Source organism: Dipteris shenzhenensis, chromosome 3, assembly GCF_047967505.1.
Source record: "Dipteris shenzhenensis isolate YYH24624 ecotype China chromosome 3, Dip_SZ_1.0, whole genome shotgun sequence".
In the NCBI taxonomy this organism is placed as follows: Eukaryota; Viridiplantae; Streptophyta; class Polypodiopsida; order Gleicheniales; family Dipteridaceae; genus Dipteris; species Dipteris shenzhenensis.
Window position 1 is genome coordinate 61,095,861 of NC_141598.1, and position 72,089 is coordinate 61,167,949.

The following is a 72,089-nucleotide window of genomic DNA, read 5'->3' on the forward strand; positions in this document are numbered from 1 at the left end:
TTTACTACTTGACTTTCATTTATGACTAAAGTAGATATTTGTTAGGTCTACCTTCTAAAAGAGAAATCTGAAGTCTTTTCTAGATTTCAAGAATTGAAAGCCATGGTAGGGAGAACCAAATAGGCAAAAACATCAAAATCATGAGATCAGATAGTCGAGGTGAATACATGCCTTCAACATTCATGAACTTTTGCAAAATTAATGGTGTTCGAGGACAATTCACATTGAGAGATCTCAACAACGGAAGTAGAACAAAAGAAGGTGAGAGAGAGGGAGAGCCACATAAGTTTTTGGTGGGTGCAGAACACCCTAATCTTCTATGTCATCCATATATATATGTGTTTGAGTATTGTACATAATTGGGGTTAAGGTATAGTGGCCATTAACCCCCACAACCTCCCACTTAAAGGCCAATGTGCCTTTAAGGGAGAACATCCAGTGAGCATACTATCCAATGCCCATCAATACATGACAATAGTCAATGCATTGACTAGGTAGACTCTTCATCAGCATATCTACAGGGTTATCATTTGTATGAACCTTGACAATCTCTATGTTCTTGTCCTCAAGTACCTCCCTGATGAAATGGTAGCTAAACTCAATGTGTTTGGTCTTGGCATGAAAGGGGTGAACACATAACCAAAAGTGAATCTCCTGCTATCCACATGCCCTACATAGTCTGAATCAGTGTACCCAAGTACATGCATCTCTCCTCTACCAAAGCAGATACACATATCCTTAACACCCTAATCTTCTATGTCATCCATATATATATGTGTTTGAGTATTGTACATAATTCGGGTTAAGGTATAGTGGCCATTAACCCCCATAACCTCCCACTTAAAGGCCAATGTGCCTTTAAGGGAGAACATCCAGTGAGAATGCTATCCAATGCCCATCAATACACGACAATAGTCAAAGTGTTGACTAGGTAGACTCTTCATCAGCATATCTGTAGGGTTATCATTTGTATGAACCTTGAAAAGCTATGTTCTTGTCCTCAAGTACCTCCTTGATGAAATGGTACCTGAACTCAATGTGTTTGGTCTTTGCATGAAAAACCAAATTTGGTGCTAGCTGAATAGCACTCGTGGAATCACTATGCAATGTCGGTACACCTGTATGAATCCCCAAATCTCCCACTAGCCAATCAAACCATATAACCTCCTTGCAACCCTTTGTGGCTGCAACATAGTTGGCCTCTGTGGTAGACAAAGCAATCACTATTATATGCAAGACATCCACAACACTGCACCACCTGTAAAGATGAACACATAAACAGAAGTGGATCTCCTGCTATCCACATGCCCTGCATAGTCTAAATCTGTGTACCCAAGTACATGCATCTCTCCTCTGCCAAAGCAGATACACATATCCTTAGTACGCCCTTCATGTACCTCATGATGCACTTAACTCCCTCCCAATGCCTCTTTCTTGGATCAGCCATATACCGGCTAACAACTCCCATTGCAAATGTAATGTTCAGTATAGTAGCTATCATTGTTGAGATATCGAGCTCCACTCGTGATATGCCAGGGTGACCGTTGTGCATTTATGCCACCGACTTGTTAGCTGCAGATGTGATTGGTACACCTCCCATGAATAATAGCTGGATGACAGCTATCCTTATGTACTCTAGTTCATGGCTCAGTTAGTATGCCACCTTAGTTAGCTGAGTTTGGTTTGAGACCCACATATAGGGTTTTTCTATTCCTTTGTACTAGAGTTCTTTTGGCTTTCACAATTAAGAAGAGGAAAATTGTTTTCGGCCTCCACCTTTGTGTGTATTCCCCCATTGTGTATGTGAGAAAGCTGCAAGTGAGACTCCTTCCTTCTCTCCCACTATCTTCACATGGTATTAGAGCCTAGTTCATGGTAAGGAGCTCAAGAAAGCAAACCAAGTTCACGGTGTCCTGGTAAGAGGACCACTGTTGCTTTCCTTTTTTGAGTTTGGGAGAAAATCTCTGCAGGTAGCACAACTGGAAAGTGCAAAAGTGCATTGGAGATGCCCTTCACAGTGTGGCGAGAGGGCTATATATGCTACGGGTGAGGGCAAAGCCCTTGGTGACTTTATGTTTTTGATTTGAGGCCATTTCGGGGCCCATTTTGGAGGCAGAAGTTCTCTGCAAGCACTGAGAAAAAGGCCCTATTTTTGCTATGCGACCACTGTTCTATAGGTTGGTGAAAAGTTGCCACAGAAATTGCATCGTATGCCTGTGTCCAAAGATATTGGGAGTTGCAGAATCATCCTTATTGCATGTTGATGCAAAATCGTCACTAGGAAGTGACTGTGTGGTCAAATACCACTTTCGTCAGTTTTGCAGATTTGCCCTTGTGAGGCAGAAGCTGTGTTTTTTGCAGTGAGAGAATATTTTGCAGTGTTCTATAATGGCGTCTGATTCTCTTTCACAGATTGTCACTGAAAAGCTTGACAAGAACAACTTCCAGGAATGGAAGTTTAGAATGACAAATTTCCTTATGGAAAAAGGCTATTGGGAGTTCACTACAGGAAATGAAGAAGAACCAGTTCTTCCCAATGTTCCCAATCAACAGGAAATGCAGGCATTTAAAGGATGGCATGAGAGAGCTAGAAAAGTTATGTACTAGTTGTCTATCAGTATTTCAGATTCTATGATTGTGCATATTCAGGATGCAAGTATGCCAAAGGAGGCATGGGATACTTTGGCAAAAATGTACAGCACAAATATGCAAGCCAGACATATGCTCTCTCTAATGACTTAATAGTCAAGTGATGGAGATTTAATTCCATAGAGACTTATGTGTTTTCTAAAATAACTACAGTTCCACAAAGACTTTTTAGTTCTCTAATGTAAAGTTGTAATAGACAAGAGAGACAAAGATGAGATCTTCTAGGCTGAGCTAATGGAAGGTGTTTTTTAACACCATATGGCTTTGAGTTATATGATCTACTTCTTGTACAAATGTGTCATGCTTTTTTTTAAATGTACTCTAGTTTTAATAACATGTCACGCCATTTTTTCTAATTTGATTTTTTAAAATCTTACTTTTTGTCTCTTTTAACAATGTGATGTCCTCTTTTTTTAATGTACTCTAGTTTTAATAACATGTCACGTCATTTTTTCTAATTTAATTTTTTAAAATCTTACTTTTGACTCAAAGTTTTGTTTTATAAGAGCCTCTTTTTTTTAAATGCTTTATCCAAAATTATCTCACAAAACGAATTTGGACAGTGCACCAGTCCAAAATTAATGAAATAGGTGTTACAGGCCTGTTTCTTTCTCCACCATAGCTTTAAAAGCTTTGAAATGCCCAAACACTTCACTTTTCTTTTTCATAAAATACACCCAAACTTTTCTTCTATAGTCATCAATCTGTGAAAGAGCATCAGATAACATTACAAAACACTCCAAAAATATTATGTCACTACAAAAAACACAACTTCTGCCTCACAAGGGCAAATCTGCAAAACCGATGAAAGTGGTATTTGACCACACAGTCACTTCCTAGTGATGATTTTGCATCAACAAGCAATAAGAATGATTCTGTCACTCCCAATATCTCTATGCATAGGCATATGATGCAATTTTTATGGCAACTTTTCACCGACCTGTAGAACAGTGGTTGCAAAGCAAAAACAAGGCACCTTTTTAAGTGCCTGTGGAAAACTTTTGCCACCAAAACGGGCCCCGAAATGGCCTCGAATCAAAACAATAATGTCACCAAGGGATTTGCCCTTACTCGTAGCATATACTACCCTCTCCCCACACTGCAAAGGGCGTCGCAATTTGAGACAGTGCACTCTTGGACTTTTCGATTGTGCTACTTGTGGAGATTTGCTCCCAAACTCAAACTGGAGATGTGGATTGAGGATATCCACAAGGAGAGATGTGGATCAGAGCATCCCACATGGTTTGACTATTCTAAAGGTTCTCTCTATATAAGAAGCCTATCATATATTGTTGATCATACACATTGCAATAGATTGAGTGTTTGCTACCCTATGTCTCTCTTGTGGTGCTTTGATCCTCCTTGATCCCTCACTTTGATAGATTTATCCAAGATCCAATGTTCCATAGCATATGGCGACTTCTCCCTCTTTATTAGACCCCCTTTTGTCAACTCTTGCTAGTTTGGACCCCACCAAAGGTGACTCCAACCATTTTGAGCATCCTAGTCCTTTGATCCATCCACCTCCATCCAAAGGCCAAGGTTGAAACACCGTATTAGTAATTTTGGAAAAATATCCATATTTTGGAAAAATGAAATTAGGAGAGACCTTGCACTCTCCCATTTTTGGATCCCTTCCTCATACTCTTCTCATCTTTCCAACCCATCTTCATCTTGGCTCAACCACAATGGATCTCTTATTTCATACATAGTCACACTGTGGATCTTTGGTTTGTTGTTGTGTCCATTGTTTCATTAATTTTGGGAACCAGTTGTTGTATCTTCTTAGACTAATAATGTCAAATTCTATTAATTTTGGTTTAGTTATTTTACATTGATTAATTTAGAGTGTTTCATTAATTTTGAGAATGATGCATATGATCTTTCTTTATCTCATTGATGTCATTTTAATGAGAAAATAAGTGAGATGTTTCATTAACTTTGGGAATGAAGTATTTGTTGTGTAAACTCAAAAATCTTGTTCAATTGCAACATGATTGCACAAGCCATCTACAATAACTCACCTTAAATTATTTAGTATTTGATAATGAAAACTTAAAAAACATTCCAATGCACAATGAAAACCTCAAATTTAACATTGCAATGCCATACAAGAGAGTTAACTTTGTTGAATTATCAACACATTATATAATAGTTGGTGTAAAGATATAAATGCCATTTGTTTAAAGCAATGACCAGAGTGAAGCTAAGCTTGTTATCATCATCATGACATTGTCAGTGGTAATTGTTATGCATTCAACCAATAGGAAGACAATGAGTTGATATCATCATCATGCCATTGTCAATGGTAATTGTTACACATTCAACCAATAGGAAGTCAACGAGCTGAACTGAGTCAATACAAGCCCTTATTGAAGGAAAACAGAACCTTAAGACCATTGAGTATCACTTCAAGGCCAACTTCCAAGAATTGAACACATGAAAGTTCTCAACCAATAGGAAGACAATGAGCTAAACTACTCAATACAAGCCCTTATTTAAAGAAAACAAAACCTTAAGACCATTGAGTATTAGCTGAGGGCCAACTTCCAAGAATTGAACACATGAAAGTGCTCAACCAATAGGAATACAATGAGTTGAACTACTCAATACAAGCCATTATTTGAACAAAACAAAACCTTAAGACCATTGAGTATTAGCTCAATCTGCACTCTTGTCATTTACTTGATCAACCCCTTCTAGGTTTGCTTCTACTTTCTCATGCACGGTAGGTGGAATTTTGATCTTCTTGGGCTTCTTCCCTCCTTTCGATGTCCAACTCCATACTATTGAGTCTGCTTGCTCCCAACGTGTAGGATCTTTGTCATTGCACATCCAAAATTTCTCCCAACAATTTGCATACACTTCTTCCTCGATTGCATTCTTCTTAGGGGAACATGGTGCCCAATACTGTATTAATACCATGTTGTATTCTTTAGAGGAAGTATTGGATTGAATGTCTGACTCGGCTTCACCCAACCAAATTGGATATATATTGTTGCTTGGCCTCATAAGAACAAAGTCACCCTTTTTTACATCTATAAGAGGTTGGAATGTATCTTTTGGCTTGTTACATTGTGGACCACAATAGTGGTCTTCCAATGCCTTTATACCCATGAAACCTTCATTTTCGGTGCTGGTGTTCTATTCTGTTGCATGTGTTATGTGTGGCCAAAAGCCTGAACATATATCTTAACTTTGCATAGTTGATGCAAATTTTGACAATGCATTAATCATGTTTTCCCAATACTGTATCACTGGTGTAATGTATATAGAATAAGGATCCAGTGAGCCTTTGCCAATGCTATGCTTGTTCCAATATTTTATATAGTCCTTTATGCCATTCACTATCTTTTAAGTACTCACACATTGGAAGTTGGTGGTTCCCCAACTAGCAACTAAGGTTTTCCAAGAGTGTCTCTTTTCCACAACTCTATGCCACCACCCTTTGGCACCCAATGATCTTGTGTGTGATTCATTTTGTACTGCATTACTGGGATGTCATCTTGCATGAAAAAATGAAAATGCAATGGCTTTGAATGTCCAATAAGTTTATCCTAGCCTTCACATTAGTAACAATAAACCCTTTAAAGTCATGAACCTCTGTCATCATAAAAGGGGTAGGCCTTGAGCTTGTGCACTCGTTGAAGTTTTTCATAAGATGTGCTAGAGTGAGAGAATGACTTGTCCTCAACTGCTCTGAAAAACGGCTAAACAATGCATCAATATCTTCATGAGTATGACCAACCATTAAGAAATCCATCTCTATCATTAAGAAAACTTGCCTAGCCACCAGCAAAGATAGGTATGCAAAAACATATATGTTCTTGTTCTCCAATCCACAATTGTCTAATTGCAACAAGAGCCAAGGTGGAAGATTTTTGAAAGCTATAGTGGATGTGTTATATGTGCTTGCAAGCACTTGTTGAGCATAAAGATTTGACTTCCCATCCATTGATAGATGAATATCCATGGTTGTCCTCGAGGTCACACAATTTAGGAGTTGGCTTGAAGTATTTAAAGAACTGTGTACAAGATCACCATACTCATGCTTATCTTCTCTTTCCAAGTTACAAAAACACAATGCTAATGATCCCACAGTAAAGTTTGGGTTTGTGGGCCAAAGACCAAGCGAAAAATGTCCATATGCTTCTTGTCCATGTCCATGTGTTATTCCCTAACTAACGTTTTATTTATCCCTAACTAAAATATATTTAAATGCCTTATTATGGGGTTACTAATACCTAACTAATGTTTTAAATTCCCTAGCGAACGTTTTATTTAAATTTCCTAACTAACTCCCTAACAAATGTTAAATTACAATGCTTTAATGCTGTAATACATAAATTATGGTGTTAGCTTTAATATTTAGCTTATTTTTTTTTTAAATTAATGCCTTAAATTACTAATCCCTAACTAACTTTTTAAATTCCCTAACTATTGTTTTATTTAAATTTCCTAACTAACTCCCTAACTAACGTTTAAACATTAATATGACTAATTAATATTTAAACCTAAACTGATGTTTAATCCTAAACCTGAACTAATGTTTAACCTTGATATGACTAACTAACATTTAACCTTAAACTAACATTTAAACCTTAACTAACGTTTAAACCTAAACTAATGTTTAACCTTAACTAACATTTAAACCTAAACTAATTTGACTAATTAGCCTACTAACTATCCTAAACCTAAATTAAACCTAAACTAACATTTAACCTTAACTAACGTTTAACCTTAACTAACATTTAAACCTAAACTAATTTAACTAATTAGCCTAGAGTAAGTCACTATCCTAAACCTAAACCTAAAGGCCTAAAGCTATTGGAGTAGTAGCTTACTCTGAGCCACAGCGCCACCATCACCATCATGCTCTGAGTCTTCTACACGCAGTCCGAGTCCACCATCACCCTCACGCTCTCTCTCGGAGTCTACATCAACGTCTCTCTTTGAGTCTGCATCGCCCTCATGCTCTCTCTGAGAGTCCTATCAATGCTGAGAACTGCCATCTCTCTCAGAGTCTGCATTAATGTCTTCATCAACGTCTCATCTCTCTCAAAGTTTGCAACATGCATAGGGACGACCTCTCCATCTATAGCAAGCTTTGGGACTTCGACGACATTGTTGTGTGCATCAAGCTCTGGAAGGTCGTTGCCATCATGTGCTCCATCGCCATGGGACAGCGTCATTTTGGAGATGAGGTGGGCGCTTTGTTTGAGTCTCTCTCACTCTCTCTCTCTGTCTCTCTCTCTCATGCTCTCTTAGAGTCTCTCACTCTCTTTGTCTCAAGCTCTCTCTCTCTCTCACGGTCACTCTCTCTCTCTCTCATGCTCTCTCTCTCACGATTGCTCTCTCTCTCTCTCTCTCTCTCTCTCTCTCTCTCTCTCTCACATGCTCTCTCTCTCATGCTCTCTCTCTCTGTCTCTCTCCCTCGCTCGCTCTCTCTCCCACACTCTCAATGACTTCCCCTCACTCATAGTGACTTGTGACACGCTCTCATAATCTCTCTCTCTCTCTCTCTCTCTCTCTCTCTCTCTCTCTCTCTCACACACACACACACTCTGAGTCTCTCAAAGTCCTCTCTGATATCACTCACACTCTCATAATCTCTCTCTCTCTCTCTCTCTCTCTCTCACACACACACACACACACTCTCAAAGTCCTCTCTTTCACTCACGCTCTCATAATCTCTCTCTCTCTCTCTCTCTCTCTCTCTCTCTCTGAGGATACTAAATATAGCAGTATGAACTCTTTTAACTCTCAAGAATTCAAACAAATTTCGAATTTCTCCCTTAACTCTAATTTTAAAATTTACACAAAGATCGGTTTTAAAACCGATCTCGATGGAGGATAGGAAAAAAAGATTAGTAATTGGTCCGAAATTCAAAATTTGAAAAAATTCGAATTAGTTTTTTGAAATTTCTCTAATCTTAAAGCTTTTTGTACAAGCTAAAGTTTCAAATATTATGTAGGTAAATTGGGGGATGCTAGCATTTATATTGTACTTAGGTTTGGGGTTACATATTTGTCTAATTTTCTTCACTAGAATGGAATCTATTGTTAAGCTGTGACTTCAAATAGAGGATGGGGCTAAAGGTGAAGGTGAAACCCATTTCCCTTCATCCCCTTAACCAAGGTTGGTTTTAAAACCAATCTTTGGTTGAGTGAATGAAGGGCAAATGGTTTCACCCTCATCGACCTCTAATACTTTATCCTGGAATTCTGTACAAGCACAATCATATAGATATAAGATGGTGATTGATCAAGGCATCTTTTCCTCAATATTTTGTTGTTGATTTGTGGTGGTCAGGATGCCCATTGTTAGCAGCATCTAAGATTACTCAAATGAGTTAAATCTTGCCACTATAGAACATGCTCAACAGTTGGTTGGGAAAAAAGTTTGAAGAGTTGAGTTACCACGAAACTTATAATGCAAGGTACTATTATCAAAAGGGAGACTTAATCAAACCTAAGACAATGTAACATGCATCAAGCCTATTGTTGCTAGGTTGCCCCATGCATGCACGTGATAAATTTGTAATGATAGGGCTTGCATACATGCTACCATAACTTCAAATTACTGGCTTAAGACTTTGCTCTTAATCTTCCCATCAGAGATCGGTTTTAAAACCGGTCTTGGTTGGGTGATCAAAGGGAGGAAAGTGAATGCGTTTGTCCTCCATTGAAATCAATCTTCTTCATATTTGAATCAATCTTCTTTGGATTTGAAGGACCATGACTTTGCTCTTAATTTTCCCATCAAAGATTGGTTTTAAAACCGGTCTTGGTTTCAAAACTGATGTTTGATAGGAAGATTAAGAAAGCGGCTAAATTCTTTGAATGAGATGCAAGCTTATTTGTATGCCTTGAAATTGGTTTACGATCAATTATATATCACTTGAACTTCTGCCAAATTGTACATAACAATACTACAAGCTTCACTTGCATTAAACATGTAATAAATCTTTGAGAATGGTAATTACTCATATTATTTGCTTATTTGTGATGCATCATTTTTGTAATTTCCTTTACTTCTCATTATTTATGTGTAACTATTCAATAACTCATCATTCTTTTTCTTTTATGCACAGGGTTCGAAGACATGCCAGAAGAATTGAAGCGTAAAGTAATTCTTGACTTTGATTCTAAGTTGAATGGCTTGTGGGATCAAGATCTACTGATACCAATTGCTTTTATATTCAAGCTCAATGGTGTTGAATTTGAAGTGAAGACATCATCGATTGTAGGAGTAGGTATGGCTTGTTTGTACATACAAATGTAAAAGCAAAGAAAGACCTTTTGATATTCAATGGCCCAAAGAAAGACCTTTTGATACTCAATGGCCCAAAGTATGATTGCTATAGTTGGATTACTCTTTGCTCTTACCTTCCAAGGTTTAGGACCTATGGCCTCCTCGAAGATCCAAATGTTACACCAAAGGAGGATATGCAATACATCGCAGGAGATGTGTTGTATGGTAATGTAGTTGGATACATCAATAGCTTAATTTATTGTAAGGATAGAACAAATGTTACGTATGTCTATGACCCTAGAGTACCACCTTCAATCGAAGACCAATGGGATGTTTTACCTAGTGATATGTTAGGGTTTATTGTTATCTACTCTCTTAGAGATATCCGTGTAGGAGAGGAGTTGTTTTGTGAGTATGATTTTTAAGATGTAAAACCATTGTCATGATGTTGGTGTACTCCCAATTTAATTTAATATGTTGGAGCTTAATACCATATTTTTCAGATTTTTTGGATTCACAATGCATGGCAATTATATGAGCATGTTTGGAATATTTCAATGGAATGATATAATATTTAACCAAATAAAAACTCAAAATCATATTTGAATGCATAATTGTTTCTATTAATTTCCTCCACATCAAACAAAACACCTTTTATATTTGAATATAATGATAAGTGTTGTCAATATTTCAATGGAATGATAAATATTTAGCCAAATTAAAACTCAAATACATCTTTGAATATATGAATTTTTTTATTAATTTCGTTCCAAAACAACCAAAACGCCTTTGATTTTTGGGATTTTAAAAAAATGGGAATTGGGATTTTCCCAAAATTACTAATATAGTGTTTTGATCGTTTCAAAATAAAGGTAGCCATGTTAGTTGAGTAAATGCTAGGGACCCTTAGCCCATGGGTTACCATAGTGGGTTCACTTGGTCTTAACGTAATCCATTCCTTATGAGGCCCTTTTGAGACCCCAATTCTCCCCGAATGGTTGCCCTCAAGCAAGTGCAACGTGGCCCAAATTACTTCAAAATACAAATAGGCACACTATCGGGCTTGACGCTGTATATTATGAAATGTTATGATCTTTGACATGCTTATGAGCCATATAGCAAGGAATTGCATGAAAAATAAACCAATACAAAATTTGTAAATAGTGTTGGATTTATTAAAAGATATTTGCAATTGCACATTTTCAAATTCCTTCATTCTAGGGTGAATCTAGATGCCAATGTCACCAATTATCAAATTTTAAATGGGTGTGCATAATTTAGCACAACATTAGAAACCCCTTAAACTACATCTAAGGTTCTCAATTAGGTGTGGTTAAAAATAACTCACATAGAGAACTTTTGAATAATTACTTGGTTTCATGTAAGTGTAGATTAAAATTTTGAATAAATTGTTATATCCCACACTCTCTAGGATGCATGCTTCACATGCAACATCACACTTGTAATGCTTTAACTGACTCGTTCTAAATCTTTATACCATATGTTTTTGGTCTCATGTTCAAGATTGAAATGTGTACTACAACTTGAAGACAAAGTTTGTTCCATTGAGCAATGCATAAGTTATGGGTCAGGTAAGATACCTATATACAAAAAATGCCATGAATCTCACAAAAAATGGCTACACCCAAGCAAACATTGACCCATGTGCATACGGGTGTGTGTGTGCACGCACGCACACACACACAGAGATAATAATAATCATCATCATCATCATCATCGTTGTCATCTCATCATCATCATAAGTTGTCATCATCATACCCCTAAGCACTTGTTATTGTAGGACAAGTACTCAATAACTATCTCTATCAATATAGGCCAGTATTTCCACACAAAAAGTGATGCACCCAACCTCCAAAGTTGCAATGTGCATAAAGTTTCCTTAGAGGTGTCCATAAGCAGTTGGTGTAACAGTGTGCACTATTGCAATTAAACCACACATGACAAACCTATCCCTATTTAGTGTTTGAATATACCATGTAGTGGGATTTCTAATCATAAAAATTGTACCAACCTAACATGAATTGACCAATTGCATTCATGTTGGGATCTATTGCACTTGTCCCTTTATCTCTAATCATTTCATTCTCCTTCTTGACCAATGTCGTGTCCAATTAGAAAGAAGTTCTTCTTATCAACATTAAGCCTTTATGAATGTTGGTTCTAGTGAATGAGGGATATCCTAATGTGGAGGATTGTGAGAAAATTTCTTTCCATAGAAAACAATCATTTGGCTTGTTATTGTCTCCTTTTCATGTATCAATTTCTCTTTGTATACTATACTTTTATCACATACTTGTGTGGCATTTATCTTTTTCCACATGGCCCAAGCTCAGTCTTTGACATAGGCCCACCCAAAAAAAGCAAGGACACAATTGTCAAAAGGCAAAACAATGCCATATCTTAGCATTTCCACGGGTCACCACTGCCACAATTGATGGATTTGTTTTCTAGCAAAGCTTAAATAGATGTTCACACATCAGTATGGGGAGGAAGGCTATGATCATCAAGAACAAAAACCCATCATCCCTTATTCCTAAACACTTTGATGATTGTTGTAGCTTGCGCCCCAAGGATGTAGCCAAAGCTTATAGTCTTATGGTGTGGTTTAGCAAATGAAAGCGTTTTTCTTTGGCTAGCTCTATGTATGAACCTCGGGTGAAACCCTCTTGTGCTTAGGAAATGTGATAAGGAAGGACTTCAACTAGCCGCATGTGGGTAATTGTATTGAAGTTGAGATGAAGAAGTCTAAGAAGGTGCACTTTAATGGAGCTTTTATACTTCGAACCCTTCACAAAAATCCAAGGATTTTATTAATAAATATAGTTCTATAAAAAGGGGAGCTAGAAATTAATACATGTAAGTAAATGTTTTACTATTATCTCTTGAATGCCGAACTATGGAGATTTACTATTGTCTTAGCTTGATTACTAGATAGGGTTTTTAAATAATTAAGTGTCCCCCTCTCCTACCCTAAACCCTCCCCCATTGCCACATAAGACGGGCCCTAATGTTTAACCAGCTGTAAATGGTTAACAATTGTCCTATTCATCTCTCCATGTGTAGCCTTTGTTGGTTTTGGACTGATCTTGAAATTGAGTGTGAATATCTTGGTGTCTTTATCAGGCATGTGTTATCATGTTCTTATGAATGCTGCTCACCCTTAGATTCCCCTTTCACCTTTCCATTGCCTTTCGTCCTACTTGCCTTCAAAGACCATGAGAAAAGCTTGACTAAATTATGAGGTGCCATGTTAAATTGACTTCTTGATTCCATGTGAACCCATCCCAATATTTTCTCACAAAAATTAGAATACCAATACACTATGTATTTGGATTTGCAAATTAGCCTTGCCATGGACAAGTAGGAAAGAAGGAATTCCCGCTTTTTCATTATCTTCATTCATTCGCTTAATACATAGGGCCATGCAAGTAATTTTCAATAAAAAAACATATAGGCTATCCAAAATGGGCATTGTCAATATATATAAATTTATATGAAGGCCTGCATAAGTTATGGAGGTGGGATAGATTTCACTTAGTAATGGTTTTATGGTTGACCTAACCTTCGACCATAAACCATATTAAAGTGCTCTTCTCCTTACTTCGTGGACATGTTTGGGTTGAGAGATGGTGGTATCCCATGCTTGTCAAGTGAGGCAAGTTAAACTCACAATGCATGATAGGTCTAGGACCCATTGGAGGCTGATCTGAATTATATTATTCTCTATGCCATCTTGGATTAGCACATTTCCAATGCATCCTCAAGTTTGTTATCGACAACTCAACGATTCTAAGCGTAAGCAAGATTCATTTAATGTGTTCCTTTGCCAAACACTACATCCCAACTAAAACAAATATCAATGTTTCGATGACAGTTGGTAATTTTCAATGAAATAAGATCCATCTTGGAATGGGGGGCATAAGAAATATTAAGCTATTTCATTCTTAAACTACCATCCCTTCTTTCAAGAAGAAGGTTCTCGTCTTGACAATTCTACATGGACTTTTTCCATAAAGAAATATGATAAACAAGAGCTTTTCATATTGTTCTTGCTTGCTTCCTCTTATTGTGCCTCCTTCCGTGAACTTATGGATGTGCTTGGGTCCATCCAGATAAACAAGAGCTTTTCATATTGTTCTTGCTTGCTTCCTCTTATTGTGCCTCCTTCCGTGAATTTACGGATGTGCTTGGGTCCCTGGATGGAAGGTAAATAATGCCTATAATGCAAACTCTGACCTTAGGGAAGGCTTCGTGTGTTGTTGGGAAGGTTGAATAAGAACATGTGTAGTGGTTGGTCACCCTTTTCGAGCAAAGGATGGTGAGTTCATGTCATGGTGTAACACCTTATCTTATACGAATGTGCCTTGCATGGCAAGCATAGTCTTCATGTGAAAAATTATGGCCATTTGCAGGATTTTTTGGGTTTGGGTAGATACCAATCAAGTAGGTCATGTCAACCTTAAACCAATAGGTGCCCCTAACATTCAAAAAGTCATGTTAATTAATTAGTTGGTTGCATATAGCTGAGATTACTTCCAGCTTGGGTTGGGGTTTTACACTGTGCCATAACATGAGTCTATTAGTCACGGGGTAAGTAACCCATGTTTGGCCGTGTAGATCTGTTTAGATGGAGGGGTGTCCATGATGCTTGAAACGTTGGAACTTTCCTGTGTTTCATGTACGAGGGGTTTAATAAGGTTCTTGACTTAGGCTTTAGTGAAGGGAGAGATTTGATTGTGGTTGTGTATTCCATGTTAAGTCAAACATGACATGGTTGTGTGAGGGGTGGATGAAAGAAGAGTGGGGCAAGCTTGATTAAGGAATGTAAGGAAATTATAAAGAACTCAAAAAGAGCCATATGCAAATTTCAAAAGAGGGAGGGGTCCAAGAAAGGTAAAGGGAATATCGTTTAGAGAAAATCTGCAAACTATATACAATGAATGTGCAACATTTTATAAAAAATATTTTTCGAACTTTCTAAAATCTGCAAAATTCTAGGCAATGTAGCTGTAGTTCATCTAAAATATTTGCAAAGTCTCTAGACAAACCTTTAAAAATCTAGCTAAAATATTTGGAAATTCTCAAGAAAACCTTAAAAATTATCATAGAAAGAACTTGGAAATTCTCAAGAAAAACCTTAGAAATCGTGGGCGATGTAGTTGCAATGTAGGCATAAAATATCTGCAAATTCGAGAGAAGAACCCTACAAAAGTGGAAACCGAAAGATGGGAGAAAAAATGTGGGAAATGTTGATGAGGTTATAAGAGGAGGCGAGAAAAGGGGGGGGGGAGAGTTTGTGTGGTGTGAGAGGAATACAAAGAGCAGCAGAAGAAGAAGAAGAAAATGAGCGCCCTACTGGTTCTCGTCCTCCTAGTGAAGCTGAGCCTTGTTCTGCAGCCCAATTCAGCCGCCAACTCCAACTCCTCCTCTGCCGATTGCGCCTCCAATTGCTCTTCCCTCTCCAACGTCTCCTTCCCATTCGGCTCCTCCTCCTCCCTCTCCTCCTGTAGTTTGCCCGAATTCCACCTCGACTGCTCCTCCTCCCTTCGCCACCCCCTCTGGCACCCCCCCTCCCCCTCCTCCTCCTCCTTCCTCCTCGTCTCCATCTTCTCCAACCTCAAACTCTCTGGCTCCTTCTTCGCCCAACAATTTTTCCCTCCCCTTCCTTGCTCCTCCCTCCTCTCCTCCCCCCCCTCGTCCTTCCCCCCCTTCTTCATCCTCCCCTATGGCCTCTACATCCACCCTGACCTTGCCGAAAACTACAACATCCGCCTCTTCTTCAACTGCAACACCACCAAAGTCTCCAACCTCACCGCCAACCATTCCGTCTCTGGATTCACCTTCTCCTCTACCAACTGCTCAAAATTTTACTCCAGGTGCAATTCTTCCGGCGCCCATGATCGTGGGAAGGTTCCTTGCTTTGAGGCTACCGATCCCAATGCGAATCCGACTAAACTGAAGAAGATATATGGATGTGCCTCTAACATAACCTTGTCTCAGATCCCTGAAAATTCAACGGCACCGCTAGCGGTGCGGCTTTCCTGGCGGATCACTCAGGACTACTACGATTGCCTCGCCTGCCAGAACAGCAACGGAACATGCCACCAGAGCGCTGGCAACGACAGCTTCCTCTGCTCCTGCTCCAACGGAAAATCTTCTCCCACGAGTGACTGCACAGCCTTATCACCACCACGTACAGGATACTCCCTTCCCATATTCATTTTTTTCTGTTCTGCTCTGTAGATTTGGATACTCTCTTTTTCGAGCAGTGGCCTCATCACTATGTTTTTCTTGTGTAATTTGGCAGCTTGTAATGGTTTCTGTCGAATCAGCGTCCAGATTTCCCTCGGTAGGTCTTTCATTACAATTTCTTGTGCACGTATTATTGATCCAGTTTCTTTCGTGCTGAAAGATAAGGAGTCGGCATTTCTGCAGGGGCTTCCGCAATCGCAATCGCAATCCTCATCGTAGGAGCAAGTTTCGGCATCTACTGTTGCCGGAAAAGTCAGATAGCCAGCAGTAGTTTATTTCTTCGACAGGACTCAACCGTAGATTTCGAGCAAATCCTGGCAGATCAGGTTGGCTGTTTCCCGAAGATGACGTTCGCTTACGAGGAGCTTGCTCACGCAACGGATGGTTTCTCCCAAAACAAGATGCTGGGGGATGGTGGATTTGGGACGGTGTACGAGGGAACGCTGTGTAACAGTCAAAAGGTAGCCGTGAAGCGGCTGTATCCTGAAAATGCAAGGAGGCTGGAGCAGTTCCTCAACGAAATAAGATTATTCACTGATCTGAATCATCCAAATCTCGTCAAGTTTTATGGATTTTGCTGTGAAAAATACGACGACCTGTTACTGGTTTACGAGTGTGTTTCCAACGGGACGCTGGCTGACAACCTCCACGGTGATGCTGGCAAAGGTTTGCTCTGGGAGACACGGCTTTGCATTGCTCTTGAGACAGCTCAAGCTCTAGCATATCTTCACTCTCGGGCCATCTTGCACAGGGATGTAAAGTCTACGAACATCCTTCTGGACGCCAATTTCCATGCGAAAGTAGCAGATTTTGGCCTTTCCAGGATAGTGCCTGTTACAGCCACCCACATTTCGACTGCTCCCCAAGGCACACCTGGTTACGTTGATCCAGACTATCATCATTGCTATCAGTTGACGGATAAGAGCGATGTTTACAGTTTCGGAGTAGTCCTTGTAGAGCTCATCTCAGGAAAAGTGCCCGTAGACATGTCGAGGGATCGTATGGAGATCAATTTGTCGAGTCTTGCTGTGGCAAAGATTCAAACGGGTGCCTTGGATGAGCTAATCGATCCTTTTCTGGAGGTATCCCGCTACGGGACGGTGAAAAAAATGGTCACGAGGGTGGCGGAGCTTGCGTTCCAATGTCTTGCGGTAGCTAAGGATGACCGGCCACAGATGGGGGAAGTAGCACGAGCGCTGGAAGACATCAACGAGTTTGGATATGGGAAGGGAAGATCAGGGAAGCAGATGAAAACCCTCAATTCTTTTGACGTGGATGACACCAGCAGCCTAATGAATCCATGCGGGATGGCATCATCTCCCAAACGCGTCCAAGAAGACTGGAGGTGCTGCAGCAATTCGACGGAGGCAAGTGCGCTGAATGGTGGAAGTTGAAGGGTGCATGAAATGTTCCGACAGGTAGCTACGTCGTCGGAGGCAAGCATTCCGTCGAATGTGACTATACTAACTAGCGTAATGGTATTGAGGTTCTGACGAATGCATTGCCGTCCTGCAGATGTTTGATTGAACCGGAAATATTCCGTCACTACAGAAACGAGTCCCGATGCGTTCTTATGATCACAGGAGCAGCTGGAACGATGCAAGAAAAGGCAAGCAATTCATTTTTTCTGTGCCGGAAGTTTGTTTACGTCGATTGCAGCGTGTGCCGACCAGATATTTATCGATCCATCTTCATATCAAGTTTCAACTACCTAAATCAATCCGTGCCTGGCTTCCGCTCGTCATATAAGTCTCCTCCGCCTCTTCTTCAACACTGTTCCTCCGTCCTGCAGCGGAAGGTGTATTCCGTTCGTTTTTTCCTTTTCCTCGCCTCTGCCACCAAATTACGAAAGTTTACGTCGTATGGGGTGCCGCCTGCCGACAGAAAGCCGCAGGGGCAGATGGAATACAGACGTGGGAGTTGCGGGTCGTGATAGAAATGTAGATAAAAACGGAGTCAAGCGGAAAGTTGATGCGTAGGTCGAAAAAGTCCAAGTCCCAACAAACGTACACGCGCAAAAATCCAAAAAGCTTGGAATGCGTTGTGGACGTAAAGTCAAGGTTGGCTGCCGTATTCTTGCGACGTATGAAGGACCTCCTTATCAACATTGTCCAAAAGCCCGCATTATTATTTCTTCTCATCTTGTGACCCCCTATCTCTTTCGTTCTCACAACCTCTCACACAAGATGATTCAGGTTTTTACCTCTCAAACTCTTTTTTCCTCTCGAACTCTTACATGGAGTAAGCTAAAATGTGCAATTTATTAGGAATTTATTTTCTCTCTTTACTACCCTTCTTCAAAGCAAAACTAGTCACCTCTTTGACATTCTAGTACGGTAACCACCAGAGGGAGCCTATCTTGCTTGAACACAAGTGTAGCAAACTCAAAACTGTAGTCTCTTTTTTTGCATTTTTTTAAATTTGTACAGTAGCTTGTTGGCCAATACATAAACATTTTAAGTCATCAATGGTCTTTTTAGGTGTTTGCAAGCACAAAGGGGATCAAGGGTTTGTGATTATTACTAGACTTTCTTGTATACAATTAGGACTATAATAAATCTATAAGGAATTATGTAAGCTTGGGAAGTCCGTCCCCCTCTACTAATAAGCTATAAGGACATGGATCTTGTTTGTCTTTTAAAGCGTGATACTATCAAGACAAACATGTCTTAAACATTAAGGCTCTTGTTATCTTAAAAGTAAAACTTTTGTTCCCTTGTGAGTTTAATCATTCTACCTCAAGTTGCATAAAACAAGTCAAGGAAAACCAACCCCTTGTTGTATCAAAGAACTCTTTCAAGATCAAGAAGGCGGGTTGGTGGTTGCATCAATGCGGTAATGGAGGAGTATGAGGTTAGAATAGCATGTGTGTATGCCCCAAATTGCCTGCAAGATAGGGTTGATTGCTGGAGACTCAAGAAGCCATTGGGTTTTATGGGGGGATTAGAGTTTCACCTAGAATAATAGTGATGGATCACACTCAAAGACTACCCATTTTGGTGTTGAGTGTGATATGTGGGAAACCCTCTGCATGAACTAAGGTCATGCTCGGGGGGGTCACTATGTATAAACCCTCTATATTACGTGCGTTCAAGGCCTATATTTAAAGTCCCTTATCTGTAAAAAATTTCATTAATAAAATGTACCCCTTTTCTATACAAATCTGTAAAATTTTCCCAAAACTATTTTAAATAGTCCCTTATGTATATTTATTTCTGTAAATTTTAGAAATAAAAAAAATCCTTCTGTTGAACTCACGTGATAGGGTTACATATGATGAGTGACCCCCCCGAGAGGTCATGAACTAAGGTTTGGTGGATTCCGTTGAGATTGACCTAGTCTAGAGGATAGGCTATTGCACCTACAGGAAGGAAGAAGTGTTCCATGCCAGGAGGTTGCATCACTTCTACTCCTCTGAAGAAGGATGGTGACTGAGAGGCCCCATGGTTGGGAAGTGTTGTGGCCTTATGATCTCTAGCCTTTCGTATCACTGCTTGGGGTGACATGGCACTTTAGCATTCTTACAAATTGAGGATATCTGTAGATATCTGTTCCAAATTTAGTAACAAACCTTTACAATCCAAGGCCTTTTGTGCATCTATAAGGGAGATTTGGGCCAAAGTCTAGGCCACGATCGTTGACCCTTGTCAGAGATGAGATATAGCTATACCATCTAGGAGCTCTGAGAGGCCTTACATGCTAGAAGTTCCTGAGAAGGAGGTTAGTTTCAAGTGTAGTGATGGCTTTAATTATCCACGTAGCTGCTAATTTGTAGGCTGCCAGGTTCACCTCCCAAAATTTTAGTGTACCACATGCATTCAAAAGGAAGGGTATTTTAATTCCACTTTTGGAAAAAATTTAACAGATTTACAATAATAAAAGGGGGGTTTTTATTCAAATTTAGAAAAAATCCATTAATTCATATGTAAAGAGGGGTGGTTTTATTGGAGAAAAAATTTTAGTTGAGGGGTTTTTTTAATACCCCTTGAATGCATGTGATATCTAGGATTTTTTAATGGTGCATCCCCGAGGCTGCTAATTGAATATTTATGACACCCAATCCTCCTTCCTTCCTTGGTCTGGTGCACAAAGCCCACTTAACCTTTGCTATCCTTCTTCTTCTGTCATTCCCACCCCATAAGAAAGATCCGCAGATCCTTATGAACTTTTCTAACCTTGTTCTAGAAGGACACCAACATGAGAGATAAAAAATGGCAATTGGATATATGTAGTGATTTAGTACTACCCTTCTCCCTGCTAGGTTTCCATGTAATCCCTTGATACTACTATTTTCTTTTTGAACTTTTCTAGGAACCAGTCCCATCTATCTTTCATCTTAACATTGAATTCCATAGGTATACCTAGTAGTTTGAATATCTGACCATGGGGATTTTTCTTGCATCCAAGCTGGTCCAAAAGGTTTTGGTTGTCACCAGATAACAATGCATAACCTATTTTGGAGTGATTTATTTTTGAACCAGATACAGTACAGAATATATCCATATAGTCCATACCTCTTTGTATGTCTACATTTGTGTTTCTAATTGTTAGGGTAGTATCATCTGCAAATTGTTGGTTTACAAGGTGCTTTCCTAAGGCGAGTTCAATACCATTGATTTCTCCTGCAGTCACCTACTCTTTTATCCGCCATCCCAAAGCATCAACAGTTATACAAATAAGAGAGGTGCTAGAGGGCATCCTTGCCTTATGGACCTTCTCAACATGAAGCTCTAAGACATCTCTCCATTCACACACACCTTTGCAGAGGCATTTGATAGTAGCAGAGCTAGATAAGAAGTGAATTTCTTTCCCAGTCCCAAGCTATTAAGTGATTGCAGTAAAAAGTCCCAATTCAGCCTGTCATATGCCTTATCAAAGTCTATTTTAATTAGACAGATCTCTTGATTGCGTTCTTCAGCATGAGTGCACCCTTCCCGTAAGTTGATGATTGCTTCTAAAAGATGCCTGTTCTTGATGTAACCTTTCTGTTCCTTCAGAATCCACTTGTCCATCTTGTGTATTAGTCTCAAAGCAATTGATTTGGCATATATCTTGTAGGAATAGTTTAACATAGTGAGGGGCCTCCAATTTTTTAAAACTATCCTGTCCCCTTCCTTTGGTATAAGCTTAATGACCCCTCCATTTAAATGCTCTGGGAGCAATCCCTGCTTAGCCGTCTCCCTCCAAACATCCAGTAAGGAGGGGCTAATAGTGTCCCAGAAGAACTTGTAGAATTCTACAAGTAGCCCATCTGCCCCAGGTGTTTTGCCATTAGCCATTGCAAATGCAACCTCTTTAAGTTCTTGAAGGGAGAGGTCTATTTCTAGTAGATTTCTATCTAAGTTGGATACAGAGGTTTGTCTGGCTGAATTGCACCTATTTTTGGCCTCCAGGACCTTGTTGTCTGTTAAGTCCACTGTACTCAAAAGGTTTTTGAAGTGACTAACTATGATCTCCATATTTTTTGCATCTGATTTAACCAATTCCCCATCATCCTTCTGCAACAAAGGGATTTTCTCATGATTTCTCTTTTTTTTTATCCTTTTGAAGTTCTCCTTAGTTGGTTTATCTATCTTACCTGCCCACCAATCCCTAAAGTAAACCTTGGCATTTTGAAGCTTGATCTGTTCCTACATTCTGACTTCTTTTCTTTTCATCAATAATTGATGTTGGGCATGGGCATTGATATCATTACTTCTAGCTCTTTGTTTAAGATCTTCAATATCCTTCTCGAGCTTGTCCATTCTTCTTGCTCTGATGGCTGCTCTGTTTTTTTTGGCTTCCTTTAAGATTGTCTGGACCCTTTCAACAGCATCTTAGCCCTGGTACAATGAGTCAGCTGCTGCTATAAAAAACAAGTGCCAATTCTCTATAATCTGTCTTTGAACTATTTGCAGCTTGAACAAGAAAGGGTCAGCTTTAAACCATGAGTTTCCTTTCTTCCCACTCCCCAAATCAATACAAGCTAACACTGTCTTGTGGTCTGATAAGGTGAGAGATGAAAAGGTGGATTGCTTGACTTCTAGAGCTTGGTCAATCACAGATTGAGCAATATACACTCTATCTAGCCTATCTTCTCTCCTCAAATTACCTACCTGTCTATTGCTCCAAGTGTAGATGCTGGGAGTCCCAATGTCTACAACTTGCAGATTTTCTTTGAGGTCTTCTCATATTTGTTGTTCAGGACCCCTAAGTACTGATCCCTTTTGCATCAATCTGTCTTTGACATTCTCAACCATATTGAAGTCTCCCATAATAATACAGTCACTTCCTAGATTCAACATTGAATCCCAAGTGATTCTTCTTTCCATGGAACCTATTGGGGCATAAACTGAGATAGTTGTGAAAGAAAAACTTTTCATTCCGCATTCTAAGGCAAGCCATCTGTGGTTTGGGTCATGCCTGCATCTAATGGCACAATCCTTATAATCCCAATTGCAGTGCCACCCCTTCCTCACGTCTTGTGAAATACCAAATTCTTCTACTATCAAGCTTTTTTAGCGTATTATCAAGGGTGTCATCAGTTACATTCACCTCTTGTAAGGCAAGAAATGTAGGAGACAGAGAGCTGTCTCTCAACCACTTGGCTAGTTCCTGACTCCTCCAAGGGTCTGTTAATCCACAAACATTAAGTGTGAGAAAAATGAATGGTTTATTTACCATTCGTACTCTTCCCCTTTTTAACCTTGGGGGTTGGGCTTTTGGGTGGGGCACTCTGACCCTTTACTTGGGAGACCCTTCTCTTATTCAAAGTGGTAGCTTGAGGTTTGGCAAGGGGTCCAATAGGGTTACTTAGTTTTTGGGCCAGAGGGAGTTCTTCCTATGAGTCTCCCAACTCTAATTCACTCATACTGGAATCTACTTGATTTACATCCTCCTCAAACTCTCTAGACCAGCCAAGTTTGATTTTAGCTTCATCCATTTGTGCATCCTGTATCCACTTCTCAGTTTCTTGGTCAATAAGAGCCTCAAAAGTATTGTTGGTTGCTAGAGGAAATGTTACTCTCTCCTTTTCTTGTTGTACAATAGGCTTCTTCTGATCCTCTACCTTCTTATCTAAATTGTTATCTACCAATATTTCTACAATTTTCTCCATGTCTTGGTTTTTTGCCTTGCCTTTGAAAGTCCACTTTGGTTTAGAAGGGAGATTGGCATGCTGTTGAGCTCCTGGATTGGTTTAGGACCATCTCTCTTTAGAGGGTAGCTTTTGACGATGTGGGATGATAACCCACACAAAAAAAATGAATTAGGAAGGTCCTTGTACACCAAGGGCTGCTCCATATAGGCACTCCCATTGACTATCACTAGAGTCTCTGGGAGCTCCTCAACCACATCCAATCTAACACACACCTGGGGGTGGCCTCTAGGATTAATGAATTACTCCTTTTCCACATCTATCACTTTTCCTAAGCTTCTGTAATGATTAGGGTCTTGGTTCACTAAAGAAAAGGGAAGGTAAGGGAGCTCTACCCAAACAGGTATAAAGTTCGATCTGGGCTTATTAGGGTTGACTCTAGATATAGAGGTTGATGCCTTATGGTCCATAGGGCATGGTGGAGAGCCTTCTAGGCCATATCCTCAATTTCAAAAAGGAAAAAGAAGAACCCTTTTCTTAGAAATCTAACACTAGTGACCACAAGCCCTTTCCTTATCCAATTGTTTCTAATCCATCCCTCTAGAAAAGTAGTTGGAGATCTAGGACCAGGAAGATATCCTATTAAGGAATAATGCAATGCCAAAAAAAAAAAACTGAAAAAAAAGGGGTGCATTGGCACGGCCAAGGGCCAGACAGGACCTCATCTAGCCCTTGGGTGTGCCATTGTGCCCCCTATCCATTTTATTTTTTAGGGCACTGCATTACATTAATGGCCCTTTGTAATGTCTCTTGCAATACACAGAAGGTGTTTGTTGAACTTTTCCTTTAGTACAACAATTAAAAATCCTCACAAGTTGGTTACAAGAGCCTTTTATAAACGCTGACATTAACATTTACACTTTTAAATGTGAATTTATAGAATGACAAGGAAAATTAATGCTTTGAAGAATGAAAACAATGTAATGTAAAAGTGTTTGTATTCATATTGATGAAAGTATACAATTGTGACCTTGTAATCATTTATTTTTTTAAATGAGGGTTTATATTTATGTTATATCAGAACATATGAAGTTTACATCGGTATATATCTTCGCTAACAAAGAAAAAAGGGAAGACATACATATAGGCTTGATCATTTGGTTAACCCCAAAATTCCACCCTTGGAGTAGCATCACAACAACAGAGATTATTGGTATGATGACAAGCACCAACTTTAGCTCAGTCTTCATCATCTTTTCCTTCTCCTTTGGAGCCAGCATGTCAGGCTTACAAAACACCTTGAGGATAATTGTACCTGGAATAGCAAGGGGGGCCAGAGGTAGTAATTGGCTCTAGCGCTTTGTTATAGAATAGCAATTGGAATTGATGGTAGATTGGCAGCTCGATCAATCATCCAGGTAGGTTCAGAAGTAGTAGCCACCTTAGTTGATTCATGTCACACTTTGTAGGTTGCACTTGCAGGATCGTTGCAAGAAATACGTCTTTTGTAATAAACATGTGGCTTTCCACCTATCATGGAAGTAGGTAGCATCATGGGCATTGCAGGTGATTCAATATGGAAGCCATTTGGAGAGAAATGAACCAAGGGAGTCTCTACAGGGACATTGATCCCCTGGGGGTAAGTGTGTATATCTTGAGGTCTATGTGTTGAACATTATGTTTCTGTACTGGGCTTTGAAGACCCATCTTTGTAGGTGCTTCCTTGTACTTAGTTTGCAAATGTCCTTTTTCTTCTAATGTTTCCAAGGGGGCTCGTACTTGGGCACGAAGTGGCCTATTTTTTTGCATATTCTTCCTCTTTTTTAACACAAGTTTGGACCTCCTTAGAGAGGTATTATGGTATTGGGAGATTGTTTTCATGACTCTGAAGAAAGCAACAAATTCAAAAAAATAGCATCAGTATTAATTATTTCATTACTAAAAACTTTACACCATCTTTGAGTCCAGATGCACCATAATGTAGACCTCCAAATACTATTCCAGTTTGATGGTGCCCTTATTGGAGAGTCACCAAGCGCATATAAGAAAGATAGGAGAGAATCATTTTTGGAATATATCCTAGAGGGATCTATAGAAGGGACAATATGAGAAGAAGATGAGGAAGCTACGGATGGAAACCACCCATGCAACATCCAAGACAACACAACATGTAGGAGTTGGCCAAGTAGGATCTTACCCATGTAGGAGTTGGCAAAGGTAGAATTGGTACAAAACCTACCAGAGGAGGTAGAAGCAAAGGCATGCAGGCACAACAACATGCTGAGGGTACTAAGGACCAAGCAAGAGAAGCTTAAAAAAGGCCCAAGAAGGAAGGGGAGAGAAGAGAATTTGCAAAGAGGTAGGTCAAGCACTTGCATTAGCAGCTTGAAGACACTAGAGCGAACGAGAACCAAGCAAAGGCCGATCTAGCAAAACTGAAAACAAGTTGAAGCACATAAAGCAAAAAAGGAAGTTCTTTACAGACGGCTTTTTAACACATATAATGCATTGAACATTGATAAAGACAATCTTATAACTCAGCTAGAGGAGGGACAATGCACACACTATGGCAATGATGTAGCCTGCAAGGGTTGCAAGAGAGCTTTACAACCAAAAAGGATGTAGCTCAGGAACAGAGTAGGAAGGATGTAGACCGGGTAGAGAGAAACCTGAGGTGGAGCTCACAGCAAGAATGAGAATGTTTAATATTGGAAATAGAAGGCTCAATACTAGGAAAATAAGCACAATGTCCTACAATTAAATGACAATACTACTCTAGAGAAGCATGCCATGAGTCTTGAAAATTTTAGGAGGTAGCCATACCCAAAGTACTCTGGCAGTTTTGAGAAAGGCCTACAATGAAGCTACTAAATAATTTCAAAAGGCTTAGAATCAAATAAAGCTATTTCCATTAGTGAGAACCAAGTGGAGCAATTGAAGGAGAACATTCGCGCTCTCAGGATGAGGCAAGAAGGAATCAAGAAACAACTTGCTCATGAACAAGGTGAGATTATGATATTGAGAGTGGCCATAGTTAAACCGTATGAATATCCTCTTACAATGTGATAGTGTCATATGGGCACACTCTTCAATGGGGACATTATAGATGAGTGCTAGCAGATCCAATGACCCTAGTGTAGCCATCCTATGCATGTGTTTTGCTTAAACCACTCTAGCATGATTCTTGTATTTTTAAGGTCTTTCTGAACACTTTTTTGCACTTTTGGCCACTATTTGAGCAATTTTGGGCAATTTTCTAGCATTTTTTGACCAATATTTAGCACTCTTTTAGCACTATTTGACCATAATAAGTCTATGTTTTACTAGATAAATATAATTGCAACCAATGCGGTGGTTCAACTAGAACAATTATTATACAAGTTAAGTGATTCATAATTATGAATTGTAACCAATGAGGTAGTTTTACAAGTGGTTTAGGAATAATCTTTTTTTAACTATTCCCAATGATGCAAATAGAGGGTTGTACGTGATATGCACTAAAATTGATATCTGTTTCTTATAATGATGAGCACTCTTAGACACATTCCTATCTTTGAGTTTATTCATGTACTAGGATTACAATGCTTAAAGCTCCTTTGCTCAATTGAAAGGTTAGGTCTCCTAGCCATAAATGTAAGGTACAGTTCTTTCTTCTCATCAAACATACAAAAAATAAAATTTTGGGCATGAAAAACTATAACAACATGTTGTGCCAACCAGTGGGCTGGTTTTAAACATTAATTTTAAACTATGAATCATACTATAACAAGTTCCAACCATTGCCCTAGTTCAACTATGGGTCGGTGGCATGCTAAGACAATAAATTTTTATACTATTAAAAAATGCAGTTGACAACCACTAGTTTTAAACTATTAATTACACTTTCATTTCACTATAACAAATGTTCTAAGCACCACTGCAAGGGATGGTCTAAACCGCATCAACCATAGGAGGTGGTTGGAAAAGCAACAAAGGACATCAATTTGACTATAATAAAGCATAATAGATGCAAAATAGATAGTTAATTATTTCTAGTAGACGTGTGAATGCACCACCAAACATATATGGCATGTCGATATGGCTGTGCCATTAAAGGGGATGCCTCAAGGGCTACACTAACTTTGACCTTATGAGAAACATAGTAGTGATAGCACATAGTGCAAAATATATGCAAAGTTCATAACAAGTTTGGGCACTTTGGCCCATGCCAACCACCGCAATGGTTGATCCCACCAACTACATCCATGCAAAACATTTCTTGAAGGCCTTAAATTAAGGCCAATCCTAAAGATATTAAGGGAAATCCTAAAGCTTAATTGGGAGTGTATCCATATAAATATCACAATTTTTTGAATAAGACTAGTATTCATAAGACCAAAATTCATAAGGCATGGGTTCATGAGACCAAAATGCATAACAAATTGTATACATGAACAAGATTATATTACAAAAAGGTGTTCTATTGACACAAGAATGTAGTATTCATAAGACCAAGATTCATAACAAGTTTGTATGTATTAACAAGCTTATATTACAAAAATGTATTCTGTCCACACATGAATGCTCAGCTCAGATTGTGGTTCAGTTGCTTCACTTTTTTTAAAAATGCTTTGTTCAATTGGTGAGATACTCAACTCAACCTTCATGAAGATCAACCCATTGTTTGATGTTGCAAAAACTCCTAAAATATTATTTATGTGGCTTGATCCACTTGTGAATGTGGCCCATATATAATCCATAAGTAAAATGAATCATTGTGGGACTCAATCACACATCTCACATGGACTGAATTGGGTAGATTGATCGTCACTTAAGGTCTTATAGCATATCATCCACTCTACGATTGTGGGAGAGAAATACAACTGCCTTGGAGAGAACTACAACTACCTTAGAGATAATTACAACTGACTTGGAGATAGCTACTAGAAACAAGAACATAATAAGCTAGAGGTGGGACATATAACTTGGTGGATCCAGAGGGTAGACATGAGGGTGGAGCAGGAGGGTTGAGTAGAAGATGAGGGTAGAGCAGTGGGAAGTCAACAAGGGTTACGGAGAGGAGGGTAAAATAGTGTGAAGTCAATAGGGTGGTGGAGCCGATGAGGGTGGAGCAGTGTAAAGTCGATGCGGCTACATGGCACTTAAATAGCCAGTGCCCATCAAGCTAGCTTAATGAGCAATTAGCTATTTTGATCAAATTGCCAGTTAACGAGCAATTGGCTTCCTACCATGATTTTGAGGGGCACTACAAGAAATTTTTCCAACATGGCACTTTGTTTTAGAGGGAGGGAAGGGCAAAACCCCAAACCCCCTTTATTTATTGACTTTGCTAGCCATAGAATGGTGGATTCGATGGTTGTCCCATCATGCAAGCTAGGTTGTAGGATCCCAGTGGCTATTAAATTGTCTACAAGCTAAAAAAGCAATAAAATTAAGTCATCCCACGTAATTCTAATCAAACTCCAAGGTCTGCCAATTATTCCTCACCACACTATAATTTCACCTAGACAATACTCTCTAATCCATCATGTTCTTAAATTCTACTATGTTACGTTACGTAACCAAAGCTATGAAGTTGAAGATAACATAAGTTATAATGGTTACAATGGTCTTGATTATAGTTAGAAATCATGATGTGATCACTAACTATTTGTAGCTGGTAGTGCTAGCATGGTGGCCGATTTTCACCATCATTATTATAAGTGTCCACAACCCAATTAAGCCTATTGACTACCATGGTGCACGAAGCCAATTTCTACAACATGAAAATCGATAAAGTTCTCATTTAAATAAAGAAATCCTAGTAATTGTGTAATTTTTCAAGACTTTTATAGTTCAATCTCTACATTAGACCTTAGCAGTGGTTGTGATTGGGCATGCATGGTAACTAGAACTCATGCATGTGAATGTTCACTAACTCATAGTGCGAGCCTCGGGGGGTGCACTAATAATAAATCCTAAGTATCACGTGTGTTCAAGGTATATTTATAAAACCCCTCAACTAAAGCTTTTTTCCCAATAAAACCACCCCTCTTTATGTATGAAGTAACGGATTTTTTTCCTAAACTTGAATTAAAAGCCCCTCTTGCTATTGTAATCCAATTAACTTTTTCTCAAAAGTGGCATTATAATACCCCTCCCTTTCAATGCATGTGGTACACTAAAAATTTTGGAGGTGAACCCCCTGAGGTGCCAAGATGGTGGTCGATTTCCACCATCATTACTATAATTGTCCACATCCTCTAATTAAGCCGATTTCCTCTCATGGTGCTCAACTAGCACATCATGGCTGCAACCACCACAATGGTTGAATATCAACCACCCCTCATCCCCAAAATTTCATAAAATGCAAATGAAAACTAATCAACATAATAGCAAAACACAAATAGCACAATGGCTACATCCATTCGCCCCTTTTGCTTCTATAGCTATTTCTCCCCTCCTTGACAAGTAGCTCCCTATATCTTGCTTGCAAGCCTTCCCAACAAGCTACAACATCATGGATTCAGCAGACAATCTTTCTCTACAAACCAACACACCTAGCATGGTGGCTAAAACTAGCAAATGAATATAAGCTCATCATCATGAACTTCACAAAAAAAGGCTACACTTAATTATGCATTGTCCCCTAGATATGAAAGCATGCAATCTCAAGTGATTGACCATTGTGATGTACAGTCAAGATTCCTAACTAGCAACACAAGCAATTTTCTATTGTGGCTAGGTTTGGGGTTTCTTTTCATGTGCTACGATTGGGACTTTAGACCACATTGCACACATAATGTATCACAATTATACAGATCCCCAACTAGATCTAGCACAATGATGTGCTCCTCATATGCCTACATCCCCTCTATAGCATATATATGTCCAATCTTGTTGGGAGAACCTCTCGTGTTATTGTGGTAGAATAGCATCACTACAGCAATGACTTCCTCACTTCCTCTTTGCAACAACTAGCTTATCTAAGCTATGCACCTCTTTCACATTTTTGAGGCCATCCCTCAAGCTAGAGAGTATGATCTCTTGGGCGTGCAACTCCTGAGGTGTTGGAAGAGTGGACACTTGATGAATCAACTTTAGAGTCTATGCACTTAACGCACTATATATTCAAGATTTAACATCAAAGTTGCTGAGACAATAGAGCTTGGAATTCACAACTTAGAATTGAAATTCCAAAATCTAAATAACAAGGGGGCTAGCATGCAATGCAAGTGGCTACTACCAAAATCCTAGAATTGAAGTCTGGAAATCGATGATAGATCAATCATCATAGGCATCATAATTGAAGTTTGATACATCATAAAACAAACATCAAGGCGATAATTAAAATGAAAGTCTTTAGTCACATGTCAACGATAAGCCATAACAAGTGTCGATTGGACAGAAGAAGATTTAAAAATAGGATTTTAAGACACTAGCACTCGTTCAATTTTTTTTAATTTGGGAAAAAGTATTATAGGCCCCCCCCCCCTTTTAAAAAAAACAAACAAACAAACAAGGAAAAAGAAAAAAAATAAATAAACATGTGTCTTAAAGATGCGTACATTTTTTAAGTGTCTTAAGTGTTTGCTTCTTCATTGCCTTGCCCATTGCTTTGGCTTGCATCCCTGTGATGACCTTTAAGGGTATTACGGCCACCTGGCCTTGTTCGATACTAAGCAAGTTAAGGCTGGTGCTCTTAAGCAAGGTGACTAGGGTTGTCGGTCTTCTCAAGGGATAGTCCTTGTGTAAGAAAACAATACAACGTCTATGCTCAACAGATAACAGGATCTCGTACACAAGAGAGAAAACATATAGTATGGAGAATCAAAAATTTGATTACTGTAAAACTGATACAATAGATGGCGTTACCTCCCAGCCGTGCACTCCTGTGAAAGAAGCTTCAATGGCATGCTAGAAACAATAGAAGACGGAGGCTGGATGCTAAGGAATCAAGGTTGTTGTAGCCAATGATGAAATGGGCTTCACCGGCTTGCTCTTATATAGCCACCAGTCGTAGTCGGTTAGACCCAAATGGGTGACCAACCCAGTCCGCCCAAAACGGTCGACTGGGGGTCGGTCCCGAAATAGGCCATTGACCACACGATAGAACTGGTGCGCAAAATAGAGCAACTCACCTATGGTCATCGTTCGGCCCAGAGCCATCCGGGATCATCTGAGGCTCCAAATGGGCTCTGCAACCCGAGAGTGGGCTACCCCAGGAAATGCTCCATCTACCCTCAGTGCAGTCAATCATGGGATGCCTTCCCGCACTTGCATGTAGCCTATTTGGCAGTGTGCCAACTCTATCTGAAGCCGTCCAACCATCAGGCCACACATGGCCCCCATCTAGTGTCCAAACCAGGACCTACTGAATAACCGAGCTACTCAAATGCCTTCTCCTCATATGGGGGGCTTACAAGTAGAGTTAGTTGGTTCCCACGTAGTTACACGAGAGTGGAGCATTGATATCTGACACCTTGAACAAATGCTTGACTTTGCACCCTGCACACAAGGGTGTAGGGCTGGTTGTGGGAGGGGTAAATGCCTATAGGGGCATTCCTTCAAGAAATGTAGCCCCTGACACTTGAAGCATGACACTAGAGGGTTTGAAGTGCCTCTATAGGGGCATTCACTTTCCCTGTGGGGGCCGTGGTAGGTATAGCATTGGATCAAGAGCCTTTGGGTGATAGAGTTTAGGTCTCTAACCCTTGAGTTCACGAGAGGAGTTTGGAACACGAGGACTTGCCGCTCCCCTTACCGGAGGGAGTGACTTAGGGTGCCACTTCCTTCCTTGTAGGGGTAGTAGTCGAGGGGTCCGTGATCCGGATCCCTCTCCTCCCACTCATTGGGCACTTCCTCTACCAATACTTGATTGACTAGAGCTATACAAGGTAGTGGGCATTGAGGGCCCAGTATGGGTAGCGGAATAGAGCCTGTTGGGTGTTTTACTAGCTTGAACTAGCCAAAGGGCCACCTTGTGCATTCAAAGGATTAGGCAAAGCTGTCAAGGCTAATGGGGGTCTCATTTGATAAATGGGTTGGGGCAAGGACCTCCAAAATCAAACCTGGGAGGTATTGTAGCTCCCCCATCTATGACAGTGTGTGCAGTAGAAAGCCAGCCTTGCCCTCAGGCAAGAACAATCATTGGAGGGATGGTTGCCATTGCATACCCCACACCATACATTTTCTCTCCATGGAAGCAAGTGGAGGTTGCTTGGTGCCTCCTTGGAGGTTCCTAACCTCCACTGCTGGCCTGGCTGATTCAACAAATTGGAGGCCAGCTCACTCATATCCAAGCCCTTGGGCTCGTTGGTCTCCTTCTTGATCATTTCCACACTGGAAGACTTGGCTGATGGTCCTATTTTTGATGAAATTAGGGTTTTATCCAAATTATCCTTGTCCATCATGTTGTCACTTATCTAGATAGGCACCTTGCTACATAGATCGAAGGAGGTAGGATTAATAACCATCAGGTAGTCATGCAACTTTGGGTCTACCAATCCGTTGAGAAAGTGGGGCAACAATCTTTCGTTGCTCATCCGCTCGTATGGTTCACAATGGGAATTGAGGTGCTTGATTCTGGCTATGTAATATCAAAGTGATTCCTTGTCGTTCTGCTTTACCTCATACAATTGGTGAATTGGGCTCCATTTATGTCCACTGGGGGCAAACCCCACAATGAATGCTTTTCTCAATGTCTCTCAATTAACTTTTTCTTCCAAGGTGAGGGCCCTATACCATTGGCCTCCTTTGCCATCCAAGCTGAGACCAAATGCATTAGCCATTTCTAGATCCCCAGCTCCAAAGGCTTCACATGTCTGCTCAAATCACTCCATGTGGGAGACCGGGTCTCCTTCCCCAATGAATTTGATCATTAACTTGGAGATGGCTATGGGTCAGCTCCTTGAGGGATTCTCGATCCCTACAGAAAATACTGGGGCAGGTGGAGGTGGTGTGGCCCCCCTTCCTAGGGCATTCACCACCAAGATGTGCATTGCCTCATCAATTAACACTATTTGGTTAGCTAGTAGAGGTGGTGCCATCATGGGCCTAACAGGACATAGGGGTGGCCTTAAGCCTAGCCCTGATGGTGGAATCCATTGAATTGCTGGTACCAGCATTGGAACAAATGCACCAAGGCCTACATTCATTGGAGCAACCGATATGGATGGAAACGGCCGTACTCCAGGATGGGGTGGGTCATGGGGCATGGGCACAGTGGCTTAATGCAATGGGCAATAGGGTGGAACTTGTGGGGCCAGATAGTTGATGAAGGTTAGTGGCACATGGACAGTTGGTGGTTCATAAGATGCCCCTCCTTGATAGCCTCTCACATCTCCTTGGCCGGGGTCTTGTCCTCGGAAGTCCCTCATCCATGGATCTTCATCACCCATGTGTTCTCATTGAGGGCACGTTGAAAAGGAGGAAAGTCCTAGGTCCACTAAGGTGGTTTCAGTCCCCATCTGCATTTCAGGAGCTGGATGTTGCTGACCTTCCCTTCCCACAAACATGCCAGCGAGCGAAGGGGTTCTCCATGTCTACCAACTCTGTTGCCGAAAAGTGTGAACATGTTGGAGAATGTACCTCTTAACCTAGACACTACAGAAGGAGCGGGAGAGTTGGGAGAGGCCACACTAGTGAAGGGAGCTTTGGAAGCCCTTGGACCTGAGGGGTCTTGCATTACCTCATCCAAGCTCTCCGTCTCATCGGGAGATAGATGGATCCTCCTACCGAGGTCCTACTACAAAGTGGAAGCTAGGAATCGAGCTTCCGGATCGGACTAATCCCAAGCTAGGGCAAAAGGTGGGTTGAGTGTAGCTCGAAGCACTATCTTTCGATGCGGGATCCTTGGAAAAAATTCTTCTGGACCACAAGTGCATGTATGAGACCTCTAACAAGGCACACTCAAGCTGAACTATAGTTCTGTAATTTTTATTCTGGACTACCCTAGAGGTATCCCCAAAGTTGTAGGGATAGCTCTATGGTGATGGTCGTAGGGATAGGTTATTGTGTCTATTGACGGGATGCCAGTAAGTTAGCGAGCGGCGGGATAGGATGTAATGCACTGGTTGTTGGCAAGATAAGTAGTGCGACGTGTTTGGGGGATACGATGCAGGTGGTATACCAGTAAGGCAGCGGGCAGCGGGATAGGACATAATGCGCCAATTGGCAAGATAAGTGGTGCCACGTGTTTGGGCGATAGGATGCAAAGGTATCCCCAAAATTGTAGGATAGCTCTATGGTGATGGTCATAGGGAAAGGTTATCATACCGATCGGTAGGATACCAGTAAGGCAATAGGTGGCAGGATAGGACGTAATGCGTTGATTGGCAAGATAAGTAGTGCCACGTGTTTTGAGGATAGGACGCAGGTGGTATCCCCACGGACGTAGGGATGAGATTATGACAACAATCAAAGGGATAATCAGGTCGGTAGGATAATGCCTAACGTGTTGATCAATGAAATAATTATAGTGACGAGTGTGGGGATAGCACGATGGCAGTAGTCACAAGGATGAGCTTTTCGCACCAGTCAGCGAAATATATGTGTAGGTGGGATGTGAATATGGCAACAGACATGGGGATAACTTAAGGCACCGATCAGCAAGATAATGTTATAGCGACGGTCGTGGGGATAGACGCCATGGCCACGAGTCAACGGCTGTCAGACCAGCATGATAATTAACTTTGACATACATTTAATTAGGGCGGCAGGTTAGATTGTGGTCAGAAGTTAGATCAATGGGATAGTGCTATGGTGACGGGTCAACGAAGTTTGATCATTGGGATATGGCTATGGCAATAGCGCTAAGCCGTCAACCCGTGGGGATAGAAAAGCGCTATGTCACCGACTATTTTTTGATGATTTTTGAAGGATTTTGAGTTTTTGTTTAGGTTTTTCTATGCTAAGGGGATGCTATGCTACCTAGTCTACATACTGTGAAACAAACTTGAAAGAAAAACAACTTTTGAATGTCAAAATGCAAGATTTCGTGAGGGGTGAGTGTTACCACACAAAATAACTTCAAAATTCAGCATGATTCATCATTCTTTGTTTTTTGGGAGTTTTCACATCCTACACTCCTTAGCAATCTTTCAAACTATCTTTCTACCAACTCAAAACACTAAAAAACATAAAAAACAAGCTTTAAATGATAAAAAAGACTCTCCAATAGAAAATGATAGTTTTCCTTACTTTTCTGTCCAAACTCACACTTCTTCACTCTTTCCTCTCCTGTAGCTCCACTAACAAGCTCCAAGTTAAGCTGGAAGCCTTGTGCAATGGGTAGATTACGAAAGGAAGAAAGTGCAATGCAAAATCATACCTCCATTCCTCGGTAGTGGTGCCAAAAATGTGTAGTCTCAACGATGACTCACGTGCTATAGGGATGTTGAAGAGATGCCGATGGAGCCTCCACTCCAAGCTACTCCTTGTGAGAGCAATGCAAGGCATGACCCGTCTGCATGTGTCACCCAAGCAGCTTCCGGATTGTCACAATGTGTTTCTACAAGAGAAAGAGGGAAGGGGGAGAGGGAAGAAGAGAGGGGCAAAGGGAGGGAGAAGGAGAATGGAAGAGGATAGTGAAGGGGGATGAAGTGGCAAACACAAGGGAACTATGAAGGAGACAAGATAGCACCCAAAGATACTCTTGTTAGAGAAGAGGGAGCTTGTATTCCAAACCTGTGCATACAACAATGAAGACCAAAGTCAACCATTTAGCCTTTTATACAAGTCACCTTTTGAAGGGAGGGCCAACCCTTTTCCTTTTAGCACTCTCCCTTTCTTTATATCAAAAGTCCCTTGGGCCCATAGAGTGCCAAGGCATATTGCTATCCTTTCCATCTCTCCCTAGTGTCAGAAATAGCACTTGTGTTAATCATATAAGAGTGCTTGGGACAAGCCTGGCGTTAGGAGGTCCTCCTAACTGGCTCCCAAATAGTGCTTGTGTTATCCTCGCACCTCCAATCCTTAAGCTATTTGGGGCTCAAACCCCCTATACAAGGCTCAAAACTTGGAGTGGTGAGGCCAATCTTGGGCTACTTGCGGCTTGACTCCCATGAGACACTTAACTGCATCTTGCAACTGGAACCTACAACCTATGCCCATTGCCTGCAATCTTTGACCTTGGGGTATTTGGGGCTCAAACTCCCTAAGCTTGTACTGTAATCCTTCTATGGCTGCGATCGTTGAAGTAAATCATGAAGCCTAATCACCTCTAATCACTGATTACCTTGCATTCGGTGATTGTACTCCGTGGATGTTAACACTCGTAGCAAATCTAGAGCACAGAACATTGTGTGTTATCATTGGAGGCAGACAATAGAGCAAGCAAGAAAAAGTGAGCAAGCTCAAAAAAATGAGCGACAATTAGTTGAAGTGCTTGGAAAATCAAGCAAGCAAAGAAAGAATCTAAGTTTTTTGCTTGAAGTAGAAACTATTCAAAAGGGTGGTTATGTGTCACATTTCTTGAAATTGAGTAGTCTAAAGTTAAGGACTATTGTGACATGACCCCATTTGAGTTTCGCAATTACCTCAAGGGGTCACTCACAAACATGTAACATAGCTCTTTAGTGCATTGAGGGGTATTTTTTAGTGGGGGGACTTACATGCTATTTATGTGCATGAGGGGATTTATAAAATAGTAACTTAATGTAATTTATATATGTAGTTTTATGAAGGAGTGTCACAATTTTAAGATTGAAAATATAAATACATACAAGGGTTTGACCATTTACATGAGAAAATGTAAAAAATGCAAGAATAGGTGTAATTTTTAGCACATGCTTGCTTGCACATGATTTATGGGTTTATGAAGAGTGAACCCAAGAGTGCAATTAAAAGGTAGAGGATGTTAAAATTTGGTTTTTTTTTTGCCAAAATAGACAATGTCTTCTCGCTCCCTATCATGGGAAACCTTGCATTAAACTTGGTCCAAGAAATTGGATAGAATTTCACAAAATTCATATTCTGATGCACATAATTTTTTTAGATTGTGCAAAAAGGCATGATATTCATATAAATCATGCCTTATCATTTGATTTGATATGTAACATTATGCCATTTATATTTGACAATCAAAAGATGCAAGGATGTTAAAAACTCATCTTTTGGACCAAAACAATCAAATGTTGACATCTTGCAAAAAAATAGGGATGTGGAAATGTCCTCTTTTGGGCCAAAATAGGCAACGCATTAAAATACAAGGATGTGAAAATGTCCTCTTTTGGGTCAAAATAGGGATGTGCTACCTGTTTTGGCCCAAAAGAGGACATTTTCACATCCGTATATCTTTTGATTTACAAGTCTAAACGGTATCATGTTACATATCAAATCAAATGGCAAGGCATATTTTAGATTATTATCATGTCTTTCTGCACCATCTAGTAAAATTTAATGCACCAAAATATGACTTTGTGGTCAATTTGTTGCATTGGTAAGATTCGTGGGAGGTAAGAATAAATCATTAGGAAATGATATTTTTGTAGTAACAAAGAAACATGGGTTTTGTTCCAAGAGTGAATAGAGTTTAAAAAGCTAAGCATCTACATATGCTTGGAATCTAGACTAATCCATGCAAGGAGTCCTTGGAAACACCCCACTTGTGTGGAAAGTTGCATTGATGATCTCAATTCCTCTAGTGGAAACGTAGAACTTGATTGCATTAGGGTTTGTCTTTGATACAAACAATGACTTGGAAATTAAACATATAAACTATCTCATGGATGATGTGAAATTAGTGTTAGTGGCTTTAAAGTTATATGCATGTTTAATCTTCTAGCATTGATGAGGAAACATATGGACTTTTGAATAAGATATTATTTTTGGGTGAAAGCATGCTATGGTGTCTAAAAAAGTACTCTTTTTGGCAAAGGTTCTAGCACAGATATAGTACTAAATTGTGTACTAAAAGGCGCTGACAATTGGTTAGACTTCCACATATCGAGGAGTCCACGATCTGCAATCGCAATCCACTCTCAATCAAGGATGATTTCCCTGCACATCAAGGAATCCGTGATCTGCAATCTACTCTGAATTGACTCTCTTCTCTCTCGTGGAATCACTCGCACATGTTCGAAACCATTGACAGTCGACTCTCTTCTCTCTCGTGGAGTCCTATCTCTGTCCCTACAATTATCTCCGCTTATCTTCACTAGAGGTCCATTGCTCTTTCTCTCCCCGGCTCTCTCCATTCTCTGTGCAAAATGGCTCTCCCCTTCTCTCTCATTGAAGCCCTCACACTTTGGACTGTATGTTCTCTCTGGCACAAAAACTAGTTATGTTTGAATGATTCTATAGCTCTCTCTCTCTCTCTCTCTCTCTCTCTCTCTCTCTCAAGATGACTTTCTCATACAGTAAGATTGAGCATGCATGTTTTGACGTATTGTCTTCTTGTGTTGTTCATTAATTTATGATTTACCATTGAAATATGGTTATGCATAGGATGGAGAACTCTACTCGAGAAGTGTCACACCATGAAGGGAACTTGCTCAATGCACTGCCAAAGCATTGCTTTGAAAGGAACATGAGACACTTGACATTGATACTTGTGCGACATTTCAAGCATGCCACAAAGAACTTGGACTTGAGAATGAAGGATGACATTTTGTCTAAGGTTATAAAACATCCAGATATGCAAGAGGTTGTCGATGAGACAAATTTTCAAAGCCAGTCCATATCAATGGCAATAGTGGATAATCTAAAGACATCATTGAGTCTTGTGAAAAGAGTAAAAAGTGTTGATAAGTTAGTTGTGAAGAGAGCATCTCTCCACATGATTGCTAACACTTCAGCATTTAAAAAATATAGTGATAGCAAAGTAGCTAAAGACCTTGGAATTCAAGCACAGAATCTAAAGAAACCTCGCATGGCGTAAAACAAGCTTCCTTCAAATGGGCAGATGGAGGTCAAAAGCATAGACATGACTCCTTAAGTTGTGAGGTTGTTCAATGTGTTGTCCAGTTCTGGAAAGACAACACCAGGGTTTCCCCAAACAAGAAGGATGTTTGTAGGCATAGGCTTGGCCCAAAAAAGTATGCAATACATCCCACCCATTTCTTGGAGGTCACAGAGGTGCATCTTCCTTCTTATAATGAAGCCCAAGTTATGTGCTCTTTACAACTATTTAGTACTATTAGGGATAATATTAGTATTGTTCGGATGTTAAATCTAACATTTAACACTGTAACAAACTCTATATGAAGCGAATTTAGCACTAAATCATAGAATCATAGTACTAAATACTACACTGGGGACTTAATACATTAATAGTATAGACCATATTTTAGAAATCAGTCCTAGGAATAAAGATAGGACAAAATAGTATTGTTTGCTCTTTCATGTCACTTATTATGACTAAATAGAATACTCATTATGACTAAATAGTACTATTTAGAGTTAATTAGTAGTGTGTGATGATTGAAATTGTTTGTATTAGAGAAGGACTTCGAGCGTAATCATTCTCTCCTTGCACTAACCCTGCTACTAGTTCTATTTAGTACTATCCCTTGCACTAACCCTGCTACTAGTACTATATAGTACTATTTAGATATTGTTCTCTTCCCTGCTTAACTTTGCTATTACTACTATTAGTTCTATTTAGTATTATTTTGTAGTATTTAGCACTATTTAGTACTATGTAGCACTTAGTAATATTAGCACTTACTAATAATACTAATATTAGCACTTACTAATAGCACTAAACTAGCAGTTAGTAATATTCACACTTAGTACTATCTAGCATTTAATAAAATATTTAGCACTTAGTACTATGTAAACAAATTTAGTACTATCTAGCATTTACTATTTAGTACTATCTAGAATTTACAACAATACTTAGCACCTATTTAGCATTTAGTACTATCTAGCACTTACTAATATTTGGCACTACTAGTAGCAATTAAAACTCAGTAATTGACTAATAGAACTTAGAAAAATAATGATGACACTCTAAGTTTTAAATAACTTATAGTTTCTTTGTTTGCTGTCTAGGTTTAAATAATACTGATTGTTGATGATTGATTTTGCAAGCAAAATTCTTCCTTAATTTCAAGGAGGAGCATCCTTCCATAGTGTTGACTCTGTCCCAACATGGACTTAGGTAGAATAGAATATGTGTGTAGAGTAGCGACAAAGCTCCGCTTGTACTTACATAAGGCTAGAAATAATACCCCTTAGAAATCCAACTTGCATGTTCTACATGCAAGTTCTACATGCAACTCCTACATGCGAGTTGTACATGTGAGTTCTACATGCAAGTTCTACATACAACTCCTACATACAACTCCTACATGCGAGTTCTACCTGCAAGTTCTACATGCGAGTTGCACATGCGAGTTCTACATATGACTTGTACATGCGAGTTCTACATGCAAGTTCTACATACGACTTGTACATGCGAGTTCTACATGCAAGTTCTACATACAACTTCTACATATAACTCCTACATGCGAGTTATACATGTGAGTTCTACGTGCGAGTTGTACATGCGAGTTCTACATGCAAGTTCTACATATGACTTCTACATACAACTTATATATGTAAGTTCTACATGTAGAGAGAGAATGTATTACAATTCCTACGTGCAAAGAGAGAAGCTCTCCAACTTGTATAAATACCCCATAATGGAATGAAGCCCACACTCTTTTGGGCATTGTGTTGAGTTCTACTTTGGTATTCCAAGCAATTGTCTCAAGTGTCCATGCTTCCTTGCACTCCTCGTCCAAAAGCATGTCCTAACCCTGCAACTCCTCCTCCCCTCTCCTCCAACCTTGCAACCCATCCTCTCCCTCTCCTCCTCCCTCCTCCTCCTCCTCCCTCCTCCTCCTCCTCATCTCTCCTCCTCCCTCCTCTTCCCTCGTCCTCCTCCTCCTCCTTCTCCTCCCTCCTCTCTCCTCTTTCCCCCATGCTGTTGCACCTTCTTCCTCTCCCACTCCTATGCTCCCCCTAAACCCTTAGTTCCTCAACCCTTAATCTCCATGATCTACAAGGGAGATGAGTTCTCCACCATGTACTCTACTCTAAACCTTGGAACCTCTTCTAAACTCTGGAACTCCTTCTAACCCTGGAACCTCCTTCTAAACCTTGGAACTCCTTCTAACTTTGGAACCTCCTCTTAAACCTTGGAACTCCTTCTAACCCTAGAACCCCTTCTGAACCTTGCAACCTCCTTCTAACCTTGGAACCTCCTTCTAACCCTTAGACTCCTCCTAAACCCTACAACCCCCAATGAAGGCAAAAGCCCTCATTACCTCAACCATGATGATACAGGTTCCTTTTACACATGCATGCACTATGTTTGATTACCACACTTAAGCCTACGTCTCTCAATGGAACACGACTTGAGGTCCTAAGGTACACGTATACTACAAACGACAATCCCAATATACGACATGCAGCGAGTGAGGTAAGCAAACATATAGAAGTTGCATGTAGAAGTCGTATGTAGAACTTTCATGTAGAACTCACATGTACAACTCGCATGTAGAGCTCGCATGTACAACTCGCATGTAGGAGTCGCATGTAGGAGTTGTATGTAGAAGTTGTATGTAGAACTTGCATGTAGAACTCGCATGTACAAGTCATATATAGAACTTGCATGTAGAACTCGCATGTACAAGTCGTATGTAGAACTTACATGTAGAACTCGCATGTATGAGAGATGTAGGCTTAAGTGTGGTAAGCAAACATAGTGCATGCATGTGTAAAAGGAACTTGTATCATCATGGTTGAGGTAGTGAAGAAGTTTCGCTTTCATTGGGGGGTTGCAGGGTTTAAGAGGAGTTTAAGGGTTAGAAGGAGGTTCCAGGGTTAGGAGGTTCCAAGGTTCAAAAGGAATCTAGGGTCAGAAGGAGTTCCAAAATTTAGAAGGAGGTTCCATGGTTAGAAGGAGATTTAAAGTTTAGAAGGAGGTTCTAGGGTTAGAAGGAGTTCCAAGGTTTAGAAGGAGGTTCTAGGGTTAGAAGAAGTTCCAGAGTTTAGAAGAGGCTCCAAGGTTTAGAGTAGAGTACGTGGTGGAGAACTCGTCTCCCTTGTAGATCATGGAGATTAAGGGTTGAGGAACTAAGGGTTTAGGGGGAGCATAGGAGTGGGAGAGGAAGAAAGTGTAAGAGCATGGGGGAAAGAGGAGAGAGGAGGGAGGAGGAGGAGGATGAGGAAAGAGGAGGAAGGAGGAGAGAGGAGGAGGAGGAGGAGGAGGAGGGAGGAGGAGAGGGAGAGGATGGGTTGCAAGGTTGGAGGAGAGGGGAGGAGGAGTTGCAAGGTTAGGACATGCTTTTGGACGTGGAGTGCAAGGAAGCATGGACACTTGAGACAATTGCTTGGAATACCAAAGTAGAACTCAGCACAATTCCCCAAAGACTATGGGCTTCATTCCATTATGGGGTATTTATACAAGTTGGAGAGCTTCTCTCTCTGCATGTAGGAATTGTAACACATTCTCTCTCTACATGTAGAACTTACATATAGAAGTTGCATGTAGAAGTCATATGTAGAACTTGCATGTACAACTCACATGTACAACTCGCATGTACAACTCGCATGTACAACTTGCATGTAGGAGTTGCATGTAGGAGTTGTATGTAGAAGTTGTACGTAGAAGTTGCATGTACAACTCGCATGTACAACTCGCATGTAGGAGTTGCATGTAGAACTTGCATGTAGGGGATGTCAGGCTTAACCTTTGTTTGTTCTGGGCCTTTATTTTTCATGGGACAATCCATACAGGCATGTCCTATGCCACAATCTCTACAGAGGGGTTGGAAAGCAGCTGGGCTACCACGATGAGGGCACTTTGCAATCTGGTGATTTTCTCCATAACCGTAGCACTTGATTGGTACACAATATGTGTTGGGACGTACTTGATTTGCATAAACTCGTATTAGACCCTATGCACCTTTTACATAGTACACTAGGTACTCTACTTCATACTCAAATGGCAAGTCTACTTCCTCAGCTTGTAATTGATGTATTGGTAGTACTGCCTGAGGAGCTGGATTTGGTACTCTTGGATATGGTCGTGGATTCGGATTCCTGAGTAGTTGTGTGACTTGCATCCGAATGGGAACAGGATTTAGCCTCGGAGCTGGGGTCGCTTGTGCAAGTGCATGTTGCCTATATACTGGCATGGGTGCCGCTTGGTATTGTTGAGGTCGAGGCGGGTTGTTGCGCATGTCGAAGATGTAACTGTTCTCATCATGGCCACCGACAACGCAGATATGGCACCACAACCTTGGTGGTAAATTTGCTTGTGCAATGATCTTGGCTCTTAGGGCCAGGCACTCATTTGCTGTATCATTGGCCATGCAATGTGAACACCAGACATTTTCTCGCCATGGATATGTCTGAGTTGGCGGTTGAGACAAGTGAAGTTTTTGTTCCATGGCCTACATCATGTCTTCTTTTAGCTTCATGGTCATGGCCTCTAGGTGATCTTCATTTGCTCTTTCGGTAGGGGACTTAAATTTGCCTTTTTTTGAGTGCTTATCTCATGTACTAGATCTGCCGTCATCACTACTAGTGTATGAGTCAGTCATGCCATCCTCGATGTCAATGGCTACTGCATGAGCAGCACTAAACGTTTCATAGTTGCTAATCTTTTTCATATCCTTTCAGATTTTCTTTCTTAGTCTTGCAATGAACCATGCCGTGAGGTACTTTGCATCTGAGCGTGGGTCACATTTGGTGATTAATCATTTCATCTTACCTAGGTATGTGCATACATCTTCTCAGCGGCCTTGTTCGATCTTGCTTAGTTGGAGAGCAGGAGCATCTTGTAGCCTCTCCATTTGAAAGTGTTGTTTGAATTATGTTTGAAGTAGGTCCCAAGTGGCGCGCTGTTCCACTAGAAGGTCTAGGTACCATTCAGACACTTCATCAGTTAAGGCCATGTAAAACCAAGCCACCTTGGTTTCATGGGATTGATCTCCACCTGCTCGGCATGCGACATCAAAATGCTGGAGGAATCGGGTTGGATCTCCCCTACCATTATATTTGGGAAGTTCCAATTTTCCCAAGGGGTGTCTACCTTGATTGTTATTATTTCTTCGATTAAAGAAATTGTCAGCTTCTGCATTGAGGTCAATATCCCCATCATTGTCGCGATGGCGTGCAGCCATGTTGGGGCGTGGAGTTAAAGGGAGTGATTGAATCTCAGGGGGGGATTCGGGGTAGAGGATTGGCGGGGGTGGTGGTTGTAACGGAGTTGAATGTGGAATTGGAGAGCATTAGAGTCAGAGGCATTGCCCGTAACGTAGCTGCATGTAGATTGGGCGAGATTTGCCAAGGGTGTCTTTGCCACAAGTGCGGGTGTGGATGAAGTTTTGTTGGGAGAATTAGAGTGGTGTTAGTTGCCGTCATAATAATGTGCCTAATATTTTCCTACATGTGTAGAGAAATGTGCCAGTGCAGATGGATCGTTATTCGGAGGTCACGACGTGAAGATACAATCGAATTTGTACAAAACGAGGCCCACACAAGGGCACAAATGAGCGAGTGCTAAGGATGTCAAAATGGTGTGCAATGGGCTGGAAAAATATCCCATAGCATGGTGTTTCTGTGTGTAAAATCTGGGTTCAAACGGGGTTCAGTTTGAGTCCCAAACGGATGAGTTACGAGGGGTTAAAGTAGGGGTAAAGTTTGCTTTTTTTTTTGTGGGGGGGTGGGTGGTGTGAATGGACTTTAAGTCCAACTGAGGGGTTGGAACCAAGTTAATCTAGTTAGGTGAACTAACCTAGATCCTCCTAGTTACTATAATTGGGAGGTTAACTTAACTAAGTTTACTAACTATAGTTAGTTACTAACTGAAGGTTAGTTACACTAACCTAACTGTTAGTAACTAACCTAGGTGAAACTAACCTAACCTAACATAGGTTAACTAACCCAACTAACCTAACCTAACCTAACCTAACCTAACCTAAGTTAACTAACCCAACTAACCTAACCCAAGGTTAGTTTTAGGTTTTTTTTTTAAATTAAGACTGTGGGGGGGCGTTCGCGGCGGCGGCACGAGGGGTTGCTTTGTCTCGCTTTGTAGTGGCGGGGGGAGGGGGGGTTGGTTCTAACAAAGGGGGTAGTGAGGCAAGGTAGAGCGGGGAGGGGGGAGGGGTGTGGGGGGAAAGAGGGGAGGGGGGCAGGGGTCAGGCGTGAGCAAACGAGAGGGGAGGGGGGCAGGGGTCGGGCACGGGCGAGAGGGGAAGGGGGCAGGGGTGTAGGGGAGGGGGGTGGAGAGGAGGGGTGTGCAGGCGGTGTAGGGCGCGAGCGACAAGGCGGGGCAGGGGGCGGGGGGTAGGCAACGGGCGTGGGCACAGGCGGTGGGGTGAGGCGAGGCGACGGGCGACGAGCGTGGGCGAGGCAATGGGCAACGAGTGCTGGCACTGCGCTACGGGGTGGGGCAGTGCTGCAAGGTGGGGGCGGGGCGACAGGTGCGGAACAAAGAGGGGGAGGGCGGTGGGAGAGGGAGAGGGGGAGGAAGAGAGAGAGAGAGAGAGAGAGAGAGAGAGAGGAGGGGAGGGAAAGAGAGAGAGAGAGAGGGAGAGAGGGGGGGAAAGAGAGAGAGAGAGAGAGAGAGAGAGAGAGAGAGAGAGAGAAGAGGGAGGGGGAGAGAAAGAGAGAGAAGGAGAGAGGGGGGGGAAAGAGAGAGAGAGAGAGAGAGAGAGAGAAGAGGGAGAGAGAGAGAGAGAGAGAGAGAGAGAGAGAGAAGAGGGAGGGGTAGGGAAAGAGAGAGAGAGAGGGAGAGAAAGAGAGAGAAAAAAAGAGAAAGAAAGAGAGAGGGGGAGCGAAAGAGAGAGAAAGAAAGAGGGGGGGGAGGGTGGTGGAGATGGAGGGGGGAAGGGGGGACGGGGGGGACGGGGGAGGGGGTGGTGGAGATGGAGGGGGGGAAAGGGGGAGGGCGGGGGGTGGTGGTGGTGGTGGAGATGGAGGGGGGAAGGGGGGAGGGGGTGGTGGAGATGGAGGGGGGGAAAGGGGGAGGGGGTGGTGGTGGTGGTGGAGATGGAGGGGGGAGGGGGGAGGGGGGGAGGGGAGAGGGGGTGCTGGAGATGGAGGGGGGAGCGGGTGCTGGAGATGGAAGGGGGGGAAAGGGGTAGGGGGCGGTGGTGGTGGTGGTGGAGATGGAAGGGGGAAGGGGGGAGGGGGTGGTGGAGATGGAGGGGGGAGGGGGGGGTGGAGATGGAGGAGGCGAAAGGGGGAGGAGGTGGTGGTGGAGATGGAGGGGGTGGTGGAGATGGAGGGGGGAAAGGGTGAGGGGGAGGGGGTGGTGGTGGAGATGGAGGGGGGCAGGGGGGAGGGGGTGGGGGAAGATGGAGGGGGGGAGGGGGAGGGGGTGGTGGAGATGGAGGGTGGGTGGTGGACATGGAGGGGGGAGGGGGTGGTGGACATGGAGGGGGGGAAAGGGGTAGGGGGTGGTGGTGGAGATGGAGGGGGCGAAAGGGGGAGGGGGTGGTGGTGGAGATGGAGATGGAGGGGGGAAGGGGGGAGGGGGTGGTGGAGATGGAGGGGGGAAAAGGGGGAGGGGGTGGTGGTGGTGGTGGAGATGGAGGGGGGGAGGGGGCAGATGGAGGGGGGAAGGGGGGAGGGGGTGGTGGTGCAGATGGAGGGGGGAGGGGGTGGTGGAGATGGAGGGGGGAGGAAAATTAGAGAGAAGAAAAAAAACTTGACGGATGGAGAAAAAACCGACAGAAATCCAAAGGGAGGAAGAGGTGGTCACCTGAACGCTCTCCAAGTCTTTCTCAATGTAACGGGATTATTGAGGACCAATGAACGGTGGGTGGATGGCTAGGTTATCGCTACAAGATGGGCTCGAAGTCACTTACCATGTGAGGATGGGAGTAGGGTGGTGGTCGATGGAGAGGGAGGAGTGTCTTGTGTAGGGCTTGGAATGAAGAAGAGGATGGAGGCAAAATGTGAAAGATCAAGAATGAGGGGGTCGAGTGGGCTTTTATAGGAAATGAGTTTAGGTTTAGGGTTAAACCCTAAACTCTTCCCAAGCCATAACTTTTTATGGATAGCTCAATTTGCTCTTCTGCAAAAATGTGAAATGATCGAAATTGCAAGATCTACGCATTCATGTCCACTACCTAGCCTGATTGTTTATCAAGTGGCTTCTTTTTAAGAAATAAGTAAAATTTCTTAAGGTAGTAACCCAAGGTTGATGCCTGGGGTTGATATGTTTGGCTAGAAATGGAAAAAAAATTTACTCTCCTTGCCCTTGAGTGTTATGTTTGTGAAAGTTCAAGGTAGTTTGTTTTTTACACATACTTGCATATGTTTACTCGTTACTTGAGATGCTACTCTCCCCGGCAGTGGTGCCAAATGTTGGCTCTTTCTACAACTTCCATAGGAAGAGCAAGGTTTTCTCAGTGTGCAAGTTTCCGAGGCTTTTTGTCACCTACAGATATATTGGGGTTGTCGTTTGTAGTATAGGTATAGCTTAGGACCTCGAGTCGTGTTCCGTTAAGAGACATAGATTAATTGGCCAATGATCAAACCATACTCTGGTGTAGAATGGAATATCCAAGGCACAATGGTTCGAGCACTTCAGCAACAAATAATGCGCGGCAACATTGATCACTTCCTTCGCCTAAGTGCTATATTCTGTAATACATTGGAATTCATTCTGGAGGTCCCATGTTACCTCGATTCCCATTTGCCTCCACTCAGTTTCAATCCCATGAACGGGGCGATGCTCAAATTACAAGCCAACTCTAGCAAAAAGTGATCTTCTTAGAAGCACACCACATGTCTATGTTCGAGCAAATGGTGGATACAAGCTACCTAGAAACTTAGCAAAAATTGTATGGTGCCAAGGCTTTAAAGCAAGATTGACTGGTACGACACAAGTTCCATAGGCACTGGATTAAAGGCATGGCAACCCAGGTACATGCTCGCAATAAGCCATAACCCGAGGACGGGTGATAAAATGGATCCGAGAGTGTGTTGACTCTGTGCCAAAATGGACTTAGGAGGTAGAACAGAATGTGTGTGTAGAGTAGTGGCAAAGCTCCGCTTGTACTTGCATAAGGCTAGAAATAATCCCTCTTAGAAATCCAACTTGCATGTTCTACATGCAAGTTTAGCATTGATGATGAGTTGGGTATTCCTTCTGTTGTTACACCTGGAGTAAGGAAGACCACGGATGTTTTGAGAGCACCTGGTAGTGAGCCTATTTTGCGCAGGTCTAGCAGAGTCAAGTATCCTCTGGATAGGCTAAAATATCATGGATTTACAGCGATTCACTATGCCTATATGGTCAAAGTGATACAAGAACCAGAACCCACTTCTTTTGAGCAAGCCATGGGAAAAGAAAAATGGGAGAAAGCCATGGATGAAGAAATGGATGCCTTGGAAGCAAATGCTACATGGGAATTGGTGCCTTTGCCTAAAGACAAGAATGCAATTGGTTGCAAGTGGGTCTAGGAGTACGCAACAAGTTTTGACACAGTGGCAGGTGATAAACCAAATCTTTGGGCCTCCATGGCACCTAAGTCCACCTCAATCAGGCCCCAATGTCCCACAACATCAGCCACTTTTATGCCTGAGGGAATTGGTCTTTAATTTCATGGGAAGGTTTGGCCTATCTGACCTTAATCTGGTCTACCCCTTCGCAAGGCAAACCAGAGTGTCGGAGGAGCTGCAAGGCCCTCCTCCAACATATTCATCAATAAGTCCGCAAAATAACCCAATGCCCACCTCATCCGAGAATCCTATAAGGCCTCATGTCCAGTTCTATGAGTGAGAGACATCCTTCATTGAAACTTTTGAGCCTAGAATACCTAGCTTCTGGCCACCAAGTCTTGACATGCAAGGAAATGAACAAACGGAATTGGAGGGAAATATGCTTCCACACACAGTATCCCCTTGCCCCTCTGTGTACTTAGGTTGGATGGGATCCCCAGAAGGAACTCCCTATCCTATTGTTGCACCTATACGTCGATACCTAACGTGAATATCCCCATGCCTAGGCCCTCATCAGTGCAACCAGTATAGCCAAACCCGCCACATATGTTGTCTCTAGGTCCTAATAGGTCGGGACTAGCTAATGAAATGCCTACATGGCTTGCAACTTTGTACAACCCACCCCAAATGCCACCCAACTATGCCACCACACCAACCCCACAAGTACCTCTGCCCGCACGACAAATTGTACTTATAGATGAGGCTATAAGGATCTTGGTGCAAGCACTAGGAAGGGGGTCCGTACTACCTACCTTTATGGGGAGGGATCCCAGTGCTTCAAGGAGCCAACCAGTCACCATCTGCAAGCTCATTACTAAATTTCTAGGAGAGGGAGTTCCGGTGTCCCATGTAGAGAGGTTCGAGCAAATTTGTGAGACCTTGGGTGACTTAGACAATGTCAATGCATTTGGGTTGAGCCTTGATGGTAAAGTAGGTCAATGGTATAGGGCCCTAAGAACTGAAGAGAAAATCAATTGGGAAAGGCTTAGAAAAGCATTCATAGTGGGGTTTGCCCCCACAGGTGCCAAATGGATCCCTATCAACCAATTGTATGAGGTTAAGGAGAAGGAACATGAGACCTTACGGGAATATATTGTGACAATTAAACACTTGAATTCTTGCTATGAGCCTCACGAGAGGATGAGAGATGCACCATTATTGCCACACTTTCTCATTGGGTTAAGGGATGCGAAGTTGTATGATCATATGTCCACCCTGAGTCCCATGTCATTTGAGTTGTGCAGCAAGACTGCTGCTTAAAGACAACATGAAGGACAAGGCTCAAACAAAATTGCTGCAAGTAGCTCCCTCCGATGTGTTTCACGCAGGCAAAACCATTAACAGACATGAAGCCAAGGAGGTGACTCCACTTGCCAAGGGAATAAAAATATATGAGGTGGCCACGATACATGCCCTCATCCTCAGTCGTTTCAGCTCTTCAACTTAGTTTGCAACTCCTAGGTCTGGGTTGAACCCCTTGTCCAACTTGGAGGTTAGTTACAACATTGGCGCGCTTAGAATTATTCAGGCCACCATGGAGCCTCCCAAGCTAATATCAATCAAAATGGCACACAACACACAAGCACAGTTCCACTTCAAAGGGAGGGTAGCAAGAGTTAAGATCCTCAGACAAACACATAAGCTGAGGGGTACTAAGATTTGGATGTCTGAGGAGCTCACTCCGATCAAGCTCAAGCAACAAAAGAGTGGTAAGCATTGATTAGCTACTAAAAATCCAAACCCGAAGACCCTCAATCCTAAACTAATGGTTCATTATAACCATATGGTTCTTTTTTTGGAAAGAATATAGCCACATGGTTCTTAGGGAGGATCCATTGTAGCAAATAAAGCCTTTGAAGGTCCATGAGCTTCATTTTTTTGCAATGGATCTTCCCTTATGACCACACAGCTATAGCAAAGTCGTGCTAGATATAGCATTGGAGACTACAAAACCATTCTAGACATAACATCATCATTATGTGGTTCACATTATCATTGATAGTATATTGTTCATCATGCACTCCTATTGTGGCATTTATAGCACAAGTCAAATGTAAGCACATATCTTGTGCTTTAGGGATGTAGCATGTTGTTTAAGGTTTTTTACACTAATCATTGGTCCTTATAAAAGCTAACATAAATGCAATGTGTTATTGACTACCTACCCATTTGGGGGATCACTTAGAAGCTATTCACTATTATTGCACTGTGATCGTAATTGATTTTGTGTTTCACATCATGCATTTTCAAAATGTGTAAATAGCAAAAATCGTTTGTGCGAGCATATTAGCATGCTTGATAAAGTCTTGAGATGCATTCGGGCATATATCATCTCACTAGGCTACGCAAGTGTCATTTTACATGGGCATAACCATGTGTAAATGCTTATTAAGCTTCAAATGATCAAAGAATCTCTCCTGTATGATCAAAGAACCATGTGGTCGATATACTTCATACAATCGATTTTTGACAACTAAATACTTCTTGATAGTTTGTGGAGATCCCTTGTATCACAATAATACCACTAGTGATGAACTTAGAGCTAATATCAATCAACCATAAAAGTCATGTCCAAGGCTCACATGCCTCTTGGCATGAGCAAATATGCTAGCTTTTTAGCATTTAAACTTACATTAGCAAATTCAAAACTTTATTTAAAATGAGCTATTTTCAAATTATCTGAATCAAGCTCCAAACATAGATACTACTCTTTTGAATATGTGGTCCAAGGCCACAAACTTGACCGTAGACAATTTCAACAATACTAAGCTTCCACAATTGCACATACATTTTTTTTAAATATGTTGCGAAGGCCACAAACCTAAAAAGTAGTGCACAATTTCAACAATGCTGAGCTTCCACAATTGCACAACGTCACAACAACATTGTTGTACATCTTTTTTGGATACGTAGTGAAGGCCACAAACTTAAAGTAGTGCACAATTTCAACAACGCTAAGCTTCCACAATTGCACAACGTCCCAACAACATTGTTGAAGAGCCATTTCAATAGGCAAATTTAATTGATTCCACTTCAAAAAGCCCATAGATACTGTCGCCTCTTCAAACTTTTACAAATACAACTACAAACATGCAGGACGTTTGATATACTATTCAAAGCTCGTTGACACATTTCACAATTTCAGAAAAACCAAGGCAATCTTGAACAAAATTCCAGAAAAACAGATAAAGCATAGTCCATAGTATCTCAAAGTCCCAACATCAAAGCTAGTTGACACATTTCGCCAATGTCAAGCTTCCGAGTTGCACAAATACCAACCACCATAGACTCTAGCCTCTCTAAGCATCTACAACAGGGAATTTATAGAAAGCAACTGAGTACATTCCCTACAAGCTGGACAGATTTTTTTAAATTTTTAAAATATATGAGATAATTAAGAGTAAATGATAATTTTTAAAAAAGTAAAAATAACTTTGCACAGAGCTGCACTCATGTTCATCGGTGACCCAGGATAAGTTCCAGTCGCCACATGAGCAACATGCACTTTTTGCTAACATAATCTCAGTCATTGCTTAATCAGAAGATATGCTCATCACTTCAATTAGAACTGAATACATAGATCATTCTCTTCCCCCATAGTCCATAGTTTCCTAGTCCAACATTGCTATGATACCATAATGGTAAATGCAGAGATCTCATCAACCAATCAATGGTCCTTTCTTTTAGCACCACTCCATGCCTATCTTACTTGCTTTGACCCGAAAGGAAAAGATAGGCCATCTATTTCCTCTGCAAACACCTTTTTGCCCTCATTAACCCTTGCTTCACAAATTTCAAGAAAGAGAACAGTAAGTTGCTCTCAATTGAATGTGGCAACGTACCAGCACCAAATCCAAAAGGACAATCCTCTCTCCGGTGAATTTTGCAAACCATGCGCGATGTCACTCCTCCCTCACACTCACACTCAACACGCTCACCATTATCTTCAACTCATTGAATTGAACTCAAGGTGCCAAAATACTGTAGATTAAAAGCTCTTACCTCCAATGCTAGTATCATCACTGCAACCTGTTTTCCAAAAGATCCAGTGGTATCTAAATAAGGGGACAGAAGTGGGATATCAGCCACACACACATATATTAACCTCTGGTTAACACATGAAACTTGAACTAATCAGTACCACAACAGCACGGAATCTCGAAATGTCCCTAGAATGTGAAGATTGATTGATAGATTGATTGATTGATTGAGAGAGAGAGAGAGAGAGAGAGAGAGAGAGAGAGAGAGAGAACCCTTCATGATTAAGAAACAGCTAAAACAGTCAAAAAGTTAACAGACTACATCCTTAACATGTGCTGAGGCACAAAAAAAACCAAAACCAAAAGGGCAAACTAGTAGGTCCCTTAACAACAGCTAATTATCTTTGTCTGCGTTTTGCAGCCCTCCCAGAGGGGCCCTGCAGCTCAGCTCCACCTGAGCCTACCCCATAGCTGTCATAATCCAATCCATATGAGGGTACATTTGTCAATGAGTACATTCTCCCAGGTGAGCCTGGCTCATGGCTGCCTCCATAGCTCGATAATATACCACTCCCAGAGTAAGTCATTCCAGACAAAGGAAGCATAGGTCCACCTGCTCCACCAGCATCACGGCCCTTAAACAGATTGTTGCGGAGTCTGTTCAGAACTTGGCTTAGAGCATCTTGGACCACATTCTGGTCCCCCATTACCTGTACCACAAACATTAGATCATTACTAACCGAAATTCAAAGTCGTTGACATGCTGGCATAGGTCAAATTATGGTGCAAAAATTTTACCTGCACAAGTTCATCATTCTCGCCTGCACATTTAGGTAGTTCTTCCTTAGGTGGTATGCGTATGTTAGCCCTCGTAATCTTCCTCATCTCACTTATGATGTTACCACCCTTGCCCAACAAGCAACCAATCTGGTTAGATGGCACAAGCAACCGGGCAATGAAAGATCTGTTGTCTTTGTCCTTTTCAATCTGCAAATCTACAAGACGCCGATGCACTTGTAGAGCTGCTTCAATACCAGGTGAAGCAAAGCTATCCAAGAACTGAGCATGTCTCCAAGAAAAGCAAACGTCAGTGACTCCACATCAACAAGATCCAACCAAAAAAAAAACTGGTGATAACACAGCTGTCCTGCTACGCAGAAGAGTGGATGGATGGGAATTGAAAGGCATTTACAATCAAAAACCAGCTTGCAATACAATTCTCACCTCAGTTGAAGTTATCTGGATCACACGCTCATCAGAATCAGTAGCTGGGTCACCTACTTTGATCTTTGCACCAGTTTCTTCCCGCATCTTGCGTATCACATTCCCACCTTTCCCAATTATGCTACCAATCCTCTCGTTGGGACACAGCATCCTAATAAGAAACTCATCTTCGGGGGGGCCTTCAGTTCGAGCAGGATTTGTACCCATGGTACCAACAGAAGGTGGCACAGCCCCGGAACCCAAAGACCACGCACCACCAATACCAGTTCCTGGGTAGCCCCCACCAAGACCTGAAAGGGAATGACCAAGGCCAACCATAGGACCTCCAACAGAGGTTGGAGCAAGCATCGAGCCGCCTTGAGGCAAGAAGCTACCAGAAGAATAGAGACCTCCACCAGTGGGTAATGAAGACAAGTTACCAGGGCCTTGGGACATGAGAGATCCTCCCTGGGTGCGTTCGCGGGGAGGATTTTCATGCAACCGGGAAGATATAGCTTTCAAAGCCTTCCTGACTAGAGCAGGATCACCAGATATCTGCAACCCAACAACAAGAAATGATCATCATTATGGTAAATCACGGCACCAATCTTGATAGGGGGACATGAGAAGCCTTGCAAAAACGTTGCACCAAACTGCTCACAACAACGCATGCTTTCTTGACAGACGATTAAACAGAAGTTTCAGGATATCACCTGCACTAACTCGTCTGAGCTGGAGGCACAAACTGGAAGTTGCTCTTTCGGCATAATTCTGATTTGGGCACCGATCTCTTTCCTCATTTGCTCAATAATCTTGCCTCCCTTGCCTATCAAGCAGCCAATCTGGTTACTGGGTACCAGAAGCCTCGCAGTGACAGGGTGCGGGGGTTCATCCTCATCCTCGTCAGAGGCACCTCCCTCACCATCAACAATTCGAGAATGAACTCTGAACAAAGCTTCCTGAGCAGCGCAGACGCCCTGCTTTTCCGAATCTCTGGAAGAGCAGATATATATCACTCGCTCATCAGAGCCGGATACAGGATCCTCAACCTTGATTTTAGACCTACACTCTAGCCTCAGAGCTTTAATAATAGAGCCCCCCCTCCCGATGACACTGCCAATCTTTGTCCCTGGGCATAAGATGCGATATTCGGTGTCATTAGAAGCGGGCGCTAGCTGGGTGGTCTGTTCATCGTTCAAGCTCGTTCTCTTTTTCTGTCTGCCGTTCCGTTCAGGTACATCGTCCTCGAAATAGGAATAAGGGCGCTTGCCAACGGATTCGTAATAACCGTCCATGTTGAGTGCGGCTGCTCCGCACGAACCAAGGGGTTGACGGAAAGGATGGCGAGTTTTAAATTTAGCTCCTTGTGACCTGAAAGATGACAATAAAGAGGACATGGCGGGTTGGTTGAACAGGCAAACAGGCAAAGCCTAAGTGTCATAACATATGAGCAAGCTCTCAAGAGGCAGGAAAAAAGAACGGCCGGTGTGATAGGTGAGCCGTTGCTTCTGCTCCCAAAGGAGCAGCAAATCATAAGAGATTCCATAACTAGAGAAACCAAGATCTTCCTAGGTGAAAATATCCGTTGCAAATACTGTCGCGATCTAGGCTAACTCTAGAATTGAAACGCTAGTAAGGAAAAGACTTGCAGAAATCAGGTTAGGGCGAGAGGCAAAGCAAAAGATTTTCGTTAACGTTCTAAGCTTGTTTGGCAAACAGAACAAACAGGGAAGGCATTCAGGTTAAACTAGAAATAGGGAAGGGAGAGCTTCCTGGGAGAGTTTTGATGGCTGGAGAGCTTGGAAAGGCCGATCAAGACGCAAGATCCGGCTGTTCTTGTCAAGATGTTACAGAAGGAAGCAGTAAAGGAGGGCTAATCCGGGGAGTAGAAGCTCCACGACGTTCCGGAAAGCAAAGAGATGAAGAAGAAACGATAAATCGGCAGGGGCGGGGCAGATTTCCATCAAAGAAAGACAGAAATAGGCTGAGGAAGACGAGCCTACCTCAAGGGCACCAAAGCTGCGGGAAGCAAGGGGTGGAAGGGGAGAAGTGGAAGTGGGAATGGAAGGGACAGGGTGGGGCTGCTTCTTCTTCTTCTTCTTCTTCTTCTTGAAGCTCTACTGCTATGGCTATGGCTTTGGCTGTGGCTGTGGCTATGGCGGCAGACAGGGCACCGGCAGAAGTTAAAGCCAAGAAAAGTTTCAGGACCGGCTAGTCAATTATGGCAATAACTTACTCCTTGTAAAACCCTAAACTCTTCTAAGGCTTTCCTCGGTTGAAATAACCCTTTCTAAAACCCTAAACTCTAGAGCATCAAATAGGGCCCCCCAACCAGGGAATACGCCTCTATTAATTTATTCCTTTCTGTGGAGGGGGAAGGCGTGGGCTCGATTAAACGTTTACTAATAAATCAAGTAGCGAATTGTGAATTTGCCATGTGTCTATACTACTGCGCAGAAATGTCCACCATCTTCCAGATTCTTCGGCCAACCGCCTCTCACGAGTATATGAGGGGAGCGGGGGAGGGAGGGGGGCAAAGAGGGGGAGGGAGAGGGAGAGAGGGAGGGGAGTGGGAGGGAGGGGTAGGGGTGAGAGAGAGGAGGAGCGTAGCTTGAGAGGAGTGAGCGCAAGGGGGCTGAAGGAGAGAGAGGGAGAATTGAGAGAGAAGGGGGGCTGTGAGAGAGGTAAGGGAGGATTGAGAGAGAAGGGGGCTGTGAGAGAGGTAAGGGAGGAGGCTAAGAGGGGGAGGGAGCTGGAGGAGGGAAGTAGGAGGAAGGACGCAGCAGTAATCGTCGACACGGAGGAGAAGGGAGACGAAATTAATCAATTAAGGATAGGCTAATTGCGACATAAGGAGGGGCGACGATAATTCATTAATTGAGTTTTGGCAGAGATGCGATATTGAAAAATAGGCATTAGTCTTAGCACGTCCGCACTCAGGGCAAATTAACCTAAGCTTGAAATTGAATTGCACATAGGTGTCTCCAAAAGCTTCCTGCTGCCCGAGAGACTATATAGAGGGGAGGCAGGGGATGTAGAGCGAGAGAGACCGGAGGAAGGGAGAGAGGGAACTCGACGCTGAGAGATAGAGGGAGAGGGGAAGGACGCTGAGAGATAGAACGAGAGGGGAGGGAAGCTGAGAGATAGAAGCGAGGCTGAGCGGTTGAGGAGAAGAGGCTAAAGGGAAGTGGGGTTGAGGAGAAGGACAGGGGTTGAGAGAGAGAGAGAGAGAGAGAGAGAGAGAGAGAGATCTTAGTCCACCTCCGATCCATATATCTGCGTAGGATAGGATGTTTGGCTCTTCGGATTCATCCCCCTCAGGGAGCACCAACTCATGATACTCCGCTCTTTTCGAGACATTCTCCATCTCCCCTTGCATGATCCTCGCATGTGCTACCAAGATCTATGCAAGGACGTTTCAACCCCCCCTCCCTCTTCTCCATGCATGTGCCACGTAACCAACATGCACCGACCACTACCACTCCACTCTCTCAAAGTTCCTCAAGTCCACAAACACCCAATGTTGATGCATTGTTATACTCGTGTTCTATGAATACCAATATATGGTTTAGATTTAGAACCTCTTCGAGGGATTTTTTGTATTTCGTTCTGCAATAGTAAAAAAAACTGGAAGGTTGATTACCAAAAACATGAAAGTACTAGAGTTATTTCTTGATTTATTATAAACTCCTTTTTGTTAACTTGTGGAATGGGGGTACCCAAACCCCATTCTGCAAATAGGTGAGCTTTTAGGGCTCTCCCCGAATGTTCTTGCTGAAAAAGCTCACCAAAATTTGGGGAGAGTCCTAAAAGCTCGGGACCCCCACACCTAGCATTGACATGTGGCAGCCTCAAGCTGCTTTGACATGAGATATGATATGCAAGCGGATTGGAAAATATCATCATATTTAGAATAAAAGCAGCTTGGAAAATGATGCCCCGTGCTTTTGGGGGTGTGCAAAATTTTGTAGATAGCATGGGCACAGTTAAAAGAGAAATAGTACTTTTCATGCTTCGAATTGAAGGGGTTTAATGGTTATATCAGAGTCTCATGTGTGTGTGTGTGTCTGTGTGTGTGGAAGACAAGACAACCACCCCTTTTGCATAGTGAAAAGACAAAAGAGTCAGGGTAAAGAATAGAAAGGATAGCGTCAGGGTAAAGGATAGAAAGGACATTATAGAATTAAGGAAGAGTTTGAGTATGTAGGTAAAGCACCTACGAAATTGCATAAAAAGTATATAAGAGCTTTGATAAGAAATGACAATAATGTTTTTGCAAAAAACATTTTTACAAAAAAAATAGGTGGTGAAGTCCTGATAAGCATCTCTTTTATAGAAGAGGAGAGTCTGCATATCTGCCACCATCCAACAGGAAAACATGGTAAGAATGAACTTAACTTTAATTGGGAAGACAAGTGTCATAAACAACCCTCCCTTGCTATCGGGGTCACAATAAAATAATAGCTTAAACACAAACTTAAATAGCTCGACTTGGACTTTTAAAGGTGTAAAAAAAGGGGCCTAGAGAGAATTTGAAAAAAAGGAGAAAGGATTTAAAAAGTTAGTTTTAAAAAATTAATAAAAATAATTGAGGGAAATCAAGTGAAATTAGGGAAAATTATGGGGAAGGAAGAGGAAAAAATAAGAAAGAAAATTGGTTAAAGATGCGAGGGGAGAGAGAGACAGACAAAGAGAGAGAGAGAGAGAGAGAGAGAGAGAGAGAGCTTTAAGAAAGAAATTGAAAAAAAATTAGGAGGAATCAAGAAAAATTAAGGAGTGTTTGTGAGATAGAAGAAAAAGAAATTAGAAAAAATAAGAAAAGGGAAATTAAGAAATTAAATGGATGCAAAAGCAAAAGGAGAATAGTAAGTGTGTGTGTGGGAGTGTGTGTGTGTATGTGTCACTTTTCACCCCCCAAAAAAAAGTGTGCGTGTGTTTCAACAAAAAATGTGTGTGTGTGGCTATCATATAGGGGAGAAGTAACAAGGGGAGTCTTCTACCAAAACAGGTCGCACTGAAACAGATAGGGTGATAATTAAGCAAGAGATATCAGCCTGTCTCTTCCTTCGAGGCCACGTGAGTAATAACCTTTATAACAACAGTACCCGGAATGTGCATGAACGTCTATGCTTCTGTCCCTTACCAAGGAGCTCTCTGTTGGGTCACTGAAGGGACTGGAGGAAGAATTCTCTTGACATGCTCTCGTTACGCACTTAAAATTAGGTGCTTGCAGGGTCAACGGACGAGATAGGTCTCTTGAAGAAGGGTGGGGGTAGTGAGGGTTTCTAAGGCTTTGGGGGCCAGCAGCCTTTTGAGCTTATAGGAAGGGCACAAGCGGTTCTTGGGTACTCGTAGTGGGTAAGGGTGAAGGAGGATCAAGTAGAGGTGCCACAATGGGTCTAAAGGGGGTAGGGTCGAAATCATCAATGAGGGTGAGAGGCTGTGGTCCCTGAGGTGCGATGGTGTTCTGCGCTGGACGTAGCATCTCGTTAGCTCCACATAGTCTACAGTTTAGGAAAAGGTGCGGGATGTCTTCCTACCCACTTCGACATCTCTTACACAATCCCTCACCATGGCCTATCCTCCGTGCTCGACTAGCTGTCCAGACTCCTTTGTGCAGGATTAACTAGAGAAGGCAAGACTGTTTCTCTAAGATGTTCCTATCCCACACTTTTTCAAATCTCTTTGCCCAAACTCCGTCTGAGTCTCTCCTATGCCATTTCAGGTTGAGGAGCCTTATTATCTCTTCATGTCCTTCCACCCAAATGGGTCTAGGAGAGACCTGTGTTTGTCCAACCCATCTGAATTCCTGTAGGGATGGCTGGAGGTGACCTCCCATCCAAGGAAGATTATCCCTCAACTAGAGGTCATTCTTTTATCAGTCTCAAATCAAACCTGTTGAGACAAAACCTGGCCATCAACATTTTGACAACCAGCCACTTACCCTATTCTCGGTTCCAAGTATCACCCCAAACTCTTACTCCCTTCTTGTTCAGCCAAAGAGCTCCTTTCAAGTCTTCGTCCTGCACCTGTGAATTTGGCCAGATTAGAGGGAACCAGATTGAGTCTTGACCACAAAGAGTAACCATCTTTCTTGAGAAGCCCTTCCAGATGGCCAATACTTTGGCAAAGATTTTATAACTGGTGTTCAGCATGGTCAATGGTCTCCAATTTTTAATCTCATCTTTAGGGCCTCTTTTTAGAATTACCTTGATCATGCCTGTGTTAATTCTTGGATCTAGGAACCCTTTATCTTTCGATTCCTACCAGAGCTTCATAAGGTAGGGGCCAACCATGTCCCAAAAAACTTGGTAGAATTCCATTGAGAGGCCATCCTTCCCTAGTGTCTTACCTTTTGCCATTGCATCCACCACTCCTTTTAATTCTTCTATTGTGAGGTCTCTATCTAAGTAAAGGCAATCAAAGGTGGTGACTTACTTGATTCTGACTTGTTGGCAAAGTTCTCTGGCTCTGAGTTTTTCTATTGAGAGTATCTCAGTCTCTACAAGAATTTTCTAGAAGTGAGACAAGACTATTTCCATAATCTCATCTGGGTCTTGCACTATCTACCGGTCTTTCTGAAGAGCATCCAGTGATTCCTTAGCATGCTTCTTGTGGAGGCTTCTGAACATATCATCGTTAGCCCTATCCCCTTTACCTACCCACCACTCTCTCATGTAGATTCTGGCTTGTCTTGCTTCCGATCTCTACCTCAGCTCTCAGGCTGTCTCTTGCGTTCCTTAGTTGTGCCTGTCCCTAAGGAGAGTTGTAATCCTCAAGTCCCTTTATATGTTCTTCTATAATCTGCTGCCTCCTGAGTCTAGATTTGTCTAATCTACGTTTGGTAGCGTTCAAGAAGTATCCAATGCACTCTATGGCTCTCACCCACTTGTCTGCCATACTAGCAGTTCCTCCGAAAGCCTTTTGCCATATTCTTACAATTTTATTTGGCACATACAGTATCTAAAAGAAAAAGGGGTTTGCCTTGAACCAGGATCTGATGATCCTCCCTTCACCCTTCTCTAGGGAGATTAAAATTGGTTTATAATCAGATAAGGGGAGGGACATTAACGTGCTGCTCTTATGACAAAGCACGTCATACAAAATCATTCTAGAGAAATAAGCTCTGTCCAACCGAGCTTTTATGTGGAACTGACCTATCTGACTGTTTAACTAGCTGAAAGATGTGTCTTCTGAGGCATCAATAAAAAATACTTGATCCTTGAGGCTATCTCAAGTGGTCAACTCGCTCCCCCTTAGGACATTACCTATTCCGTTCCATCTATCTATTCTGCATTCGACCATATTAAAGTCTCACGAGAGAATAGTATTATCTTGAAGAATCTTACCGCCCCAGAGGAGTGCTCTATCCCTAATTGAGTTAGAGGCATAGATTGAGGAGATCTGACAAACTAGGTTGGGGTGATTGAAGTCAATCCCTACTCCATTTCCACCAAAAGTGGTCAGGACCCCGCCTACTACTTGAGATAGGTGCTTGGCCATGCCCAAAACTCTTTTGGATCAATTCTGCTCCATTGCCATCTAACATGCGAATAGCATTAAGAGGCTCAATAACAAGGTCCATAAGGACACAAGCTTGAGGGTTTCCTCTCAGGCTTATGAATCTTTCAATTTCGAAACCCAAAAATTGTCCTAGAGGTGCACAAAGGGCCTCTACTTGTGGAAAAAGAGAAAGAGATAGATCAAGGAACTGCACCCAAATTGGGGCTTTGGAGGGAGGCAGCGAGTCAGGGCTAATAAACGATGGTTCCCAGAGTTAGACAGACAAAGGTTGACTTCTAATAATCCATGTGCCCTTTTGGACTATCTCAGTTTCCATCTCTGGTTCTCAAACAAGAAACTATATACCCATTCCTGAGGAAACGAATGCTAGTGACGTTTAGACCTTTGTGCGACCAGAAGTTCCTAACCCAACCTTCTAGAAACATCCTGTCATGACATGATTATTTGTATTAGATCCTAGTGGATCATTCTAGGGAATCTGGTGATTACCCTATGGTTGTAACATTGTAAACTGGTCAATTGAATAATATGCACGTATGCATTAGGTCCTAGGATGGTTAGGAAAGGGTAGCATTGTGCATGGGTATTGCATTAATCAATGGTAGGCATAAAGAGTCATAGGCTAAGGGTAGAATAATGGGATATGCCCAAGGGATATGATTCCAAGAGGCATGAGGGTTGTACCCTCTTGTGTCATTCATGGTGTGTGTGTATGGGCATTTGCATGCATATGGATTATGGCTTGTGTGGAGCATGTAGAGAAGAGTCTAGCAAAAATACACTCACGTGGGCACTCCTTCCACCCCATTTGGAGGGCCAATCTGCCTCAATTTATGCATCATCTACACACGTGCATCCCTACATTCAAGAACTTGACAAGTGGTATCAGAGCCAAGATCCTCTGACTGTGAGAGCCCACCATGTGGAAGTTGCAACAGTCATCGTCACTGACATCGGCGTGAAGTCATTGATGAAGAAATTACCAAGGGGATTCATTCTCTTTTCCTCTCTAAAATTCGATTAAAATTGAATCCAGGCTACTTTCTTCTTGCACGCGAGTAGCTAAAATAGGCATTCTTTAATCGTCAAGAAAGGGGGACGGGCCCCGCACCATCAATTGTGGGCCTTTCGAGCCCCAACTATAGCATCCGGCAAACCGCTTTAACTGAGGCAGCATTTAGTGTAGGGAATAGCCACCCTCATTAACCTCCTTGCCGTCGCACAGTCCCAGACTCCCCACCTAGGTTGTCGCTCGTTGCTTGTTCTACACACGACACAGCCACGTGATCCGCACTAAAAATCGTAGCTGTTGCTGTAACTATACAGCCATAGCGTGCACTATGCCTCAGCCTCTGCCCCACCAGCTGACTCGGCAGCCACCTCCTCTGCCCTCTATCGCCGAATAGACCTTGCCTTCTCTCTGACAGCCGCCCGTAGACTATCTACCCCACTGGCGTCAGTGCCATGTGTTGACACTGCCACGCCCTTTCATAAACTCAAGCCTCTGCCTTGCCAGCCCTATAGCAGCCGCCTCTACCCCCTTGCCGCCATCAACATTAAACCCACCCACCCCCGTGTGTTTCACATCTCTAGTGGATGAGGGCCATAAATGTATCCATCAACAGCACAGGAGCAAATCTACTTGGTGGTTTTGTTTAGGATACCGTTATGGACCTTAACTATTGGAAGCTTACCTTTGAAAGTGCCATAATCCGTTTGAGCCTTTCTAGAATCCCCGACTCCTACTTTTGCTGAGGTGTTCATGGCGGGTTCGTGGAGAATCTTTCTGGCTCTTGGTGTAAGCTATTCCCACACCTACTGCTTTGGGGTAGGTGGGGCATTAAATAGACTTTTGTCACCTCCTTGGATGGCACCCACATAGGTCCCTTGCTACATCTCCGGCATGGTCTTCCCTTTCTCAGCCTGTTGCACAAAATGCTGGATGGGGCTCCATGAGTTGGGCGCTTTAGAGTTTGGGCCACAAAAGACATCGCTTTCGCATTCTGTATTCTATTCATATCCTACTGGAAGAATGAAAAACTGCTTGGGGAAGATCTGAAGTCTGCCATCAGCCTTTTGAGCCCCTTGTTAGCTGTACCTTTCTGAAGTCTTTGCATGTCTTTTTCTTCTAGAGTGTAAGGTAAAGCCATGTAAGTTTGCTACATCCGTAGTCTTGTCTCATGAAAGCTCCTATATGTTTACATCCTGAGTGATGTTGGTGTTCGTTTTATGATTGGGCCTTGCCCCGAGGAACTCTAGAGCTCTGCTAGTGGAGCTTCATTATCTTTTGTGGCAAAAGAGGGGGAAACTTGAGAGGTTCTAGCAACCCTATCTCGTCTGGCATTGCTAGAGGAGGCCATCTCTAGAGACTTGATTAGTAGTACTTTGGCAATCTTGCAAGAGGCCTACAATGCACTTGCTAAAGAATTTGAAGAGGTTCAATTGTAGCTAGAAGAATAAGATAGAGCTAGTATTGCTAACAAGAGCCAAGTAGAGCAATTGAAGGAGAATGTCCACACTCTCAAGATGAGGTAGGAAGGAATCAAGACAACTTTCTCATGTACAAGGTGAGACTGCGATATTGTCAACTACAATAGTTAAACTAGAAGAATATCCTTTTCAGATGCAAAAGGTCGTATGTGCACAATACGTCATGGGCATAGATGAGTGCTACATCCGATGGCCCCAATTTGGCCACTTGGCACTCTGTGCATGTCTTTGATTTGGGGTATTAATGCAGGCAACCTCCATATGCAGATCTTGTCATATGTCAATTCTCAAGTCATGCCAGCCGTGCTTGCCTACTATGACCATCCACTAGAGAGAGGAGCATCTACATGTGCATTGGCCATAAAAAGAAAGGCTTTGTTTGATGAAGGGAAGATGCAACCCCCTGATGAAGGGAAAACCCTTATGAAGGGAACAAGTCTAAGCCTAAGATGTAGATGCTTAATTCTTAATGAAACCATTTTGCCATGTGGAGAGAGAACACTAGAATAACCTAAGTACAAACAACTAACTAGTTTAGTCCTGTCATCATCATTTGCATGTTTGGTAAACTCCAATCATCTCATATTTTTTTCAAATCAATTAGCATATAGAAAACCGTAGTTCTTCCAAAGACAACCACTAAAAATATAACAAGCGATACTGCTTATCAAGCTCACACTCCTGAATAACATTGGTCTATGAATAACAAACATATAAGAATCAATAAAGAGCTCACTCTTCAACCAACCAATAATAAATAGACATGTAAAGTGACCAACTACAAACTGAAACCAATCAAATGTCCTAACACTCACTAAGAAAATTGATAAGTAACTATAATAGAGAATGTAATGCAACTTTAATCATCTCCATTTGTCTATGTGTAGTCTTTTTTATACCCTATCAACACTTTTATCATGACATAGTGACAAAGTTTTGGTCTAGTACAACACTTTTAGCATGATAGAGTGACAAAAGTTAAGACACAATATCCATGTTTGATGGATATGAGACTTTGCAGAGGCTTTAATTTGAGTGACTTTCATGTGCTTGCAAAGTTTGTTATCATTTTTATGGTTGGGCATGTATGTTTCCTTATTTTTTACCATGCATCAAACATCGGTGTTAAAAAAATATGCATCAATGAGCTTCTACCGTGTGTGCATGTGCGTGTGCGCATGCACGTGTGTGTGTGCATGTGCATGCATGTGTGCATGCACGCATGCGTGTGTGTGTGTGTGTCTAATCGCTAATGAGACTTTCATAGGCCTTAATTTTATTGAGCTTCATGGTGATGTGGGCCAGATACCACTTCCATGGTTGGGCATGCATAATTCCTTACCTTTAACCATGCAACATAATGTAAAGAAATATGCATTAGTGGGCTTCTACCATATGTGTGTGCATCCAATGGGTATGAGATCTTAAAGAGCACTTAATTTGAGTAAGTTTCATGTGCTTGCAAAATCTAATGTGGGAGAAGTTTCAAGTGCTTACAAAGTTTTATGTGTTTCAGATATAGTTTATGGTTTGGGCATGTGCATTTATTTATTTTTCTTATATAACAGAATGCATTGGTGGGCTCCTACCATATGTGTGTGTGTCCAATGGGTATAATACTTTACAAAGGCCTTACTTTAAGTGACTCTCATGTGCTTTCAAAGTTTGATGTAGTTCAAATATTGTTTGCAAATTGCTTGGTTATGCATGCTCATTTCCTTATTTTGATGATGCATCATACCTAATTGTAAAGAAATATGCATCAATGGTGATATGTGTGTGTGTGTGTCCAATGGGCATCAGACTTTGTAAAGGTCTTGATTTGAGTAATTTTTATGTGCTTGAAAATCTTACAAGTTGTGTGGGTTGGATATCGTGTGCATGATTGGGCTTGTGCATTTTACTTTTTTAAATCGTGCATTGAGTGTATTGCATGGTGAGAGAGATGCAAACTGTATTCTTCCCTTGCAACTTGATATAGCCATGTAGTCACAAATATTTATGAGATCTTCTAGGAATGTTGGAGAGAACAAGAGAGCACACTTGGACCAGGATGTGCCCAGGGGACACACATCAAGAATATAGCCTTCCCAATGTAGGAAGGAATAATGTGCAAAATTTTAATATAATAAGTATTACCATGTAATGTGTAATATGTGACTCCCCCATGCTTTAACCTTAAATAATATGAATTCTCTCAATGCTTCCCTAAATCTTTCATAATAAATCTTGTTGAGTTGACCTTGTTGAAGTAACTTCATTGATTCATCGAGCTTCGTCCACAAATTTTGCTCTCTAATTAGCTATTTGAGGGTGTGAAGCTTGATTGGTAGTGCACTTATGCAAACCTTTCCAATACTCCCAACCTAGGATGTTGTGAGACAAGGTATGTGTTTCTTTATTAGCATTGTCATTGGACAAGAATCTCCTTGCCTTTTGTCAACCCATGGATCCTCTAGCAGGAATATTTTGTGAATTTCCTAACATTTTCTTGTCCTCCTTAAGCTTCACATGGCCTCCGTGAAATCCCATCCCTAAAAGTAGTTCGTCAACTTTTGTAATGCACTCTACATAAAACTCTTCTAGCCTCAAATTCCAAGCATAAACTAGATGGAGATATAGTAACTTGTTGAGTATGAATAGTTCAGAATGCAAAGTACACTCTGTGTACTCTCTCCAATGGGATATGCAAAATAGGATTCCATTTTCTCATTTTAAGCTCACCTTTTTCATCCTTTGAGATTGGGTGCAATAAAAGCATGTGTATTAAGTGTTTGCATGTGTATCAAAATCATACAAGCACTTGAGTGTCTTTGAATCACTTGTTAGATGCCATTCAGCTTGAAATGTGCCATGCCCATCCACTGATAATGGTTGCCCTTTCTGTTGTCTTCGAATAATTGATGGGATGTTGATTCTATCTAGAACCCACTTCAATGTCTCGTGGCACTATTTTGGACTCTCAAATGCAGCAACCCACCATATATGCTTTTTAGACTAGGCTGAGAAATCCAGCACAACTTCCTCATCCCCCTCACATAGCAAGCCTCTAACGGCAAGTTGTAATGGGACTTGTTTAAGACGTCTTTGAATGACACCATGAGTTGATAGAAGTGCAAAGAGACTACAAAGCACACATGTTGCAAGGTGGAATAGGAGGAGGAGGAGGAGGAGGAGGCATATGGCAAGAGGGGGCTTAAGGAGGAGGCATGTGGAAGGAGAAATGGTTGTAGGAATGAGGAGGAGGAACATGAGGACGCATGTGGAACATCAATTAGACTGAGGCTTGAAGAGGTTCTAGTTCACTTAGGCCTATGCCACCTATCATAGATTCTCTGATAGGTCTTCTACTTCAGCTTTCAATTCTTCTATAAAAAATTATTTCCCCTTGTACATAGCAAATAAGTATGCATGAATTCTGAAAATAAGAGAGAACTCTAATTCATAAATAAAAAATGATCAGATAATCTATGGGCATCAATGCATACACCCTTATATCCTAGTTCTCGAGGATGCATCCAAAAAAAATGTTTCTATCATATGCCATCCTATTCAACCGTGGGCAATTTCAAAAGTCTTTCTCTAATTATGCAAGCATCAATGCATAAACCACAAAAATACACATCTAAGGATATCAAAGATGTGGACCAAAGTTCCTACCTAAGCATTCCTAGGCTATGGCCTATAGCTGAACATCATTAGTATAATCAGAATTTGGATGTACTCTCCTAATCTTGTGATTGTCTTGAGACATATGCCGTCGACACGTTCTCTAGAATGCTCTCTCCTTAGTGGTTGCCCAATACTTTAAGGATGATCAACCAAGCTCTAACCTAATCTTCTTTCCAAGCAACTACTAAGGAAATCACTAGTAGGGTATTCCACATCTCCTCGAGGGACGTAGCTATCAACAAATATTGAAGCAATTCCTCATACTTCGGCTCTGGGATATCAACGGTGAATAAGTGTGCATCTAGGAGCTTTACCAAGATTTGGCTTTGTTTAGATGTCAAAACTCCACATAAACAATCTACTCCTACATCAACTTTTGGGTTTATATATGATACAAGAATTGAATTCTTACAATAATAGCATCCAGTATTTGTTTGGCTCCCTGGTTCTAGAAATCATCTCCCATAGAAGAACTTATAGTGGAATCTTTTCTTGAGCTAGATAATAGAGAACTCATATTCTCCCTACTATTATATAAAGTCTTCTAGAATTTAGCACATCCTAAGCTTGCAAATGGAGATTACATGCGACATACTGATATTGTCAAGCTCAATACCACCTAAGTCTTTGATTGGAGCTCTAAGAACTCATTTTTCACCTGCCAACTTGTCCTTATTGATGAATGCAACTAGAATCATTTTATGTGCAACCAATATTAACACTCTTTAGGCAGGTAGCATTGTGGAATGAAAAGAAATTCTAGCTTGTGGTTGAGCCACGTATCTACTTGATAAGCCTTGGATTTACACTAATCTAAGGGTTATAGAATTTGGCAACTGCTTCCTGGGTACCCACCAACTCTTATCGTTGCCATCTTTTCTTTGCATCATCGATTGCGTTGCAACCATATCCTCTCCCCTTTGCTTGCCCCTCTCTCCATTCCCACCTTCACCAGGCAGCACGCAAGGTTGCGAGTCAAGGAAAGCTTATGGGATGAAACAAAAAATGGTCGACATACATCTTCCCCATTGCTTTTTCTCCCATCATCCCATTCTTGATTCATTTCCTTCCTCCCTCGTGTTTCCATATCCACTCTTTGCGAACTCCTCAGGTTTCATGTCAGTTTGTAGGCCTAAACTTTTATTGCATAGTAGAGTCCCTGGATAGACCTTCAATTGGGATGTGTAAATCTCATAACTTTTTCATATTTTCCTCCAAGAGGAGAAAAGACTGAGTCTAATGAAAGCATGCTATCTTTATACTTCTATGATTATTTAAACCTTTATTTTTATTTGGGATGTGTAAATCTCATAGCTTTTTAAATTTTTCCTCCAAGAGGAGGAGAGACTCACTCTAATGAAAGCATGTGTGAAACCTTACTTTTTAAATTTTTGCTCCAAGCGGAGGAGAGAGTCACTCTAATGAAAGCATGCATGAAACCTTACCTGCATGTTTAAGCCTTTATTTGGGATGTGTACCTCGCATAACTTTTTTATATTTTTATAGCAGAAGGAGGATGTAGAAGACATAGCAAGTGAAGAAGAATACGATGTAGACTACTCTCTCAATAAGATGAGTCATGAAAATATGAATCTATTGGAGCAGATTGGAAGTTCATTCACCGCTATGTTGTTAATTCGACAACAACCTCATTTTTTTGAATTTGATGAAGAAGAGATTTCAATCCTCTTGAATCCTAAGAAAGAGGTTAATGTCAAAGTCATTACAACCATCCTCAGGTTTGATGCAACCTTTTCCTTGGCTTTATACTTTGCTTATTTCGATTAAACCCAAGAAGCTAATACTTTTTTTTTAAATATAGTAATGTTATAGCAAATTTTCCGCAAAATATACAAAGTGTTTCATATATGCTCGATCCTCATATTTCAAAAGTGCTTAGCAACAAAGAAGAAACCATAGAGGATGTTTGCAAGTGGTTGAAGCACATTCCTATGAATGATGCACGAGTTATTTTTACAGCATATTATGAGAAGTAAGCATCAAACCCTACTTGTTTTTTCTATTGCATTGCTAGAATTGTCTCAAACACAGTAATTATTCTTTATTGATAATGCAGCTCACATTGGAGTCTGGTAGTTGTGGACATCCTTGCGAAGAAGTGCTTCTTTGCCAACTCAATGACATCTGTCCATGGCACTGTGTTAGAGTAAGTATAGACTACACTTGTTGTCACTTCTTGACATGTAGATTGATATGCAATGCACATATTCACTGTTGTTATATGTTTTGATGTGCAGATCAGCTCGAAAGTTAGTAGGTGCTATCGACACAGTAATGCGGCAATGTGACTTGGTACAACAAATAGAGTATATAACATGTTAGGTATCAAATCAAGAGAATAGCCACATCTATAATTGTGGATGGAGGGTGGGCTACAATTGCTTTTTGGTACTTGGTCAAATTTTTGAGATACAAACTGTCAACATATACGGATTTGCATCTCTATGCATTTATAACATGTACCATTCGAGCAATCATTAAGGGCGACATTATGGACCCTCCCACAAGGCAAATAGATAATGGCTCATAGGAGTGCGAAATGAATGCCGTCAAAGAGTCAAAGGGGATAGAACACCTCAACTCTATAAACATGGCTTCATTGGAAGAATTGGGAAGCTCTTTTAATGTTAGGGTTATGATTCAACATAGACCTCAGTATCTTGAATTTGGGGGAGAGGAGATTTCAATCCTCTCTAGAGCTTCAAATGAGGTCAATAACAACGTTATGATGGCCATTCTCAGGTTTGATACAAACTTTTTCTCTGCTGATAATTCAATATTTTGATTAAATCTAATAAGCTAATATTCATTTATTTGTTGGTGCAGTATAGTTATCTCACGATTTGGTAGAGCCGTACAAAACCATGTGTATATGTTGGATTCCCTCCTTTCTCCTATACTTAGCGATAGCAGAAAGACAATAGCTGATGTTTGTAAATGGTTACAGCCTTTACATTTACATGGCATGCGAGTCCTATTTACGGCATATCACGAGATGCAAGTATCATGGCAACCTTTATTTTCATCTTATACTGGCAACATTGTGTTAAATAATAATGGTTCTTAATTATTCGTGTAGGGAACATTGGAGTCTGGTGGTTTGGGACCTTGAAGACAACTATTGTTGGTTTGTTAACTTGATTGTAGGCTTTCATGGCTCAGTGCAAATGTAAGTATTCTATTAATCTATTGTTACTTCTATATTATGTACCTTATGTAATAAACACACTAAGTTTTTTAAATATGTCATGATGAGCAGGTCAATTGAGAAGTTGGTATCTGCTATCAGAGAAACAGGACAGTACAAAGACTTAGTAGACTTCCAAAAGCATTTAGTAGTAGAGGAGGACGATGGGCATAGTTGTGGGTGGAGAGTTGCCTACAACTGCATGTTGACTTTCAAAGAAATTTTCTCACTTAAGCCATAGATCTCATCGAAAGACTCTTTGGAGCTCAAATATTCAGAGGAGGATATACAATTGTTTAGGGCTGAAATCATTCGAGACCTAATTGCTGCCATTAGAATACAACGCACAACTGAAGCAATATCAGAGCTTGCATTTAAGGAAGAGGAGACTGAGTCTACTATGAAAGCATTGCACACTACAAAAGAAGTAGAGACCCAATGTACACGTACAGCACTACAGCCTCCACTGGAAGCATCAGAAGAGTTGCCACAGCCTCCGCTTGCATTTAAGGAAGAGGATACTGAGTCTACTCCAAAAGCACTACATACTACAGAAGAAGTAGAGAGACTGAGTGTACATCTAGAGCACCACAGCCTCCATTGGAAGCATCAGAAGAGTTGCCACAGTCTCCACTAGAATCATCAGAAGAGTTGTGATGCATGTATGATGTTATGTTTGTATATATGCATGAGGAGCATATTCTCATGATGTTGTTTACTCCATGAATATTATGGTTGACATTTATTTGTTGCAATGTATGAATCATGATGTAGTTTTTGTTGATTATACACCAATTTCTGACTTATTACTTAAGTGGCATTTAGTCATGATATTTATATATTTATTTCATGCACACAATTTTATGATATGAATGTGTGATGATGTGATTATTAGGAAATATAACCTTCTATGATGAGAATTTTGATATGAATATGTGATGATGTAATATTTGTAATATATTTCATGGCAAAGTATCAATTCCCAATGCTCCACTCACTTAAAGTACAGCATTCCCAATGCTCTGCAAAATTTTATTCAGTTGGACAGTCTCCACTCACTTAAAGTAGAGTATTTCCAATGCTTCTCTCACTTTATTCCAACCCTTATCCTTATCATAGCGAACACATCGTGCCTTAGTGCACTTGTAATCTTCCATCGTAGTCCTTCCACAAACACTCTCTTATTTCTTACATCCTAGTCCTTCTGATTAACTTGTATTCAGTCTTGTTTTAATTTTCTGATGAAGCTATCCTTGCTTCCTGTCACAATCAGATCATCTACGTACAAAAGTGCAATAGTAATATCTTCCCCTTGAACTTTGTAGT

The 72,089-nt window shown here is 41.5% G+C and overlaps 2 protein-coding genes across 2 annotated transcripts; one reads left to right on the forward strand and one right to left on the reverse strand.

Annotated features, from left to right (window-relative positions):
- Positions 1–15,238: 15,238 nt before the first annotated feature.
- On the forward strand, positions 15,239–18,621 carry LOC147904115 (LEAF RUST 10 DISEASE-RESISTANCE LOCUS RECEPTOR-LIKE PROTEIN KINASE-like 1.1). The gene is made up of 3 exons (XM_087370685.1): positions 15,239–16,118; positions 16,233–16,274; positions 16,361–18,621. Exons 1-3 carry the CDS (start codon positions 15,269–15,271, stop codon positions 17,569–17,571), a joined length of 2,103 nt encoding a protein of 700 aa, XP_087226811.1. The 5' UTR covers positions 15,239–15,268; the 3' UTR covers positions 17,572–18,621.
- Positions 18,622–52,929: 34,308 nt separating this feature from the next.
- LOC147904116 (RNA-binding KH domain-containing protein RCF3-like) lies at positions 52,930–56,082 on the reverse strand. Its single transcript, XM_087370697.1, has 5 exons — positions 55,873–56,082; positions 54,583–55,240; positions 53,891–54,424; positions 53,465–53,725; positions 52,930–53,376 (listed from the first exon to the last, which is right to left on the reverse strand). The coding sequence occupies exons 2-5, from the start codon at positions 55,162–55,164 to the stop codon at positions 53,065–53,067; spliced, it is 1,689 nt and encodes a 562-aa protein (XP_087226823.1). The 5' UTR covers positions 55,165–55,240; positions 55,873–56,082; the 3' UTR covers positions 52,930–53,064.
- Positions 56,083–72,089: the final 16,007 nt, after the last annotated feature.

Excerpts from the sequence above, each read along its gene's own strand:
- LOC147904115 (XM_087370685.1), top strand. The coding sequence starts at position 15,269 with ATGAGCGCCCTACTGGTTCTCGTCCTCCTAGTGAAGCTGAGCCTTGTT. Across the intron at positions 16,119-16,232 it reads CACAGCCTTATCACCACCAC|CTTGTAATGGTTTCTGTCGA; the intron begins GTACAGGATACT and ends GTAATTTGGCAG. Across the intron at positions 16,275-16,360 it reads CAGCGTCCAGATTTCCCTCG|GGGCTTCCGCAATCGCAATC; the intron begins GTAGGTCTTTCA and ends GCATTTCTGCAG.
- LOC147904116 (XM_087370697.1), bottom strand. The coding sequence starts at position 55,164 with ATGGACGGTTATTACGAATCCGTTGGCAAGCGCCCTTATTCCTATTTC. Across the intron at positions 53,726-53,890 it reads TCCAGATAACTTCAACTGAG|TTCTTGGATAGCTTTGCTTC; the intron begins GTGAGAATTGTA and ends AGACATGCTCAG. Across the intron at positions 53,377-53,464 it reads AGAATGATGAACTTGTGCAG|GTAATGGGGGACCAGAATGT; the intron begins GTAAAATTTTTG and ends TTTGTGGTACAG.